Below are 67,554 nucleotides of genomic sequence, written 5' to 3' on the forward strand. Positions count from 1 at the left end.
GCCCCAGTGAGTCAGCTTACGATCCGGTCCCGTGGATTTATTCTGAACATAACAGTGATGGGGGTGGCAGAGAAAGATTTGGAAGGGGAAGAGAGAGTGTGAGGGAGACAAGGAGAGGAGAGGGGAGCCTGTTGTTCCAGAGTCGGTCTCAGAGCTGGTTATATTTATAATTAAAGCCATTGTTAATTGACAGTGAATTTAAATCTTGAGTGAGCCCCAGTGAGATTTGAACTCACAACCCCTGGTTTACAAGACCAGTGCTCTAACCCCTGACCCCTGACCTATGGAGCCACCTACTCTGGGAACGACAGGGGTAAGGAGCAGGAAAGAGAGGGGAAGGGAAAAGAGAGAATGGAAGGAGTGAGAGAGAGGGGAAGGGGATAGAGAGAGGGAAGGGGAGAGAGAGAGTCGAAGGGGAAAGTGAGAGGGAAGGGGAGAGAGAGGGAATGAGTGAGAGAGAGGTGGAAGGAGTGAGAAAGAGGGGGAAGGTGTGAGAGAGAGGGGAAGGGGAGAGAGGGGATGAGGAGAGAAGGAGGAGGTAGGGAGAGAGAAAGGAAGGGGAGAGAGAGGGAGAAGGGGAGAATCTGAAAAGAAAGGGAAGAGAGAGAGGAGGGAGGGGAGGAAAGAGAGGGGAGGGAGAGTGAAATGGCAGAGGTGAAGGGGGGAGAGGGGGAGAGGGAGGGGAGAGAGGGGGACGGAGTGAGAGAGGGGGAAGGAGTGAGAGGAGGGAAGGGAAGAAGGTGGGGCGAGGGAGGGTGAAGGGGGAAGAGGGGAATGAGTGAGAGACGGGGAAAGTGAGATAGCGGGAAAGTGAGAGAGGGGTAACAAGATTAAGAACAGGTCGTGAAGGGGAAGGGAGAGAGAGACTGCAAGGGGAGAGAGAAATAAGGGGAAGGGGAGAGAGGGTGGAAGAGAGAGGGGAAGCGGGTGAGAGAGACAGGAAGGAGTGGGAAAGAGAGCGAGGGGAAGAGAGAGGGGAAGGAGTGAGAAGGAGTGGGGAAGGGGAGAGAGCAGAAGTGTAGTGAGAGAGAGGGGGGAAGGGAAAAGAGAGGGAGGGGAAGGGGAGAGAGAGGGCAACATAAGAAATAGGAGCAGGAGTAGGCCAGACGGCCCCTCGAGTCTGCTCCGCCATTTAATACGATCATGGCTGAAACGATCATGGACTCAGCTCCACTTCCCTGCCCGCCCCCTTATCCCCTTATCGGTTAAGGAACTGTCTATCTCTGTCTTAAATTTATTCAATGTCCCGGCTTCCACAGCTCTCTGAGGCAGCGAATTCCACAGATTTACAACCCTCTGAGAGAAGAAATTTCTCCTCATCTCAGTTTTAAATGGGAGGCCCCTTATACTAAGATCATGCCCCCTAGTTCTAGTCTCCCCCATCAGTGGAAACATCCTCTCTGCATCCACCTTGTCAAGCCCCCTCATAATCTGAAACATTTCGATAAGATCACCTCTCATTCTTCTGAATTCCAACGAATATCGGGCCTTTCACGTAGTAAAACATCCCAAGGCAACTCAGTCACACTCTGCCTCAATCTCTCACTCGCCATCTCTCGAGGGGGAAGCTGGAGGAGGAAGGAGTGAGAGAATGTAATTAGAGAGGGAAGTGGAGAGAGCGGAAAGGGAGAGAGAAGATAGAGGAGGAAGGAGTGAGAGAATGTCATTAGAGAGGGGGAAGATGGAGGAGGAAGGAGAGAGAGAATGTAATTAGAGAGGGAAGTGGAGAGAGCGGAAAGCCAGAAATAAGATGTAGAACGGGTCATGATGGGGAAGACAGAGAGAGATTTGGAAGGGGAGAGGGAAGCCTATTATTCCAGGGTCAGTCTCAGAGCTGTTTAATATTTATAATTATAACACTTGTTAATTGACAGCGAATTTAAATACTGAACTAATTTCAAGTAGGCCCCAGTGAGATTTGAACTAACGACCGCTGGTTTACTAGACCAGTGTTCTAGCCCCTGAGCTATGGAGACAGGGGAAGGAACAGGAAAGAGAGGGGAAGGGAAAAGAGAGAGTGGAAGGAGTGAGAGAGAGGGGGAAGGGGAGACAGAGGAGGAAGGGGAGAGAGAGAGGGGGAAGGAGTGAGAGAGATGGGGAAGGGGAGAGAGAGAGGGAGGGGAGAGAGAGAGGGAGGGAGGGAAGGGGAGAGAGAGGGAGCAGAAGGGGAGAGAGAGAGAGTGTGGAAGGGAGGGAGAGAGGGGAGAGGGGAAAGAGGGGGAGGGGAAGAGAGGGGAGGAGTGAGAGAGGGATGGGGACAGAGAGGGAATGGAGACAGGGAAGAAGAGAGCGGGAAGGGGAGAGAGAGGGGGGGAAGGGAGCGGTGTGGCAGGGGAAAGAGGGGGGAAAGGGAAAAAGAGGGGGAAGGAGTGAGAGAGAGAGTGGAAGGGTAGAGAGAGGGGGAAGCGGAGAGAGAGAGTGAAAGGAGTGAGAGAGAGGTAGAAGGAATGAGAGGGAGGGGGAAGGGGAGAGAGAGAAGGGGAGAGGAGAGATGGGAACGGGAAAGAGAGGGAGAAGGGGAGAATGTGAAAAGAAAGGGAAACGAGAGAGACGGAGGAGGTCGGGGAGGAGAGAGAGGGGAGGGGAGAGGGAAAGGGAGAGTGAAAAGGCAGAGGGGGAAGGGGAGAGAGGGTGGTCGGGGAATGAGTGGGAGGGGAGAGAGAGGGAAGGAGTGGGGGGTGAATGAAAGTGAGAGAGAAGGGGAGAGAGGGGAAGTGGAGAGTGAGAGAGAGGCAGGAAGGTGAATGTGGGAGGGGAATGGGAGAGCGAGAGTGGAGGAGTGGGAAAGAGACGTGAAGGGGAAAGAGAGCAGGGAATGGGGAGAGAGATAGAGGGGCGAGGGGATAGAGAGGGGGGACGGAGAGAGAGAGAGTGAAAGGATGGGGGGGGAGAGAGGGGAAGGGGAGAGACAGGGGGAAGGAGAGAGGGTGAGCGGGGGAGAGTGGAGTGTGTGAAAGACGGGGAAAGTTATACAGCAGGAAAAAGATGTAGAATGGGAAGGGATAGAGAGATTACTGGAGACAAGAGGAGACGATTGCTGCAGGGTCAGTCTCGGAGCTGTTTAATATTTATGTTTAAAACACTTATTAATTGACATTGAATTTAAATATTAAACTGATTTTGAGTCGGCCCCAGTGAGATTTGAATTCAGAACCCCTGGTTTACAAGACCAGTGCTCTAACCCCTGAGCTATGGAGCCAAATGCTTTGGGAAAAACAGGGGAAGGAGCAGAAAAGAGAGGGGAAAGGAAAAGAGCGAGTGGAAGGAGTGAGATCGAGGGGGAAGGGGAGAGAGTGGAAGGAGTGAGAGAGAGGTGGAGGGGAGAAAGAGGGGAGTCAGGTGAAAGAGAAAGGAAGGGGAGAGAGAGGGAGAAGGGGAGAATCTGAAAAGAAAGGGAAAAGAAAGGGAAAAGAGAGAGGAGAGTGAAAGGGCAGAGGGGAAGGGGAGAGAGTGGGGAGAGACTGGGTCGGGGAAAGAGCGGGCGGGGAAAGAGAGAGAGGGAGCGGAGAGAGAGAGAGGGAAGATAGAGGAGAAAGGAGAGAGAGGAAGGAGTGGGGAGAGAATGAAAGGAGAGAGGGGGAAGAGAGAGAGGGGGAAGGAGAGAGGGTGAGGTGAGGGAGGGGGAAGGGGGGAGAAGGGAATGAATGACAGATGTGGAAAGTGAGATAGCGGGAAAGGCAGAGGGGGTAAAATGATGTAGAACGGGACATGATGGAGAAGGGAGAGAGAGATTTGGAAGGGGAGAGTGTCAGAGAGACGAGAAGAGGAGAGGGGGAAGGGTGTGAGGGGAGTCTGTTGTTTAGAATTCAGCAGAGGAGGACTAAGGGTTTAATTAGGACGGGGTAAGTAAAGTATGAGAGTAAGCTTGCAGGGAACATAAAAACTGACTGCAAAAGCTTCTATAGATATGTGAAGAGAAAACAATTAGTGAAGACAAATGTAGGTCCCTTGCAGTCAGAATCAGGTGAATTTATAATGGGGAACAAAGAAATGGCAGTCCAATTGAACAAATACTTTGGTTCTTTCTTACATCGAAACATAGAAACACAGAAAATAGGTGCAGGAGTAGGCCATTCGGCCCTTCGAGCCTGCACCACCATTCAATAAGATCATGACTGATCATTCCCTCAGTACCCCATTCCTGCTTTCTCTCCATACCCCTTGATCCCTTTAGCCGTAAGGGCCATATCTATCTCCCTCTTGAATATATCCAATGAACTGGTATCAACAACTCTCTGCGGCAGGGAATTCCACAGGTTAACAACTCTCTGAGTGAAGAAATTTCTCCTCATCTCAGTCCTAAATGGCTTACGCCTTATCCTTAGACTATGTCCCCTGGTTCTGGACTTCCCGAACATCGGGAACATTCTTCCTGCATCTAACCTGTCCAGTCCCGTTAGAATTTTATATGTTTCTATGAGATCCCCTCTCATCCTTCTAAATTCCAGTGAATATAAGCCCAGTCGATCCAGTCTCTCCTCATATGTCAGTCCAGCCATCCCGGGAATCAGTCTGGTGAACCTTCGCTGCACTCCCTCAATAGCAAGAATGTCCGTCCTCAGATTAGGAGACCAAAACTGAACTCAATATTCCAGGTGAGGCCTCACCAAGGCCCTGTACAACTGCAGTAAGACCTCCCTGCTCCTCTACTCAAATCCTCTCGCTATGAAGGCCAACATACCATTTGCCTTCTTCTCCACCTGCTGTACCTGCATGCCAACTTTCAATGACTGATGTACCATGACACCCAGGTCTCGTTGCACCTCCCCTTTTCCTAATCTGCCGCCATTCAGATAATATTCGCCTTCATGTTTTTGCCACCAAAGTGGATAACCTCACACTTATCCACATTATACTGCATCTGCCATGCATTTGTCCACTCACCTAACCTGTCCAAGTCACCCAACACACTTTTAGCATCCTCCTCACAGCTCACACTGCCACCCAGCTTCGTGTCATCTGCAAACTTGAAGATATTACACTCAATTCCCTCATCCAAATCATTAATGTATATTGTAAATAGCTGGGGTCCCAACACTGAGCCCTGCGGCACCCCACTAGTCACTGCCTGCCACTCTGAAAAGGACCCGTTTATCCCGACTCTCTGCTTCCTGTCTGTCAACCATTTCTCTATCCATGTCAGTACATTACCCCCAATACCATGTGCTTTGATTTTGCACACCAATCTCTTGTGTGGAACCTTGTCAAAAGCCTTTTGAAAGTCCAAATACACCACATCCACTGGTTCTCCCTTGTCCACTCTACTAGTTACATCCTCAAAAAATTCTTGAAGATTTGTCTAGCATGATTTCCCTTTCATAAATCCATGCTGACTTGGACCGATCCTGTCACTGCTTTCCAAATGTGTTGCTATTTCATCTTTAATAATTGATTCCATCATTTTCCCCACTACCGATGTCAGGCTAACCGGTCTATAATTACCCGCTTTCTCCCTCCTTTTTTAAACAGAGCATAACATTAGTTACCCTCCAGTCCATAGGAACCGATCCAGAGTCAATAGACTGTTGTAAAATGATCACCAATGCATCCATTATTTCAAGGGCCACTTCCTTAAGTACTCTGGGATGCAAGCTATCAGGCCCTGGGGATTTATCGGCCTTCAATCCCATCAATTTCCCGCCTAATAAGGATATCCTTCAGTTCCCCCTTCTCACGAGACCCTCGGTCCCCTAGTATTTCCAGAAGATTATTTGTGTCTTCCTTCATGAAGACAGAACCAAAGTATTTGTTTAACTGGTCCGCCATTTCTTTGTTCCCCATTATAAATTCACCTGAATCTGACTGCAAGGGATCTGTTTGTCGTCACTAATTTTTTTAGAAGCCTGCAAGCTTCCTCTCATAATCTATTTTCCCCCCTCCTGGTTAAAACCCTTTGTCCTCCTCTGCTGTGTTACAAAATTCTCCCAGTCCTCAGGTTTGCTGCTTTTTCTGGCCAATTTATATGCCTCTTCCTTGGATTTAACACTATCCTTCATTTCCCTTGTGAGCCACATTCCCCATTCTATTTTTACTCCAGACAGGGATGTACAATTGTTGGAGTTCATCCATGTGATCTTCAAATGTTTGCCATTGTCAATCCAACAAGGATCACTGGCCAGTCTATTCACATCTCACACCATCAAAGTTTCCTAAACTTCAGGGCCCTCATCTCTGAATTAACTCTGTCACTCTCCATCTTCATAAAGTTTTCAACCATATTTACAATTAAAGCCCTTGCTAATTTAAATACTGAGATAATTTTGAGTTGGCCGCAGTGAGATTTGAACCCACGATCCCTAGTTTACAAGACCAGTGCTCTAACCCCTGAGCTATGGAGCCACCTGTAACACCAGCTCCTGTTTACATCTTACTATTGTTAACAAGGAGGTGGGGCCCGAATAATCATTCTCGGTGATTCATCCCTGAACATTGACAGAATCTTACAGTGCACAAGGAGGGCCATTCGGCCCATCGTGTCGGTGTCGGCTCTGTGAGAGAGATTAGTGCTTGTAAGTTGTAAAAGGAGGGAGAGAGGGGAATGAGTGGGAGAGGGAATGGGAGAGAGAGGGGGAAGGAGTCAGCCAGAGGGGAATGGGAGAGAGCAGAATGGGGGAGAGCGAAAGGGGGAGGGGAGAGAGATGGGAAGTCGAGAGAGGGAGGAGGCAGGGGAGAGAGAAAGGAAGGGGAGAGGGAGGGAGCAGGGGAGAATCTGAAAAGAAAGGCAAAAGAGGGAGAGAGAGGAGGGAGGGGAGGGAGCGGAAGGGGAGAGAGGGGAAGGGGAGAGAGAGGGAAAGGGGAGACAGAGGGGAAGGAGTGAGAGATGGAGAAAGTGAGATTGCAGGAAAAAAAAAATGCAGAACGGATCTTGACCTGGAAAGCGGAGAGAGTGTCTGCAAGACAGAGGCCTGTTGTTTGTAGGGTCAGTCTCAGAGTTGTTAATATTTATAATTAAACCCCTTGTTAATTGACAGTGTATTTAAATACTGAACTAATTTTGAGTTGGCTCCAGTGAGATTTGAACCCATGACCCCTGGTTTACTAGACCAGTGCTCTAACCCCTGAGCTATGGAACCACCTGCTTTGGGATGTGGGTCATTCCCCAGTTAGTGCTGTGTGTTTGAAGAATGAGGAGGGGTCAGTGAAACGCTCAGATTGTGTCTCATCCCCCAGACTCCTGCCTCCGTCTCTTCAATATTCACCTCTCAACATCGATATATCGGGTCTTTCACGTAGTAAAACATCCCAAGGCAACTCAGTCACACTCTGGCTCAATCTCTCTGTCTCTCTGTCTCTCTGTCTCTCTCTTTCTGTCATGTATGTATGCTTGGGGTTACTAGCCACCAGGTGGGGCCACTGTCGGAGGTCATTGGGCTGTACACACGCGTGTGTGGCCTCGGTATAAAAGGCCAGCCATCTTGTAATGTAATCACTTTGGGCCCTAATAAAGTAGAGCCAGGTGTGTACCTGTTCGGAGTTGACAGTAATCTGTCTGTTGAGTTATTGCACACACAACACTTTCTCACTCTCTCTCTGTCTCTCTCACACACTCACTTTCTCTCTGTGTGTCTCTCAGGGGGAAAGGGAGAGAGGGGAAGGGGAGAGAGGGGGAAGGAGTGGGGAGAGAATGAAAGTAGAGAGGGAAGGGGAGAGAGGGGAAGGGGAGAGAGGGGGAAGGAGTGGGGAGAGAATGAAAGTAGAGAGGGAAGGGGAGAGAGGGGAAGGGGAGAGAGGGGGAAGGAGTGAGGAGAGAATTAAAGTAGAGAGGGAAGGGGAGAGAGGGGAAGGGGAGAGAGGGGGGGAGGAGTGGGGAGAGAATGAAAGTAGAGAGGGAAGGGGAGAGAGGGGAAGGGGAGAGAGGGGGAAGGAGTGGGGAGAGAATGAAAGTAGAGAGGGAAGGGGAGAGAGGAGAGAGAGGGGAATGAGGGAGAGACGGGGAAAGCGAGATAGCAGGACAGGGAGTGAGGGGTAAAAAGATGTAGAACGGGTCGTGATGGGGAAGGGAGAGAGAGAGAGTGTAAGAGAGATGAGAACCTGTTGTTTCAGGGTCGGTCTCGGAGCTTTTTAATATTTATAATTAAAACCCTTGTTAATTGACTGCAAATTTAAATATAAAACTAATTGTGAATAGGCCCCAGTGACATTTGAACTCATAACCCCTGGTTTACTAGATCAGTGCTCTAACCCCTGAGCTATGGAGCCACCTGTTCTGTGAAAGACAGGGGAAGGAGCAGGAAAGAGAGGGGAAGGGAAAAGAGAGAGTGGAAGGAGTGAGAGAGACGGGGAAGGAGTGAGAGAGGGAGGAGAAGGGGAGAGAGAGGGGGAGGGGAGAGAGAGGGGGAAGGAGTGAGAGAGAGGGTGAGGGGAGAGAGAGGGGGGAAGGAGTGAGAGAGAGGGGAAGGGGAGAGAGTGGGGGAAGGAGTGAGAGAGAGGGGAAAGGAGTGAGAGAGAGGGGGAGGGGAGAGAGATAGGGGGAAGGAGTGAGAGAGAGGGGAAGGGGAGAGAGATAGGGGGAAGGAGCGAGAGAGAGGGGAAGGGGAGAGAAAGGGGAAAGGAGTGAGAGAGAGGGAAGGAGTGAGAGAGAGGGGGAGGGGAGAGAGAGGGGGAAGGAGTGAGAGAGAGGGTGAGGGGAGAGAGAGGGGGGAAGGAGTGACAGAGAGCGGAAGGGGAGAGAGTGGTGGAAGGAGCGAGAGAGAGGGGAAGGGGAGAGAGAGTGGGGGAAGGAGTGAGAGAGAGAGGGAAGGAGTGAGAGAGAGGGGGAGGGGAGAGAGATAGGGGAAGGAGTGAGAGAGGGGGGAAGGAGTGAGTGAGAGGGGAAGGGGAGACCGAGGGGGAAGGAGTGAGAGAGAGGGGAAGGGGAGAGAGTGGTGGAAGGAGCGAGAGAGAGGGGAAGGGGAGAGAAAGGGGAAAGGAGTGAGAGAGAGGGGGAAGGAGTGAGAGAGAGGGGGAAGGAGTGAGAGAGAGGGGAAGGGGAGAGAAAGGGGAAAGGAGTGAGAGACAGTGGAAGGGGAGAGAGGGGAAGGGGAGAGAGGGAGGTGACAGAGAGAGAAAGGAAGGGGAGAGAGAGGGAGAAGTGGAGAATCTGAAAAGAAAGGGAAGAGAAAGCGAGAGAGCGGACGGAGGGGAAGGGAGAGGGAAAGGGAGAGTGAAACGGCAATGGGGTAAGCGGAGAGAAGGGGGAGAGATTGGGTAGTGGAAAGAGAGGGAGGGGAGAGAGAGGGGAACGTGTGAAGAGGGAATGAATGTAGAGAGGGAAGGGGAGAGGGGGGAAGGGGAGAGAAAGAGAGGGAAAGGGGAGAGAGAGAGGGGGAGGGGAAAGAGAGGGAGAGAGATGGGAAGGGGAGAGAGAGTGAAGAGATCGCAAAGTCTCTGGTTAAAGAATGGACTCAGTCGAGAATATTGCGTGGACTTTGTAGGGTTTGTCTCTGAGGGTATTTTCCCTGTGATGGGATCTCCCTGTGCAGGTCCGTGAAAACGCTGGTTTGTTAAAACTCTGGAGACCACATGGCGGCTGTCTGTGACAAAACCCAGGATGTAAAGGTTCACCCGTCAGTCCCAGCAAAAGGAAGGGGGGGCCACTGACAAAGGGGCTCAGGAACCTGAGGCACCCGTTCACGTGAAGCCAGTGACCAGATTAGAAAGCCACTCGAACGCGAAAGCACTTCCCATCTCCAGTCTCAGACGGGAAGCTGAACAATGAACCCACAGCCTGGCCAGGTGAAGAGGAGCCAGTTTTTTCCCAACACACCGAGCGAGATATGTCCCAGACTCAGGGCCATTCGTCCAATCACAGAACACACGTGGGTCTGATGATGGCCCATCACTGACTAAGCAGCGGAGCGCTTCGAAACAAAAGTTTGGTGGGACAGATAGGGGTAGCTCGACTCCGATAAAGATAGTCACTTTTCCACCGTTCTCGTGCTCCCTCTCGCTCTCGCTCCACCGAGATCGACGGAACAAGAAGACGTACCAGAGGGGGAAGCAACAGTTCGACAGAAGAAGGCGCTGAGACTGAGAACCACGTACCCCTCACGGGGTACGACCTCCAGGGCAGTGACTTCCCACGGCTGAGCTGAGCGATCGAGAGCGACTGTGTGTGTGCTGGTGAACATGGTCGCGGGTGTCCCAAGCCAGTAACCAGAGGTGGCCCAGGTGAGGTGTAACGGCTCAGGGTTCTTTCTCAGAAGTGAAGCTTTTTCGGGGCGATTCTGGGGAGGGAGCTTTGTTTGGTTGAGCCAGGGGAAGGGGCTTGTGTGATGAGGTAATTCGTTGTTCAGGGTGGAGTTAGAATCCACCGTAGCAACAAGGGAATGACTGCATGGGACCGGTCCTCAGTTCCGTACTGTGTGTATGTTGTTTGTAACCTGGATATTAATCTCCACACAGACAGTGATTGCGTTTAGTAGTGCATGTTTTACCCAGTGTATGTTAGACCTAATAAATATCAGTAACGGTGTTTCACCGAGGCTTTCCTGTCTGTAACTCATTCCATTTACACTCTGAATAATAATCCCCGGGTACAGAACTTTCGTAAGGTGAGGGCGATTAGAAACATCCGTCTAGCAATTGGGCCAGGATCAAAACCATTCACACCAGGGAGAAGGGGGGAATCTGAAAAGGAAGGGAGAAGAGAGAGAGAGAGAGAGGAGGGGAGGGAGGGAAGGGGAAGGGGAGAGAGAGGGAAGATAGAGGAGGAAGAAGAGAGAGGAGAAGGAGTGAGAGAATGAAAGCAGAGAGGGAAGGGGAGAGAGGGGAAGTAGAGAGTGAGAGAGGGGAAGGGGAGAGAGAGTGTGGGGAAGGAGAGGTAAAGAGAGGGGAAGGGAAAAGGGAAAGTTGGGAATGTGAAAGAGCGGGAGGGGAAGGGGAGAGATAGAGAGGGGAAGGAGTGGGAAAGAGAGGGGAAGGGGAAAGAGAGAGTGGAAGGAGTGAGAGAGAGGGGGAAGGAGTGATAGAGGGGAAAGGGGAAAAAGCGGGTGGTGAAGGGGAGAGAGAGGGAGAAGGGGGAAATCTGAAAAGAAATGGAAAAAAGAGAGAGAGAGAGAGGAGGAAGGGCTGGGAGGGGACGAAAGAGAGGGAGGAAGGAGAGGGAAGCGGAGAGTGAAAAGGAGAGACAGTGAGGGGAGAGGGTTAGAGAGGGGAATGAGTGAGTGTAATGTCTGTAAGCTTGTAATGTTTGTAGCTCCACACTGTGGATGTGGACATATTGTGTACTGCAACTGCAGAGTTAATAATTAAACTGAACCAGGCAGATTTCCGGAGGATTCCGAGATCGCTGCCTGCCTTGTTAGGAGCTGTGTGTGCTGTGCTCTGTGAATATATCACAGTGAGAGACGGGGAAAGCGAGATAGTGGGAAAGGGAGAGAGGTAGGAAGGAGTGAGAGAGAGTTGGAAGGGGAGACAGGGAGGAAGAGAGAGCGGAAGGGAAGAGAGAGAGGGGGAGGGGAAAGAGAGGGAGGGGACAGAGAGAGGGGGAAGGAGAGAGATAGAGAGAAAGGAAAGGAGTGAGAGAGGGGAGTAGGAGAGAGCGGAAGGGGAGAGAAAGAGATGGAAGGCGAGAGAGGGACGGGAAGGGGAGAGAGAGAAGGGGAGAGGAGAGAGGGAGGAGACAGGGGAGAGAGAGAAAGGAAGGGGAGAGAGAGGGAGAATGGAAGAATCTGAAAAAAAGGGAAAAGAGAGATACAGGAGGGAGGGGAGAGAAGAGAGGAATGTGAGACAGGAAAAGCGAGATAGCGGAAAAAAGATGTAAAACATGTCAGGCAGAGAGAGAGAAGGTTGTGAGGGGAGCCTGTTATTCCAGGGTCAGTCTCAGAGCTGTTTAACATTTATAATTTAACCTGTTGTTAATTGACACTGTATTTAAATACTGAATTAATTGTGAGTAGACCCCAGTGAGATTTGAACCCACGACCCCTGGTTTACTAGACCAGTGCTCTAACCCCTGAGCTATGGAACCACCTGCCCGGGGTTGTGGGTCATTCCCCAGTTAGTGCTGTGTGTTTGAAGAATGAGGAGGGGTCAATGAAACGCTCAGATTGTGTCTCATCCCCCAGACTCCTGCCTCCGTCTCTTCAATATTCGCCTCTCAACATCGATATATCGGGTCTTTCACGTAGTAAAACATCCCAAGGCAACTCAGTCACACTCTGGCTCTGTCTCTCTTTCTCTCTCAGTCTCTCTGTGTCTCTGTGTATGTTTCTCAGTCTCTCTCTCTGTCTTTCTTTCTCAGTCTCTCTCTCCGTCTCTCTATCACTGTCTCTCTGTCTCTCTCTCTCTCTCTCACACACTCTCTCTGTTTCTCTCTCTTTCTCAGTCTCTGTCTCTGTCTCTCTATCACTTTCTCTCTGTCACACACTGTCTCTCGAGCCGGAAGGGGTTAGAGGGGGGAAGGGGAAAGTCAGAAGGGAAAGGAGAGAGAGAGAGAGAGGGAGGGGAGAGATTGAGGAGTGAGTGGAGAGAGAGGAGTGGAGAGTGGGAAGGGGAGAAAGTGGGGGAAAGGAACAGGGAGAGGGAAGGAGTGAGTGAGGGGGGAAGGCGAGAGAGAGAGAGAGATGGAGAGAGAGAGGAGCGTGTCAGTAGTTGTTATTACATTGGTAGTCCACTAGGTGGGGCTCTACTAGAGGAAGAGAGAGGGACGGGGAGAGAGAGGGGAAGGAGTGAGAGAGAGGGAAGGGGAGAGTGAGGGGAAGGAGTGAGAGAGGAGGGAAGGGGAGAGTGAGGGGAAGGAGTGAGAGAGAGGGAAGGGGAGATTGAGGGGAAGGAGTGAGAGGGAGGGAAGGGGAGAGTGAGGGGAAGGAGTGAGAGAGCGGGAAGGGGAGAGTGAAGGGAAGAAGTGAGAGAGAAGGAAGTAGAGAGTGAGGGGAACGAGTGAGAGAGAGGGAAGGGGAGAGTGAGGGGAAGGAGTGAGAGAGTGGCAATAGGAGAGTGAGGGGAAGGTGTGAGAGAGAGGGAAGGGGAGAGTGAGGGGAAGGAGTGAGAGAGAGGAAAGGGGAGAGTGAGGGGAAGGAATGAGAGAGAGGGAAGGGGAGAGTGAGGGGAAGGAGTGAGAGATAGGGAAGGGGAGAGTGAGGGGAAGGAATGAGAGAGAGGGAAGGGGAGAGTGAGGGGAAGGAGTGAGAGAGAGGGAAGGGGAGAGTGAGGGGAAGGAGTGAGAGAGAGGGAAGGGGAGAGTGAGGGGAAGGTGTGAGAGAGAGACGGGGAAGAGGAGAGACAGAGGGAACACCAACAATAATGTGTATTTATATAGCGCCTTTAACGGAGTGAAACGTCCCAAGGTGCTCCACAGGAGGATTATGGGATAAAAATTTGACACCGAGCCACAAAAGTAGAAATTAGCGCAGGTGAAGAGGTCGGTTTTAAGGAGAGTCTTGAAGGAGGACAGAGAGGTAGAGAGGTGGAGAGGTTTAAGGAGGGAGTTCCAGAGCTTGGGGCCCAGGCAACAGAAGGCACGGCCACCGATGGTGGAGCGATTATAATCAGGGATGGTCAGGAGGGCAGAATTAGAGGAGTGCAGACATCTCGGGGGGTTGTGGGGCTGGAGGAGATTACAGAGATAGGGAGGGGTGTAGGGGCTGGAGGAGGTTACAGAGATAGGGAGAGGTGTAGGTGCTGGAGGAGGTTATAGAGATAGGGAGGGGTGTAGGTGCTGGAGGAGGTTATAGAGATAGGGAGGGGTGTAGACGCTGGAGGAAGTTACAGAGATAGGGAGGGGCGAGCGTCATGGAGGGATTTGTAAACAAGGATGAGAATTTTGAAATCGAGGTGTTGCTTAACCGGGAGCCAATGTAGGGCAGCGAGCACAGTGGGTGATGGGTGAGCGGGACTGGGTGCGAGTTAGGACACGTGGGCAGTGAGCACAGGGGGTGATGGGTGAGCGGGACTCGGTGCGAGTTAGGACACGGGGCAGTGAGCACAGGGGGTGATGGGTGTGTGGGACTGGGTGCGAGTTCGGACACGGGGCAGCGAGCACAGGGGGTGATGGGTGAGCGGGACTGGGTGTGAGTTAGGACACGGGGCAGTGAGCACAGGGGGTGATGGGTGAGCGGGTCTCGGTGTGAGTTAGGATACGAGGCAGTGAGCACAGGGGCTGATGGGTGAGTGGGACTCGGTGCGAGTTAGGACACAGGGCAGCGAGCACAGGGGGTGATGGGTGAGCGGGACTGGGTGTGAGTTAGGACACGGGGCAGCGAGCACAGGGGGTGATGGGTGTGTGGGACTGGGTGCGAGTTCGGACACGGGGCAGCGAGCACAGGGGGTGATGGGTGAGCGGGACTGGGTGTGAGTTAGGACACGGGGCAGTGAGCACAGGGGGTGATGGGTGAGCGGGTCTCGGTGTGAGTTAGGATACGAGGCAGTGAGCACAGGGGCTGATGGGTGAGTGGGACTGGGTGTGAGTTTGGACACAGGAGCAGCGAGCACAGCGGGTGATGTGTGAGCGGGACTGGGTGCGAGTTCGGACACGGGGCAGCGAGCACAGGGGGTGATGATGAGCGGGACTGGGTGCGAGTTAGGACACGGGGCAGCGAGCACAGGGGGTGATGGGTGAGCGGGACTTGGTGTGAGTTAGGACACGGGGCAGCGAGCACAGGGGGTGATGGGTGAGCGGGACTTGGTGTGAGTTAAGACACGGGTCAGCGAGCACAGAGGGTGATGGGTGAGTGGGACTGGGTGCGAGTTCGGACACGGGGCAGCGAGCACAGGGGGTGATGGGTGAGCGGGACTTGGTGTGAGTTAGGACACGGGGCAGTGAGCACAGGGGGTGATGGGTGAGCGGGACTCGGTGTGAGTTAGGATACGAGGCAGTGAGAACAGGGGCTGATGGGTGAGTGGGACTCGGTGCGAGTTAGGACACGGGGCAGCGAGCACAGGGGGTGATGGGTGAGCGGGACTGGGTGTGAGTTAGGACACGGGGCAGCGAGCACAGGGGGTGATGGATGAGCGTGACTCCGTGTGAGTTAGGACACGGGGCAGCGAGCACAGGGGGTGATGGGTGAGCGGGACTTGGTGTGAGTTAGGACACGGGGCAGCGAGCACAGGGGGTGATGGGTGAGCGGGACTTGGTGTGAGTTAAGACACGGGTCAGCGAGCACAGTGGGTGATGGGTGAGCGGGACTCGGTGCGAGTTAGGACACGGGGCAGCGAGCACAGTGGGTGATGGGTGAGTGGGACTCGGTGTGAGTTAGGACACGGGGCAGCGAGCACAGAGGGTGATGGGTTAGCGGGACTTGGTGCGAGTTAGGACACGGGGCAGCGAGCACAGAGGGTGATGGGTGAATGGGACTCGGTGCGAGTTAGGACACGGGGCAGCGAGCACAGGGGGTGATGGGTGAGTGGGACTCGGTGCGAGTTAGGACACGGGGCAGCGAGCACAGCGGGTGATGGGTGAGTGGGACTCGGTGCGAGTTAGGACACGGGGTCAGCCGAGTTTTGGATCACCTCTAGTTTATATTGGGGTAGAATGTGGAAAGAATTGAGAGACAGGGGGAAGGGGATGAGAGGTGGGGAGCGGAAGGGGGAGAGAGAGAGACAGGAAAGGATAGAGAGTGGGTGTGGCAAGGGAGGCGGGAGACGGGCAAAGCGAGATCGCGGGAAAGGGGGTAAAAGATGCAGAATGGGGGTCGGCAGAGAGAGATTTGGATGGAGAGAAAGTGTAATGGAGACGACAGCCTTTTGTTCCAGGGTCGGTATCAGAGCAGTTTAATATTTATAATTAAAGCCCTTGTTAATTGACGGTGAATTTAAATATTGAGCTAATTTTGAGTATGCCCCAGTGAGATTTGAACCCACGACCCTGATTTACTAGACCAGTGCTCTAACCCCTGAGCTATGGAACCACCTGCTTTGGGAAACGCAGGGTAAGGAGCAGGAAAGAGAGGGGAAGGGAAAAGAGAGAGTGGAAGGAGTGAGAGAGAGGGGGAAGGGGAAATAGAGGGAGAGGGAAGGGTGGCGATGGAGTGAGTGAGAGAGGATAATGAATGAGAGCGGAAGGGGAGAGTAATTGATGGAAGGGGAGAGAGGGGAAGGGGAGAGGGGGGAAGGGGAGAGAGATGGGAAGGCAAGAGAGGGAGGAGGCAAGGGAGAGAGAAAGGAAAGGGAGAGAGAGGGAGAACGGGAGACTCTGAAAAGAAAGGGAAAAGAGAGCGAGAGAGGAAGGAGGGGAGGGAGGGAAGTGGAGAGCGAAAAGGCGAGGGGAAGGGGAGAGAGGGTGGAGAGACTGGGTTGGAGAAAGAGACAGAGTGAGCGGAGAGAGGGGGTGAGAGAGTGGATAGCGGAGAGAGAGGGTGAGGCGAGGGAGGGGGAAAGGGGGAGAAGGGAATGAGTGAGAGACGGGAAAGCGATAAAAAGGTGTAGAACGGGTCGTGATGGGGAAGGGAGAGAGAGATTTGGAAAGGGAGAGAGAGTGTCAGAGACACAAGAAGGAGGAGAGAGGAGGGGACCCTGTTGTTCCAGGGACAGTCTCAGAGCTGTTTAATATTTATAATTAAAGCCATTGTTAATTGACAGTGAATTTAAACACTGAGCTAATTTTGAGTAGGCCCCAGTGAGATTTGAACTCACGACTCCTGGTTTACTAGACCAGTGCTCTAACCCCTGAGCTATGGAGCCACCTGCTCTGGGACATACAGGGGAAGGAGCAGGAAAGTGAGGGGAAAGGAAAAGAGAGAGTGGAAGGAGTGAGAGAGAGGGGGAAGGGGAGAGAGATCGGAAAGAGAGAGAGGGAGGAGGCAGGGGAGACGCCTGCCTCCGTCTTTTCAATATTCGCCTCTCAACATCGATATATCGGGTCTTTCACGTAGTAAAACATCCCAAGGCAACTCAGTCACACTCTGCCTCAATCTCTCTGTCTCTCTGTCTCTCTCTCTCTCTCCCTCTGTCTCTCTCTCTCTCTGTCTCTCTATCACTTTCTCTCTGTCGCTCACTGTCTCTCGAGCCGGAAGGGGTTAGCGAGGGGGAAGGGGAAAGTCAGAAGGGAAGGGAGAGAGAGAGAGAGAGAGAGAGGAGGAGAGAGATTGAGGATTGAGTGGAGAGAGAGGAGCGGAGAGTGGGAAGGGGAGAAAGCGGGGGAAAGGGACAGCGTGAGGGAAGGAGTGAGTTTGAGGGGGACGGGGAGCGAGGGAGAGAGAGAGATGGAGAGAGAGAGGAGCGTGTCAGTAGTTGTTATTACATTGATAGTCCACTAGGTGGGGCTCTATTAGAGGAAGAGAGAGGGAAGGGGAGAGTGAGGGGAAGGAGTGAGAGAGAGGGAAGGGGAGAGTGAGGGGAAGGAGTGAGAGAGAGGGAAGGGGAGAGTGAGGGGAAGGAGTGAGAGAGAGGGAAGGGGAGAGTGAGGGGAAGGAGTGAGAGAGAGGGAAGGGGAGAGTGAGGGGAAGGATTGAGAGAGAGGGAAGAGGTGAGAGAGGGGAAGGATTGAGAGAGAGGAAAGGGGAGAGTGAGGGGAAGGAGTGAGAGAGAGGGAAGGGGAGAGTGAGGCGAAGGATTGAGAGAGAGAGAAGGGGAGAGTGTGGGGAAGGAGTGAGAGAGAGGGAAGGGGAGAGTGAGGTGAAGGAGTGAGAGAGAGGGAAAGGGAGAGTGAGGGGAAGGAGTGAGAGAGAGGGAAAGGGAGAGTGAGGGGAAGGAGTGAGAGAGAGACGGGGAAGAGGAGAGTGAGGTGAAGGAGTGAGAGAGAGGGAAGGGGAGAGTGAGGGGAAGGAGTGAGAGAGAGAGAAGGGGAGAGTGAGGGGAAGGATTGAGAGAGAAAGAAGTGGAGAGTGAGGGGAAGGAGTGAGAGAGAGGGAAAGGGAGAGTGAGGGGAAGGAGTGAGAGAGAGGGAAAGGGAGAGTGAGGGGAAGGAGTGAGAGAGAGACGGGGAAGAGGAGAGTGAGGTGAAGGAGTGAGAGAGAGTAAGGGGAGAGTGAGGGGAAGGAGTGAGAGAGAGAGAAGGGGAGAGTGAGGGGAAGGATTGAGAGAGAGAGAAGTGGAGAGTGAGGTGAAGGAGTGAGAGAGAGGGAAAGGGAGAGTGAGGGGAAGGAGTGAGAGAGAGGGAAAGGGAGAGTGAGGGGAAGGAGTGAGAGAGAGACGGGGAAGAGGAGAGTGAGGTGAAGGAGTGAGAGAGAGGGAAGGGGAGAGTGAGGGGAAGGAGTGAGAGAGAGAGAAGGGGAGAGTGAGGGGAAGGATTGAGAGAGAGAGAAGTGGAGAGTGAGGTGAAGGAGTGAGAGAGAGGGAAGGGGAGAGTGAGGAGAAGGAGTGAGAAAGAGGGAAGGGGAGAGTGAGGGGAAGGAGTGAGAGAGAGACGGGGAAGAGGAGAGACAGAGGGAACACCAACAATAATGTATATTTATATAGCGCCTTTAACGTAGTGAAACGTCCCAAGGTGCTCCACAGGAGGATTATGGGATAAAAATTTGACACTGAGCCACAAAAATAGAAATTGGCGCAGGTGAAGAGGTCGGTTATTAGGAGCGTCTTGAAGGAGGAAAGAGAGGTAGAGAGGCGGAGAGGTTTAGGGAGGGAGTTCCAGAGCTTGGGGCCCAGGCAACAGAAGGCACGACCCCCGATGGTGGAGCGATTATAATCAGGGATGGTCAGAGGTCAGAATTAGAGGAGTGCAGACATCTCGGGGGGTTGTGGGGCTGGAGGAGGTTACAGAGATAGGGAGGCGTGTAGGGGCTGGAGGAGATTACAGAGAAAGGGAGGGGTGTAGGGGCTGGAGGAGGTTACAGAGATAGGGAGGGGTGTAGGTGCTGGAGGAGGTTACAGATATAGGGAGGGGTGTAGGGGCTGGAGGAGGTTACAGAGAAAGGGAGGGGTGTAGGGGCTGGAGGAGGTTACAGAGATAGGGAGGGGTGTAGGTGCTGGAGGTGGTTACAGAGATAGGGAGGGGTGTAGGGGCTGGAGGAGGTTACAGAGATAGGGAGGGGTGTAGGTGTTGGAGGAGGTTATTGAGATAGGGAGGGGTGTAGACGCTGGAGGAGGTAACAGAGGTAGGGAGGGGTGTAGTGCTGGAGGAAGTTACAGAGATAGGGAGGGATGTAGGTGTTGGAGGAGGTTATAGAGATAGGGAGGGGTGTAGACGCTGGAGGAGGTAACAGAGATAGGGAGGGGTGTAGTGCTGGAGGAAGTTACAGAGATAGGGAGGGGTGTAGGTGTTGGAGGAGGTTATAGAGATAGGGAGGGGTGTAGACGCTGGAGGAAGTAACAGAGATAGGGAGGGGTGTAGTGCTGGAGGAAGTTGCAGAGATAGGGAGGGGCGAGCGTCATGGAGGGATTTGTAAACAAGGATGAGAATTTTGAAATCGAGGCGTTGCTTAACCGGGAGCCAATGTAGGGCAGAGAGCACAGGGGGTGATGGGTGAGTGGGACTCGGTGTGAGTTTGGACACGGGGCAGTGAGCACAGAGGGTGATGGGTGAGCGGGACTCGGTGCAAGTTAGGACACGTGGGCAGTGAGCACAGGGGGTGATGGGTGAGTGGGACTGGGTGTGAGTTAGGACACGTGGGCAGTGAGCACAGGGGGTGATGGGTGAGCGGGACTCGGTGCGAGTTAGGACACGGGGCAGTGAGCACAGGGGGTGATGGGTGAGTGGGACTGGGTGTGAGTTAGGACACGTGGGCAGTGAGCACAGGGGGTGATGGGTGAGCGGGACTCGGTGCGAGTTAGGACACGGGGCAGTGAGCACAGGGGGTGATGGGTGAGCGGGACTGGGTGCGAGTTAGGACACGGGTCAGCGAGCACAGTGGGTGATGGGTGAGTGGGACTGGGTGTGAGTTAGGACACGGGGTCAGCGAGCACAGGGGGTGATGGGTGAGCGGGACTCGGTGCGAGTTTGGACACAGGGGCAGCGAGCACAGCGGGTGATGGGTGAGTGGGACTGGGTGTGAGTTAGGACACGGGGCAGTGAGCACAGGGGGTGATGGGTGAGTGGGACTGGGTGTGAGTTAGGACACGGGGCAGTGAGCACAGGGGGTGATGGGTGAGCGGGACTCGGTGCGAGTTTGGACACAGGGGCAGCGAGCACAGCGGGTGATGGGTGAGTGGGACTGGGTGTGAGTTAGGACACGGGGCAGTGAGCACAGGGGGTGATGGGTGAGTGGGACTGGGTGTGAGTTAGGACACGGGGCAGCGAGCACAGCGGGTGATGGGTGAGTGGGACTCGGTGCGAGTTAGGACACGGGGTCAGTCGAGTTTTGGATCACCTGTAGTTTATATTGGGGTAGAATGTGGGAAGAATTGAGAGACAGGGGGAAGGGGAATGAGAGGTGGGGAGCGGAAGGGGGAGAGAGAGAGACAGGAAAGGATAGAGAGTGGGTGTGGCAAGGGAGGGGGGAGACGGGCAAAGCGAGATCGCGGGAAAGGGGGTAAAAGATGCAGAATGGGGGTTGGCAGAGAGAGATTTGGATGGAGAGAAAGTGTAATAGAGACGACAACCTGTTGTTCCAGGGTCGGTATCAGAGCAGTTTAATATTTATAATTAAAGCCCTTGTTAATTGACGGTGAATTTAAACATTGAGCTAATTTTGAGTATGCCCCAGTGAGATTTGAACCCACGACCCTGATTTACTAGACCAGTGCTCTAACCCCTGAGCTATGAAACCACCTGCTTTGGGAAACGCAGAGTAAGGAGCAGGAAAGAGAGGGGAAGGGAAAAGAGAGAGTGGAAGGAGTGAGAGAGAGGGGCAAGGGGAAATAGAGGGATAGGGAAGGGTGGCGATGGAGTGAGTGAGGGAGGATAATGGATGAGAGCGGAAGGGGAGAGTAAGTGATGGAAGGGGAGAGAGGGGAAGTGGAGAGGGGGGAAGGGGAGAGAGATGGGAAGGCAAGAGAGGGAGGAGGCAAGCGAGAGAGAAAGGAAGGGGAGAGAGAGGGAGAACGGGAGACTCTGAAAAGAAAGGGAAAAGAGAGCGAGAGAGGAAGGAGGGGAGGGAGGGAAGTGGAGAGTGAAAAGGCGAGGGGAAGGGGAGAGAGGGTGGAGAGACTGGGTTGGCGAAAGAGACAGAGTGAGCGGAGAGAGGGGGTGAGAGAGTGGATAGCGGAGAGAGAGGGTGAGGCGAGGGAGGGGGAAAGGGGGAGAAGGGAATGAGTGAGAGACGGGAAAGCGATAAAAAGGTGTAGAACGGGTCGTGATGGGGAAGGGAGAGAGAGATTTGGAAAGGGAGAGAGAGTGTCAGAGACACAAGAAGGAGGAGAGAGGAGGGGACCCTGTTGTTCCAGGGACAGTCTCAGAGCAGTTTAATATTTATAATTAAAGCCATTGTTAATTGACGGTGAATTTAAACACTGAGCTAATTTTGAGTAGGCCCCAGTGAGATTTGAACTCACGACTCCTGGTTTACTAGACCAGTGCTCTAACCCCTGAGCTATGGAGCCACCTGCTCTGGGACATACAGGGGAAGGAGCAGGAAAGTGAGGGGAAGGGAAAAGAGAGAGTGGAAGGAGTGAGAGAGAGGGGGAAGGGGAGAGAGATCGGAAAGAGAGAGAGGGAGGAGGCAGGGGAGACTCCTGCCTCCGTCTCTTCAATATTCGCCTCTCAACATCGATATATCGGGTCTTTCACGTAGTAAAACATCCCAAGGCAACTCAGTCACACTCTGCCTCAATCTCTCTGTCTCTCAATCTCTTTCTCTCTCTCCCTCTGTCTCTCTCTCTCTCTGTCTCTCTATCACTTTCTCTCTGTCGCTCACTGTCTCTCGAGCCGGAAGGGGTTAGCGAGGGGGAAGGGGAAAGTCAGAAGGGAAGGGAGAGAGAGAGAGAGAGAGAGGAGGAGAGAGATTGAGGATTGAGTGGAGAGAGAGGAGCGGAGAGTGGGAAGGGGAGAAAGCGGGGGAAAGGGACAGCGTGAGGGAAGGAGTGAGTGAGAGGGGGAAGGGGAGAGAGGGAGAGAGAGAGATGGAGAGAGAGCGGAGCGTGTCAGTAGTTGTTATTACATCGATAGTCCACTAGGTGGGGCTCTATTAGCGGAAGAGAGAGGGAAGGGGAGAGTGACGGGAAGGAGTGAGAGAGAGATGGAGAAGAGGAGAGTGAGGGGAAGGAGTGAGAGAGAGGGAAGGGGAGAGTGAGGGGAAGGAGTGAGAGAGAGGGAAGGGGAGAGTGAGGGGAAGGACTGAGAGAGAGGGAAGGGGTGAGTGAGGGGAAGGATTGAGAGAGAGGGAAGGGGAGAGTGAGGGGACGGAGTGAGAGAGAGGGAAGGGGAGGGTGAGGGGAAGGATTGAGAGAGAGGGAAGGGAAGAGTGAGGGGAAGGAGTGAGAGAGAGGGAAGGGGAGAGTGAGGGGAAGGAGTGAGAGAGAGGGAAGGGGAGAGTGAGGGGATGGAGTGAGAGAGAGAGAAGGGGAGAGTGTGGCGAAGGAGTGAGAGAGAGGGAAGGGGAGAGTGAGGTGAAGGAGTGAGAGAGAGGGAAGGGGAGAGTGAGGGGAAGGAGTGAGAGAGAGGGAAGGGGAGAGTGAGGGGAAGGAGTGAGAGAGAGGGAAGGGGAGAGTGAGGGGAAGGAGTGAGAGAGAGGGAAGGGGAGAGTGAGGGGAAGGAGTGAGAGAGAGGGAAGGGGAGAGTGATGGGAAGGAGTGAGAGAGAGGGAAGGGGAGAGTGAGGGGAAGGAGTGAGAGAGAGGGAAGGGGAGAGTGAGGGGAAGGAGTGAGAGAGAGACGGGGAAGAGGAGAGACAGAGGGAACAACAACAATAATGTATATTTATATAGCGCCTTTAACGTAGTGAAATGTCCCAAGGTGCTCCACAGGAGGATTATGGGATAGAAATTTGACACCGAGCCACAAAAGTAGAAATTAGTGCAGGTGAAGAGGTCGGTTTTAAGGAGCGTCTTGAAGGAGGAAAGATAGGTAGAGAGGCGGAAAGGTTTAGGGAGGGAGTTCCAGAGCTTGGGGCCCAGGCAACAGAAGGCCCGGCCACCGATGGTGGAGCGATTATAATCAGGGATGGTCAGGAGGGCAGAATTAGAGGAGTGCAGACATCTCGGGGGGTTGTGGGGCTGGAGGAGATTACAGAGATAGGGAGGGGTGTAGGGGCTGGAGGAGGTTACAGAGATAGGGAGGGGTGTAGACGCTGGCGGAGGTAACAGAGATAGGGAGGGGTGTAGTGCTGGAGGAGGTTACAGAGATAGGGAGGGGTGTAGGTGTTGGAGGAGGTTATTGAGATAGGGAGAGGTGCAGGGGTTGGAGTAGGTTATTGAGATAGGGAGGGGTGTAGACGCTGGAGGAGGTAACAGAGATAGGGAGGGGTGTAGTGCTGGAGGATGTTACAGAGATAGGGAGGGATGTAGGTGTTGGAGGAGGTTATAGAGATAGGGAGGGGTGTAGACGCTGGAGGAGGTAACAGAGATAGGGAGGGGTGTAGTGCTGGAGGAAGTTACAGAGATAGGGAGGGGCGAGCGTCATGGAGGGATTTGTAAACAAGGATGAGAATTTTGAAATCGAGGCGTTGCTTAACCGGGAGCCAATGTAGGGCAGAGAGCACAGGGGGTGATGGGTGAGTGGGACTCGGTGCGAGTTAGGACACGTGGGCAGTGAGCACAGGGGGTGATGGGTGAGTGGGACTGGGTGCGAGTTAGGACACGGGGCAGCGAGCACAGGGGGTGATGGGTGAGCGAGACTCGGTGCGAGTTAGGACACGTGGGCAGTGAGCACAGGGGGTGATGGGTGAGTGGGACTGGGTGCGAGTTAGGACACGGGGCAGCGAGCACAGGGGGTGATGGGTGAGCGGGACTCGGTGCAAGTTAGGACACGTGGGCAGTGAGCACAGGGGGTGATGGGTGAGTGGGACTGGGTGCGAGTTAGGACACGGGGCAGTGAGCACAGGGGGTGATGGGTGAGTGGGACTGGGTGCGAGTTAGGACACGGGGCAGTGAGCACAGGGGGTGATGGGTGAGTGGGACTGGGTGTGAGTTAGGACACGGGGTCTGACATATTTTGGATCACCTCTAGTTTATATTGGGGTAGAATGTGGGAAGAATTGAGATACAGGGGGAAGGGGAATGAGAGGTGGGGAGCGGAAGGGGGAGAGAGAGAGACAGGAAAGGATAGAGAGTGGGTGTGGCAAGGGAGGGGGGAGACGGGCAAAGCGAGATCGCGGGAAAGGGGGTAAAAGATGCAGAATGGGGGTCGGCAGAGAGAGATTTGGATGGAGAGAAAGTGTAATAGAGACGACAACCTGTTGTTCCAGGGTCGGTATCAGAGCAGTTTAATATTTATAATTAAAGCCCTTGTTAATTGACGGTGAATTTAAATATTGAGCTAATTTTGAGTATGCCCCAGTGAGATTTGAACCCACGACCCTGATTTACTAGACCAGTGCTCTAACCCCTGAGCTATGGAACCACCTGCGTTGGGAAACGCAGGGTAAGGAGCAGGAAAGAGAGGGGAAGGGAAAAGAGAGAGTGGAAGGAGTGAGAGAGAGGGGGAAGGGGAAATAGAGGGAGAGGGAAGGGTGGCGATGGAGTGAGTGAGAGAGGATAATGGATGAGAGCGGAAGGCAGAGTAAGTGATGGAAGGGGAGCGAGGGGAAGGGGAGAGGGGAGAGAGATGGGAAGGCAAGAGAGGGAGGAGGCAAGCGAGAGAGAAAGGAAGGGGAGAGAGAGGGAGAACGGGAGACTCTGAAAAGAAAGGGAAAAGAGAGCGAGAGAGGAAGGAGGGGAGGGAGGGAAGTGGAGAGTGAAAAGGTGAGGGGAAGGGGAGAGAGGGTGGAGAGACTGGGTTGGTGAAAGAGACAGAGTGAGCGGAGAGAGGGGGTGAGAGAGTGGATCGCGGAGAGAGAGGGTGAGGCGAGGGAGGGGGAAAGGGGGAGAAGGGAATGAGTGAGAGACGGGAAAGCGATAAAAAGGTGTAGAACGGGTCGTGATGGGGAAGGGAGAGAGAGATTTGGAAAGGGAGAGAGAGTGTCAGAGAGGAGGGGACCCTGTTGTTCCAGGGACAGTCTCAGAGCTGTTTAATATTTATAATTAAAGCCCTTGTTAATTGACAGTGAATTTAAACACTGAGCTAATTTTGAGCAGACCCCACTGAGATTTGAACTCACGACCTCTGGTTTACGAGACCAGTGCTCTAACAGGGGAAGGAGCAGGAAAGTGAGGGGAAGGGAAAAGAGAGAGTGGAAGGAGTGAGAGAGAGGGGGAAGGGGAGAGAGATCGGAAAGAGAGAGAGGGAGGAGGCAGGGGAGACGCCTGCCTCCGTCTTTTCAATATTCGCCTCTCAACATCGATATATCGGGTCTTTCACGTAGTAAAACATCCCAAGGCAACTCAGTCACACTCTGTCCCAATCTCTCTGTCTCTCAATCTCTTTCTCTCTCTCCCTCTGTCTCTCTCTCTCTCTGTCTCTCTATCACTTTCTCTCTGTCGCTCACTGTCTCTCGAGCCGGAAGGGGTTAGTGAGGGGGAAGGGGAAAGTCAGAAGGGAAGGGAGAGAGAGAGAGAGAGAGGGAGGAGAGAGATTGAGGATTGAGTGGAGAGAGAGGAGCGGAGAGTGGGAAGGGGAGAAAGCGGGGAAAAGGGACAGCGTGAGGGAATGAGTGAGTGAGAGGGGGACGGGGAGAGAGTGAGAGAGAGAGATGGAGAGAGAGAGGAGCGTGTCAGTAGTTGTTATTACATCAATAGTCCAGTAGGTGGGGCTCTATTAGAGGAAGAGAGAGGGAACGGGAGAGTGAGGGGAAGGAGTGAGAGAGAGGGAAGTGGAGAGTGAGGGGAGGGAGTGAGAGAGAGGGAAGGGGAGAGTGAGGGGAGGGAGTGAGAGAGAGGGAAGGGGAGAGTGAGGGGAAGGAGTGAGAGAGAGGTAAGGGTGAGTAAGGAGAAGGAGTGAGAGAGAGGGAAGGGGAGAGTGAGGGGAAGGAGTGAGAGAGAGGGAAGCAAAGTGTGAGGGGAAGGAGTGAGAGAGAGAGTGAGGGGAAGGAGTGAAAGAGAGACGGGGAAGAGGAGAGTGAGGTGAAGGAGTGAGAGAGAGACGGGGAAGAGGAGAGTGAGGTGAAGGAGTGAGAGAGAGGGAAGGGGAGAGTGAGGGGAAGGAGTGAGAGAGAGGGAAGGGGAGAGTGAGGGGAAGGAGTGAGAGAGAGACGGGGAAGAGGAGAGACAGAGGGAACACCAACAATAATGTATATTTATATAGCGCCTTTAACGTAGTGAAACGTCCCAAGGTGCTCCACAGGAGGATTATGGGATAGAAATTTGACACCGAGCCACAAAAGTAGAAATTAGCGCAGGTGAAGAGGTCGGTTTTAAGGAGAGTCTTGAAGGAGGAAAGAGAGGTAGAGAGGTGGAAAGGTTTAGGGAGGGAGTTCCAGAGCTTGGGGCCCAGGCAACAGAAGGCCCGGCCACCGATGGTGGAGCGATTATAATCAGGGATGGTCAGGAGGGCAGAATTAGAGGAGTGCAGACATAAGAACATAAGAATTAGGAACAGGAGTAGGCCATCTAGCCCCTTGAGCCTGCTCCGCCATTCAATGATTGTGGGGTTACAGAGATAGGGAGGGATGTAGAAGCTGGAGGAGGTTACAGAGATAGGGAGGGTTGTGGGAAGTTACAGAGATAGGGAGGGTTGTGGGGCTGGAGAAGGTTACAGAGATAGGGAGTAGTGAGGGGCTGGAGGAAGTTACAGAGATAGGGAGGGGTGTAGGGCTGGAGGAGATTACAGAGATAGGGAGGGTTGTGGGGCTGGAGGAGGTTACAGAGATAGGGAGGGGTGTAGGGGCTGGAGGAGGTTACAGAGATAGGGAGGGGTGAGGGGCTGGAGGAGGTTACAGAGATCGGGAGGGGTGTCGGGGCTGGAGGAGGTTACAGAGATAGGGAGGGGTGTAGGGGCTGGAGGAGGTTACAGAGATAGGGAGGGGTGTAGGGGCTGGAGGAGATTACAGAGATAGTGAGTAGTGAGGGGCCATGGAGTGATTTGTAAACAAGGATGAGAATTTTGAAATCGAGGCATTTCTTAACCGGGAGCCAATGTAGGGCAGCGAGCACAGGGGGAGATGGGTGAGCGGGACTCGGTGCGAGTTAGGACACGGGGTCAGCGAGTACAGAGGGTGATGGGTGAGTGGGACTCAGTGCGAGTTACGACACGGGGGCAGCGAGCACAGCGGGTGATGGGTGAGCGGGACTGGGTGCGAGTTAGGACACGGGGCAGTGAGCACAGGGGGTGATGGGTGAGTGGGACTGTGTGCGAGTTAGGACACGGGGTCAGCGAGCACAGGGGGTGATGGGTGAGCGGGACTGGGTGCGAGTTAGGACACGGGGCAGTGAGCACAGGGGGTAATGGGTGAGTGGGACTCGGTGCGAGTTAGGACACGGGGCAATGAGCACAGGGGTGATGGGTGAGGGGGACTGGTTGCGAGTTAGGACATGGGGTCAGCGAGCACAGGGGGTGATGGGTGAGTGGGACTGGGTGTTAGTTAGGACACGGGGGCAGTGAGCACAGGGGGTGATGGGTGAGTGGGACTCGGTGCGAGTTAGGACACGGGGGCAGTGAGCACAGGGGGTGATGTGTGAGCGGGACTTGGTGTGAGTTAGGACACGGGGGCAGTGAGCACAGGGGGTGATGGGTGACTGGGACTCAGTGCGAGTTAGGACACGGGGGCAGTGAGCACAGGGGGTGATGGGTGAGTGGGACTCGGTGCGAGTTAGGACATGGGGCAGCCGAGTTTTGGATCACCTCTAGTTTACGTCGGGTAGAATGTGGGAAGGAGTGAGAGAGAGAATCAGAGAATCATAAACATTTACAGCACGGGAGGAGGCCATTCCGGCCCATCGTGTCCCCACCGGCCGACCAAGAGCTACCCAGCCTAATCCCACTTTCCAGCTCTCGGTCCGTAGCCCTGTAGGATACGACACTTCAAGTGTACATTCAAGTACTTTTTAAATGTGGTGAGGGTTTCTGCCTCTACCACCCTTTCAGGCCGTGAGTTCCAGACCCCCACCACCCTCTGGGTGAAGACATTTCCCCTCAAATCCCCTCTAAACCTCCCCCCAATTACTTTAAATCTGTGCCCCCCGGTTATTGACCCCTCTGCTAAGGGGAAATAGGTCCTTCTTATCCACTCTATCCAGGCCCCTCATAATTTTATACACCTCAATTAAATCTCCCCTCAGCCTCCTCTGTTCCCAGGAAAACAAACCCAGCCTATCCAATCTTTCCTCATGGCTAAAGTTTTCCAGTCCCGACAACATCCTGGTAAATCCCCTCTGCACCCTCTCCAGTGCAATCACATCCTTCCTGTAATGTGGTGACCAGAACTGCACGCAGTACTCCAGCTGTGGCCTAACCAGTGTTGTGTACAGTTCGAGCGTAACCACAGGGCGGGGGTAAGGTGTGCATTTAATAAATTTGGTGAATTTACAGAGTGCCCTCCGAGGGTCAAACAGATGTGGCCGTGGGATTCATTATTTGTGGAAAATCCCAACTGGGTCATCTTGTGTCCATTGCCGCCTCTTGAGCCTAAAACCAGCGAAGGCAGGAACTGGGAAATGTCAGGATATCGCAGGAAGGATGTGATTGCACTGGAGAGGGTGCAGAGGAGATTTACCAGGATGTTGGCGGGACTGGAGAATTTTAGCCACGAGGGAAGATTGGATCGGCTGGGGTTGTTTTCTTTGGAACAGAGGAGGCTGAGGGGAGACCTCCATTCTTTCACCCAGAGGGTGGTGGGGGTCTGGAACTCACGGCCTGAAAGGGTGGTAGAGGCAGAAACCCTCACCACATTTAAAAGGTACTTGGATGTGCACTTGAAGTGCCGTAAGCTACAGGGCTACGCACCGAGAGCTGGAAAGTGGGATCAGGCTGGGATCATATCATCATCATCGGCAGTCCCTCGGAATCGAGGAAGACTTGCTCCCACTCGAAACATGAGTCCTGAGGTGACTGAACAGTCCAATACGGGAACCACAGTCCCTGTCACAGGTGGGACAGATAGACGTTGAGGGAAGGGGAGGGTGGGACTGGTTTGCCGCAAGCTCCTTCCGCTGCCTGCGCTTGGTCTCTGCACGCTCTCGGCGACGAGACTCGAGGTGCTCAGTGCCCTCCCGGATGCACTTCCTCCACTCCGGGCGGACTGGTCTTTGGCCAGGGACTCCCAGGTGTCGGTGGGGATGTTGCACTTTATCAGGGACGCTTTGAGGGTGTTCCCTTGTAACGTTCCCTCTGCCCACCTTTGGCTCGCTTGCCGTGAAGGAGTTCCGAGTAGAGCGCTTGCTTTGGGAGTCTCGTGTCTGGGACATGCGGACTATGTGGCCCTGCCCAGCAGATAGCTCTTGGTCGGCTGGTGCGGACACGATGGGCCGAAATGGTCTCCTTCCCTGCTGTAAGTTTCTATGAGTCGATGATATATCGGTGTCTCTGAGACTGGATGTGGAAAAGGTGGGATACAGACTGGGGGTGGGAAGTGAAAGTGCTGTGGGTAGATTGTAAAGTGCAGAGTGAGTGGTTCCTGTTGATGGTGGCGGCTTGTCGCTAATTGATGGTCAATTCAGCAACAGAAGCCAAAATTGAGTAGGCTCCAGTGAGATTTGAACCCACAACCCCTGGTTTACAAGACCAGTGCTCTAACCCCTGAGCTATGGAGCCACCTGTAACACCAGCTCCTGTTTACATCTTACTATTGTTAACAAGGAGGTGGGGCCTGAATAATCATTCTCGGTGATTCATCCCTGAACATTGACAGAATCTTACAGCACACAAGGAGGGCCATTCGGCCCATCGTGTCTGTGCCGGCTGTGTGAGAGAGATCAGTGCTTGGAAGTTGTAAAAGGAGGGAGAGAGGGGAATGAGTGGGAGAGGGAATGGGAGAGAGAGGGGGAAGGAGTCAGACAGAGGGGAATGGGAGAGCGCGGATTGGGGGAGAGCGAGTGGGGGAGGGGAGAGAGATTGGAAGTCGAGAGAGGGAGGAGGCAGGGGAGAGAGAAAGGAAGGGAAGAGAGAGGGAGCAGGGGAGAATCTGAAAAGAAAGTTAAAAGAGGGAGAGGGAGGGAAAGGGGAGAAAGAGGGAAAGGGGAGAGAGATGGAGAAAGTGAGATTGCAGGAAAAAAAAAATGCAGAACAGGTCATGACCTGGAAAGCAGAGAGAGATTGGGAAAGTGAGAGAGAGTGTCAGCAAGACAGAGGCCTGTTGTTTGAGAGTCAGTCTCAGAGTTGTTAATATTTATAATTAAAGCCCTTGTTAATTGACAGTGAATTTAAATACTGAACTAATTTTGAGTAGGCCCCAGTGTGATTTGAACCCACAACCCCTGGTTGACTAGACCAGTGCTCTAACCCCTGAGCTATTGAGCCACCTGACCTGGGCTGTGGGTCATTCCCCAGTTAGTGCTGTGTGTTTGAAGAATGAGGAGGGGTCAGTGAAATGCTCAGATTGTGTCTCATCCCCCAGAATCCTGCCTCCGTCTCTTCAATATTCACTTCTCAACATCGATATATCGGGTCTTTCACGTCGTAAAACATCGCAAGGCAACTCAGTCACACTCTGCCTCAATCTCTCTGTCTCTCTGTCTCCCTGTCTCTCTCTTTCTGTCATGTATGTGTGCTTGGGGTTACTAGCCACCAGGTGGGGCCAATGTCGGAGGTCATTGGGCTGTACACACGTGTGTGTGGCCCAGGTGTAAAAGGCCAGCCATCTTGTAATGTAATCACTTTGGGCCCTAATAAAGTAGAGCCAGGTGTGTACCTGTTCGGAGTTGACAGTGATCTGTCTGTTGAGTTATTGCACACACAACACTTTCTCACTCTCTCTGTCTCTCTCACACACTCTCACTTTCTCTCTGTGTGTCTCTCGAGGGGGAAAGGGAGAGAGGGGAAGGGGAGAGAAGGGGAAGGAGTGGGGAGAGAATGAAAGTAGAGAGGGAAGGGGAGAGAGGGGAAGGGGAGAGAGGAGGGGAAGGAGTGGGGAGAGAATGAAAGTCGAGAGGGAAGGAGAGAGAGGAGAGAGAGGGGAAAGAGGGAGAGTGAGAGGGGAAGAGGAGAGCGAGGAAAGGGAAAGAGAGAGAGGGGAAGGGGAAAGAGAGGGAGGGGAAGGAGAGAGAGGGGTGCTGAGAACAGGGAGGGGAAGGAGGGAGAGACGGGAAGGAGAGAGGATAAGAAAGAAGAATGAGTGAAAAAAAGATGCAGAATGGGTCATGATGGGGAAGGGAAAGAGAGATTTTTAATGTGGGAGAGAGAGTAAACCAGGATGAGAAGAGGAGAGGGGAGCTGTCATTCCAGGGTCGGTCTCAGAGCTGTTTAATATTTATAATTACCGGAACCAATGTCCGAGGGGGAGTGTTTGCTAGTGCTGTTGGGGAGGAGTTAAACTAATATGGCAGGGGGATGGGAACCAATGCAGGGAGACAGAGGGAATCAAAAAGGAGGCAAAAGCAAAAGACAGAAAGGAGATGAGGAAAAGTGGAGGGCAGAGAAACCCAAGGCAAAGAACAAAAAGGGCCACTGTACAGCAAAATTCTAAAAGGACCAAGTGTGTTAAAAAAACAAGCCTGAAGGCTTTGTGTCTTAATGCAAGGAGTATCCGCAATAAGGTGGATGAATTAACTGTGCAAATAGATGTTAACAAATATGATGTGATTGGGATTACGGAGACGTGGCTCCAGGATGATCAGGGCTGGGAACTCAACATCCAAGGGTATTCAACATTCAGGAAAGATAGAATAAAAGGAAAAGGAGGTGGGGTAGCATTGCTGGTTAAGGAGCAAATTAAGGCAATAGTTCAGAAGGACATTAGCTTGGATGATGTGGAATCTATATGGGTAGAGCTGCAGAACATCAAAGGGCAAAAAACGTCAGTGGGAGTTGTGTACAGACCTCCAAACAGTAGTAGTGATGTTGGAGAGGGCATCAAACATGAAATTAGGGGTGCGTGCAATAAAGGTGCAGCAGTTATAATGGGTGACTTTAATATGCACATAGATTGGGTTAACCAAACTGGAAGCAATACGGTGGAGGAGGATTTCCTGGAGTGCATAAGGGATGGTTTTTTAAACCAATATGTCGAGGAACCAACTAGGGGGGAGGCCATCTTAGACTGGGTGTTGTGTAATGAGAGAGGATTAATTAGCAATCTCGTTGTGCGAGGCCCGTTGGGGAAGAGTGACCATAATATGGTGGAATTCTGCATTAGGATGGAGAATGAAACAGTTAATTCAGAGACCATGGTCCAGAACTTAAAGAAGGGTAACTTTGAAGGTATGAGGCGTGAATTGGCTACGATAGATTGGTGAATGATACTTAGGGGGTTGACTGTGGATGGGCAATGGCAGACATTTAGAGACCGCATGGATGAACTACAACAATTGTACATTCCTGTCTGGCGTAAAAATAAAAAAGGGAAGGTGGCTCAACCGTGGCTATCAAGGGAAATCAGGGATAGTATTAAAGCCAAGGAAGTGGCATACAAATTGGCCAGAAATAGCAGCGAACCCGGGGATTGGAAGAAATTTAGAACTCAGCAGAGGAGGACAAAGGGTTTGATTAGGGCAGGGAACATTAAGACGGATTGCAAAAGTTTCTATAGATATGTAAAGAGAAAAAGGTTAGTAAAGACAAACGTAGGTCCCCTGCAGTCAGAATCAGGGGAAGTCATAACGGGGAACAAAGAAATGGCGGACCAATTGAACAAGTACTTTGGTTCGGTATTCACTGAGGAGGACACAAACAATCTTCCGGATATAAAAGGGGTCGGAGGGTCTAGTAAGGAGGAGGAACTGAGGGAAATCCTTATTAGTCGGGAAATTGTGTTGGGGAAACTGATGGGATTGAAGGCCGATAAATCCCCAGGGCCTGATGGACTGCATCCCAGAGTACTTCAGGAGGTGGCCTTGGAAATAGTGGATGCATTGACAGTCATTTTCCAACATTCCATTGACTCTGGATCAGTTCCTATGGAGTGGAGGGTGGCCAATGTAATCCCACTTTTTAAAAAAGAAGGGAGAGAGAAAACAGGGAATTATAGTCCGGTCAGCCTGACATCGGTAGTGGGTAAAATGATGGAATCAATTATTAAGGATGTCATAGCAGTGCATTTGGAAAGAGGTGATACGATAGGTCCAAGTCAGCATGGATTTGTGAAAGGGAAATCATGCTTGACAAATCTTCTGGAATTTTTTGAGGATGTTTCCAGTAGAGTGGACAAGGGAGAACCAGTTGATGTGGTATATTTGGACTTTCAGAAGGCTTTCGACAAGGTCCCACACAAGAGATTAATGTGCAAAGTTAAAGCACATGGGATTGGGGGTAGTGTGCTGACGTGGATTGAGAACTGGTTGTCAGACAGGAAGCAAAGAGTAGGAGTAAACGGGTACTTTTCAGAATGGCAGGCAGTGACTAGTGGGGTACCGCAAGGTTCTGTGCTGGGGTCCCACTGTTTACATTGTACATTAATGATTTAGACGAGGGGATTAAATGCAGTCTCTCCAAATTTGCGGATGACACTAAGTTGGGTGGCAGTGTGAGCTGCGAGGAGGATGCTATGAGGCTGCAGAGCGACTTGGATAGGTTAGGTGAGTGGGCAAATGCATGGCAGTTGAAGTATAATGTGGATAAATGTGAGGTTATCCACTTTGGTGGTAAAAACAGAGAAACAAACTATTATTTGAATGGTGACAGATTAGGAAAAGGGGAGGTGCAAAGAGACCTGGGTGTCATGGTACATTAGTCATTGAAGGTTGGCATGCAGGTACAGCAGGCGGTTAAGAAAGAAAAGGCATGTTGGCCTTCATAGCGAGGGGATTTGAGTACAGGGGCAGGAAGGTGTTGCTACAGTTGTACAGGGCCTTGGTGAGGCCACACCTGGAGTATTGTGTACAGTTTTGGTCTCCTAACCTGAGGAAGGACATTCTTGCTATTGAGGGAGTGCAGCGAAGGTTCACCAGACTGATTCCCGGGATGGCGGGACCGACCTATCAAGAAAGACTGGATCAACTGGGCTTGTATTCACTGGAGTACAGAAGAATGAGAGGCGACCTCATCGAAACGTTTAAAATTCTGACGGGTTAGACAGGTTAGATGCAGAAAGAATGTTCCTGATGTTGGGGATGTCCAGAACCAGGGGACACAGTCTAAGGATAAGGGGTAAGCCATTTAGGACCGAGATGAGGAGAAACTTCTTCACCCAGAGAGTGGTGAACCTGTGGAATTCTCTACCACAGAAAGTTGTTGAGGCAAGTTCACTGAATATATTCAAAAAGGAAATAGATGAAGTCCTTATGACTCGGGGCATCAAGGGGTATGGTGAGAAAGCAGGAATGGGATACTGAAGTTGCATGTTCAGCCATGAACTCATTGAATGTTGGTGCAGGTTAGAAGGGCCAAATGGCCTACTATTTTCCTCTAATTACAGCCCTTGTTAATTGACAGTGAATTTAAATACTGAGCTAATTTTGAGTAGGCCCCAGTGTGATTTGAACTCACGACCCCTGGTTTACAAGACCAGCTCTCTAACCCCCTGAGCTATGGAGCCACCTGCTTTTGGAAAAACACGGGAAGGAGCAGGAAAGAGAGGGGAAGGGAAAAGAGAGAGTGGAAGGAGTGAGAGAGAGGGAGAAGGGGAGAGAGAGGGAGGGGAAGGGGAGAGAGAGAGTGGGGAAGGAGTGAGAGAGAGGGGTAAGGGGAGAGAGAGGGAGGGGAGAGAGTGGGCAAGGGGAGAGAAGGGAAGGGGGGAGAGTGGGGAAGGGGAGAGAGGGGAAGGGGAGAAAGTAGGGAAGGGGAGAGAGAGGGGAATGGGAGAGAGTGGGGAATGGGAGAGAGGGGAAGGGGAGAGAGAGGGGAAGGGGAGAGAGAGGGGAAGGGGAGAGAGAGGGGAAGGGGAGAGAGTGGGGAAGAGGAGAGAGAGGGGAAGGGGAGAGAGAGGGGAAGGGGAGAGAGAGGCGAAGGGGAGAGAGAGGGGAACGGGGGAGAGTGAGGAAGGGGCGAGAGAGGGGGGAAAGGGGAGTGACAGGGGGGAAGGGGAGTGACAGGGGGGAAGGGGAATGAGAGGGGGAAGGGGAGAGAGGAAGTGGAAGTGGAGAGAGGGGGAAGAAATGAGAGAGAGGGGGAAGGAGTGAGAGAGAGGGGAAGGGGAGAGAGGGGAAAGAGAGGTAGAGAGGCGGAGAGGTTTAGGGAGGGAGTTCCAGAGCTTGGGGCCCAGGCAACAGAAGGCACGGCCACCGATGGTGGAGCGATTATAATCAGGGATGGTCAGGAGGGCAGAATTAGAGGAGTGCAGACATCTCGGGGGGTTGTGGGGCTGGAGGAGGTTACAGAGATAGGGAGGGGCGAGGGGCTGGAGGGGGTTACAGAGATAGGGAGGGGTGTAGGGGCTGGAGGAGGTTACAGAGATAGGGAGGGGCGAGGGGCTGGAGGAGGTTACAGAGATAGGGAGGGGTGTAGGGGCTTGAGGAGGTTACAGAGATAGGGAGGGGTGTCGGGGCTGGAGGAGGTTACAGAGATAGGGAGGGGTGTAGGGGCTGGAGGAGGTTACAGAGATAGGGAGGGGTGTAGGGGCTGGAGGAGGTTACAGAGATAGGGAGGGGTGTAGGGGCTGGAGGAGGTTACAGAGATAGGGAGGGGTGTAGGGGCAGGAGGAGGTTACACAGATTGGGAGGGGTGTAGGGGCTGGAGGTGGTTACAGAGATAAGGAGGGGTGTAGGGGCTGGAGGAAGTTACAGAGATATGGAGGGGTGTAGGGGCTGGAGGAAGTTACAGAGATACGGAGGGGTGTAGGGGCTTGAGGAGGTTACAGAGATAGGGAGGGGTGTAGGGGCTGGAGGAGGTTACAGAGATAGGGAGGGGTGTAGGGGCTGGAGGAGGTTACAGAGATAGGGAGGGGTGTAGGGGCTGGAGGAGGTTACACAGATTGGGAGTGGTCTAGGGGCTGGAGGTGGTTACAGAGATAGGGAGGGGCGAGGGCCTAGGAGGGATTTGTAAACAAGGATGAGAATTTTGAAATCGAGGCGTTGCTTAACCGAGAGCCAATGTCGGTCAGTGAGCACAGGGGGTGATGGGTGAGCGGGACTGGGTGTGAGTTAGGACACGGGGCAGTGAGCACAGGGGGTGATGGGTGAGCGGGACTGGGTGTGAGTTAGGACACGGGGGCAGTGAGCACAGGGGGTGATGGGTGAGTGGGACTGGGTGCGAGTTAGGACACTGGGTCAGTGAGCACAGGGGGTGATGGGTGAGCGGGACTGGGTGTGAGTTAGGACACGGGGGCAGTGAGCACAGGGGGTGATGGGTGAGTGGGACTCGGTGTGAGTTTGGACACGGGGCAGTGAGCACAGGGGGTGATGGGTGAGCGGGACTGGGTGTGAGTTAGGACACGGGGGCAGTGAGCACAGGGGGTGATGGGTGAGTGGGACTGGGTGCGAGTTAGGACACTGGGTCAGTGAGCACAGGGGGTGATGGGTGAGCGGGACTGGGTGTGAGTTAGGACACGGGGGCAGTGAGCACAGGGGGTGATGGGTGAGTGGGACTGGGTGCGAGTTAGGACACTGGGTCAGTGAGCACAGGGGGTGATGGGTGAGCGGGACTGGGTGTGAGTTCGGACACGGGGGCAGCGAGCACAGGGGGTGATGGGTGAGTGGGACTGGGTGTGAGTTAGGACACGGGGCAGTGAGCACAGGGGGTGATGGGTGAGCGGGACTGGGTGTGAGTTAGGACACGGGGGCAGTGAGCACAGGGGGTGATGGGTGAGTGGGACTGGGTGCGAGTTAGGACACTGGGTCAGTGAGCACAGGGGGTGATGGGTGAGCGGGACTGGGTGTGAGTTAGGACACGGGGGCAGTGAGCACAGGGGGTGATGGGTGAGTGGGACTCGGTGTGAGTTTGGACACGGGGCAGTGAGCACAGGGGGTGATGGGTGAGCGGGACTGGGTGTGAGTTAGGACACGGGGGCAGTGAGCACAGGGGGTGATGGGTGAGTGGGACTGGGTGCGAGTTAGGACACTGGGTCAGTGAGCACAGGGGGTGATGGGTGAGCGGGACTGGGTGTGAGTTAGGACACGGGGGCAGCGAGCACAGGGGGTGATGGGTGAGTGGGACTGGGTGTGAGTTAGGACACGGGGCAGTGAGCACAGGGGGTGATGGGTGAGCAGGACTGGGTGTGAGTTAGGACACGGGGGCAGTGAGCACAGGGGGTGATGGGTGAGTGGGACTGGGTGCGAGTTAGGACACTGGGTCAGTGAGCACAGGGGGTGATGGGTGAGCGGGACTGGGTGTGAGTTAGGACACGGGGGCAGCGAGCACAGGGGGTGATGGGTGAGTGGGACTGGGTGTGAGTTAGGACACGGGGCAGTGAGCACAGGGGGTGATGGGTGAGTGGGACTGGGTGTGAGTTAGGACACGGGGCAGTGAGCACAGGGGGTGATGGGTGAGTGGGACTCGATGCGAGTTAGGACACGGGGCAGTGAGCACAGCGGGTGATGGGTGAGTGGGACTCGGTGTGAGTTAGGACACGGGATCAGCGGGCACAGGGGGTGATGGGTGAGTGGGACTGGTTGCGAGTTAGGACACTGGGCAGCGAGCACAGTGGGTGATGGGTGAGCGGGACTGGGTGTGAGTTCGGACACGGGGGCAGTGAGCACAGGGGGTGATGGGTGAGTGGGACTGGGTGCGAGTTAGGACACGAGGATGTGAGCACAGGGGGTGATGGGTGAGCGGGACTCGATGCGAGTTAGGACACGGGGCAGCGAGCACAGTGGGTGATGGGTGAGTGGGACTGGGTGTGAGTTAGGACACAGGGCAGTGAGCACAGGGGGTGATGGGTGAGTGGGACTGGGTGTGAGTTAGGACACAGGACAGTGAGCACAGTGGGTGATGGTTGAGTGGGACTGGGTGCAAGTTAGGACATGGGGCAGTGAGCACAGGGGGTGATGGGTGAGTGGGACTAGGTGTGAGTTAGGACACGGGGCAGCGAGCACAGAGGGTGATGGGTGAGTGGGACTCGGTGCGAGTTAGGACACGGGGCAGCGAGCACAGAGGGTGATGGGTGAGTGGGACTGGGTGCGAGTTAGGACAGGGGGCAGCGAGCACAGGGGGTGATGGGTGAGTGGGACTGGGTGCGAGTTAGGACACGGGGCAGTGAGCACAGGGGGTGATGGGTGAGTGGGATTCAGTGCGAGTTAGGATATGGAGGCAGCCCAGTTTTAGATCACCTCTAGTTTACGTCGGGTATAATGTAGGAAGAAGTGAGAGACAGGGGAAAGGGGATGGAGGGGCGGGGAGGGGATGGAGAGATTGAGGGGAAGGAGTGAGAGAGGGAAGGGGAGAGAGAGAGAGACGGGAAAGGATAGAGAGTGAGGGGAGAGAGGGTGTGGCGAGGGGGGAATGAGTGAGAGACAGGGAGAGCGAAATAGCGGGAAAGGGAGAGCGGGGTAAAAAGATGTCGATTGGGGAAGGCAGAGAGAGATTTGGATGGATAGAAAGTGTAACAGAGACAAAAGCCTGTTGTTGGAGGGTCGGTCCTGGAGCTGTTTAATATTTATCATTAAAACCCTTATTAATATTTATGATTGAAACTTTTCCGAATAGACAGTGAATTTTGAGGAGGACCCTGGGAGTTTTGAACTCATGACCCCTGGTTTATTGGACCAGTTCTCTAACCCCTGAGCTCTGGAGCCACCTGCTTTGGGAAAGACACGGGAAGGAGCAGGAAAGAGAGGGGAAGGGAAAAGAGTAAGTGGAAGGAGTGAGAGAGAGGGGGAAGGGGAGAGAGTGGGGAAGGGGAGAGGGAGAGAGTGGGGAAGGGGAGAGGGAGAGAGTGGGGAAGGGGAGAGGGAGAGAGTGGGGAAGGGTAGAGGGAGAGAGTGGGGAAGGGGAGAGGGAGAGGGAGAGAGTGGGGAAGGGGAGAGGGAGAGAGTGGGGAAGGGGAGAGGGAGAGGGAGAGAGTGGGGAAGGGGAGAGAGAGTGCAAGAGAGACAAGAAGAGGAGAGGGGAGCCTGCAGTTCCAGGGTCAGTCTCAGAGCTGTTTAATATTTATAATTAAAGCCCTTGTTAATTGACGGTGAATTTAAATACTGAGATTAATTTTGAGTCGTCCCCCGTGAGATTTCAACTCACATTCCCTGATTTACAAGACCAGTGCTCTAACCCCTGAGCTATGGAGCCACCTGTTTGGGGAAACACAGGGGAAGGAACAGGAAAGAGAGGGGAAGGGAAAAGAGAGAGTGGAAGGAGTGAGAGAGAGGCGGAAGGCGAGAGAGAGGGGAAGGGGAGAGAGTGGGGAAGAGAGGGAGGTGGGGCAAAAGAGGGAGGGAATGGAGAGAGGGAGAGTGTGGAAGGGGGGAGAGAGAGGGGAAGGAGTGGGAGAGAGAGAGGGAGAGGAGCGAGTCGGAGGGGAAGGGGATAGGGAGACAGGGAGGAAGAGAGAGGGGCAGGGGAGAGAGAGGGAAGAAGGGGAGAGAGATGTTAAGGGGAGAGAGGGGGAAGGAGTGAGAGAGAGAGGGGGAGGACAGAGAGGGGGAGAACCTGAAAGGAAAGGGAAAAGAGAGAGACGGGAGTGTAAGAGTGTGGTGGTGGTCCCGGGGGTCAGGTTCACCTCTGACCTACTTGAGCGGTTCGAATCGCCCCCCACTCCCTTGGCATCTAGACTCTGGATTTATTTGGGGGGGTGTGACAAAGTGCAAAGGTCAATGGTTTGGTGCAAAAGAACTTTGATTGTATTAAAGACAAGAAAATACAATGTCAAAACTTATAATCACTCTGATAAAGAACAATACATTACACATTCAAAGGGGGTGTACAGTAAAATGACACCTCCCACCTCCCCATACCTAATCCTAGCTAGATGAGACTCCAGGGCAGGCAGGGACTATGCTTACCAATCCTTTCTGGTCAGTTAGCGGTAGTTCACGGTTTCGGGGTTCCTTGAATTGTGTAGGTTCTGCTTGCCGTACCCCGAACATCGGAGAAGACTTCTAGCTGCACAATCTTCAGTTGGGTTGAGTCCACTGATGCGGTAAAGCACCTTTTGGATCTATGGGGTAAGTACTCGGTTTTCTTCGTTAGAAATAGGTTCAAAGTCTCTTTAGGTAATGTTTTCACCTGTTGGTAGTCAGGCCTTAGATTGTAGGCTGGAAACTTTCGATTCTTCGGTTTCTTCCAGTTGGAGTTTATTTGGAGTTTGGTCGATCGCGGTGGTTTTTCATTGATACCACGTTGGCTGTGGTCAGTTGTTGCTGCGATGGTGATGTTCTTCCTTCAGGACTTCAGGACTTCGAGGCTGGAGAAGTTAGTTTACAACGGTCGCGTTGGTTTCTCTCCCTTCTTGATGACACAAGCGTGGTCTCGATTGTATGGCAAAGTATGTCATATCCTCTGTTAAAACAGGGGCCAGTTATACGGTTTGAGTGGTTCTAATCTTCACACCAAATCAGTCCAGGATTCTTTGTTTGTATTTGGCGGGCTTGACTCTTCTTTGTAATATTTTGGCGGGCTCGTTTCAAGTTAATATGTTTTGTGTGGGTTGATGTTCGATAAACTGTTTCCTGATGGAAATATTAGTTTGGTAATCGCAATGTCCTTTTGTGCTTAGTTGTTCGCATACAGGCTGGATTGGGCCTCTTGGTGATGTATATGCTGAAATGGTTTTCCAGATTCAGGTTGATGGTTGGCTATCTCTGGGTTATTTGTTGTAATGTTAATGTCTCTTGTGGAGAAGGATTCTCGAATACCCATTTCTCCAGACAAGTTATGTTAGTCCCAACACCCAGACAGTCTCAATAATCAAGTTGTCTCCTGTCAGTTCTTTAGGCCCGCACACAGCCTTGAATGTGTCTTTAAAAAGTCCAAAATTCTATTCAAGTTCGTAGTTTCTTCCATAAGCACTTTAGGGTTCCAAACTTTCCATCGATAGTCCCAAATTAAATATCCTTTTGAATGAGCCCAAACACTGTGAGGGGGTTCATCTGAATGTTGCATCCTTTCAAGGGGGAAGAGAGTGGGGGGAATGAGAGACAGGTGTCTAAATACTAAAATTAGGCTGTACTGCAATTTGAACTCACGATCCCTGGTTGATAAAACCAGTGCTCTAACCCCTGAGCTATGGAGCCACCTGCCCTGCAAAAGACACGGGAAGGAGCAGGAAAGAGAGGGGAAGGGAAAAGAGAGAGTGGAAGGAGGGAGAGAGAGGGGAAGGGGAATGGGAGAGAGTGGGGAAGGAGTGAGAGAGATGGAACGGGAGACTGGTCTTTGGCCAGGGACTCCCAGGTGTCGGTGGGGATGTTGCACTTTATCAGGGAGGCTTTGAGGGTGTCCCTTGTAACGTTTCCTCTGCCCACCTTTGGCTCACTTGCCGTGAAGGAGTTCCGAGTAGAGCGCTTGCTTTGGGAGTCTCGTGTCTGGGACATGTGGACAATGCGGACCGCCCAGCAGATAGCTCTTGGTCGGCTGGTGCGGACACGATGGGCCGAAATGGTCTCCTTCCGTGCTGTAAGTTTCTATGAGTCGATGATATATCGGTGTCTCTGAGACTGGATGTGGAAAAGGTGGGATACAGACTGGGGGTGGGAAGTGAAAGTGCTGTGGGCAGATTATAAAGTGCGGAGTGAGTGGTTCCTGTTGATGGTGTCGGCCTGTCGTCGATTGACGGTCAATTCAGCAACAGAAGCCAAAATTGAGTAGGCCCCAGTGAGATTTGAACCCACGACCCCTGGTTTACTAGACCAGTGCTCTAACCCCTGAGCTATGGAGACACCTGTAACACCAGCTCCTGTTTGCATCTTACTATTGTAAACAAGGAGGTGGGGCCCGAATAATCATTCTCGGTGATTCATCCCTGAACATTGACAGAATCTTACAGCACACAAGGAGGGCCATTCGGCCCATCATGTCTGTGTCGGCTCTGTGAGAGAGATTCGTGCTTGGAAGTTGTAAAAGGAGGGAGAGAGGGGAATGAGTGGGAGAGGGAATGGGAGAGAGAGGGGGAAGGAGTCAGCCAGAGGGGAATGGGAGAGAGCGGAATGGGAGAGAGTGAGAGGGGGAGGGGAGCGAGATGGGAAGTCGAGAGAGGGAGGAGGCAGGGGAGAGAGAAAGGAAGGGGAGAGGGAGAGAGCAGGGGGGAGAGATGGGAAGCCGAGAGAGAGAGGGAGGAGGCAGGGAAGAGAGAAAGGAAGGGGAGAGGGAGGGAGCAGGGGAGAATCTGAAAAGAAAGGCAAAAGAGTGAGAGAGAGGAGGGAGGAGAGGGAAAGGGGAGAGAGAGGGAAAGGGGAGAGAGAGTGGGAAAGGGGAGAGAGGGAGGAGGGAGGGGAGAGAGAGGGAGCAGAAGAGAATCTGAAAAGAAAGGCAAAAGAGGGAGAGAGAGGAGTGAGGGGATGGAGCGGAAGGAGAGAGAGAGAGGGAAAGGGGAGAGAGAGATGGAGAAAGTGAGATTGCGGGAAAGTGAGAGAGGAGTTAAAAACAAATGTAGAACAGGTTGTGATCTGGAAAGCAGAGAGACAGGGAAAGGTGTGAGGGGAGCCTGTAGTTCCAGGGTCAACCTCAGAGCTGTTTAGTATTTATAATCAATGCCTTTGTTAATTGACGGTGAATTTAAATACTGAACTTATTTTGAGAAGGCCCCAGTGAGATTTGAACCCACGACCCCTGGTTTACTAGACCAGTGCTCTAACCCCTGAGCTATGGAGCCACCTGCTCTGGGCTGTGGGTCATTCCCCAGTTAGTGCTATGTGTTTGAAGAATGAGGAGGGGTCAGTGAAACGCTCAGATTGTGTCTCATCCCCCAGACTCCTGCCTCCGTCTCTTCAATATTCACCTCTCAACATCGATATATCGGGTCTTTCACGTAGTAAAACATCCCAAGGCAACTCAGTCACACTCTGCCTCAATCTCTCTGTCTCTCTGTCTCTCTGTGTCTCTGTGTATCTTTCTCAGTCTCTCTCTCTCTCTCTCTGTCTTCCTTTCTCACTCTCTCTCTGCCTCAATCTCTCTGTGTCTCTGTGTATTTTTCTCAGTCTCTCTCTCTCTCTCTTTCTTTCTCAATCTCTCTCTGTCTCTCTATCACTTTGTCTCTCTGTCTCTCTCTCTCACTCACTCACTCTCGCTCTGTTTCTCTCTCTTTCTCAGTCTCTCTCTCTCTCTCTGTCTCTCTATCACTTTCTCTCTGTCACTCACTGTCTCTCGAGCCGGAAGGGGTTAGAGGGGGGAAGGGGAAAGTCAGAAGGGAAAGGAGAGAGAGAGAGAGAGGGAGGGGAGAGATTGAGGAGTGAGTGGAGAGAGAGGAGCGGAGAGTGGGAAGGGGAGAAAGCGGGGTAAAGGAACAGGGAGAGGGAAGGAGTGAGTGAGGGGGGAAGGCGAGAGAGAGAGAGAGAGAGATGGAGAGAGAGAGGAGCGTGTCAGTAGTTGTTATTACATCGATAGTCCACGAGGTGGGGCTCTATTAGAGGAAGAGAGAGGGAAGGGGAGAGAGAGGGGAAGGAGTGAGAGAGAGGGAAGGGGAGAGTGAGGGGAAGGAGTGAGAGAGAGGGAAGGGGAGAGTGAGGGGAAGGAGTGAGAGGGAGGGAAGGGGAGAGTGAGGGGAAGGAGTGAGAGAGCGGGAAGGGGAGAGTGAAGGGAAGAAGTGAGAGAGAAGGAAGTGGAGAGTGAGGGGAAGGAGTGAGAGAGAGGGAAGGGGAGAGTGAGAGTAACGAGTGAGAGAGAGGGAAGGGGAGAGTGAGGGGAAGGAGTGAGAGAGAGGGAAGGGGAGGGTGAGGGGAAGGAGTGAGAGAGAGGGAAGGGGAGAGTGAGGAGAAGGAGTGAGAGAGAGGGAAGGGGAGAGTAAGGGGAAGGAATGAGAGAGAGGGAAGGGGAGAGTGAGGGGAAGGAGTGAGAGAGAGGGAAGAGGAGAGTGAGGGATAGGAGGGAGAGAGAGAGAGGGAAGGGGAGAGTGAGGGGAAAGAGTGAGTGAGAGTAAAGGGGAGAGTGAGGGGAAGGAGCAAAAGAGAGGGAAGGGGAGAATGAGGGGAAGGAGTGAAAGAGAGGGAAGGGGAGAGTGAGGGGAAGGAGTGAGAGAGAGGGAAGGGGAGAGTGAGGGGAAGGAGTGAGAGAGAGGGAAGGTGAGAGTGCGGGGAAGGATTGAGAGAGAGGGAAGGGGTGAGTGAGGGGAAGGATTGAGAGAGAGGGAAGGGGAGAGTGAGGGGAAGGAGTGAGAGAGAGGGAAGGGGAGAGTGAGGGGAAGGATTGAGAGAGAGGGAAGGGGAGAGTGAGGGGAAGGAGTGAGAGAGAGGGAAGGGGAGAGTGAGGGGATGGAGTGAGAGAGAGAGAAGGGGAGAATGAGGGGAAGGAGTGAGAGAGAGACGGGGAAGAGGAGAGACAGAGGGAACACCAACAATAATGTATATTTATAAAGCGCCTTTAACGTAGTGAGCACAGGGGGTGATGGGTGAGTGGGACTGGGTGTGAGTTAGGACATGGGGCAGCGAGCACAGGGGGTGATGGGTGAGTGGGACTCGGTGCGAGTTAGGACACGGGGTCAGTGAGCACAGGGGGTGATGGGTGAGCGGGACTGGGTGTGAGTTAGGACACGGGGGCAGTGAGCACAGAGGGTGATGGGTGAGCGGGACTTGGTGCCAGTTAGGACACGGGGCAGTGAGCACAGGGGGTGATGGGTGAGTGGGACTGGGTGCGAGTTAGGAGACGGGGCAGTGAGCACAGGGGGTGATGTGTGAGTGGGACTGGGTGCGAGTTAGGACACGGGGTCAGCCGAGTTTTGGATCACCTCCAGTTTATATTGGGTGGAATGTGGGAAGAATTGAGAGACAGGGGGAAGGGGAATGAGAGGTGGGGAGCGGAAGGTGGAGAGAGAGAGACAGGAAAGGATAGAGAGTGGGTGTGGCAAGGGAGGGGGGAGACGGGCAAAGCGAGATCGCGGGAAAGGGGGTAAAAGATGCAGAATGGGGGTCGGCAGAGAGAGATTTGGATGGAGAGAAAGTGTAATCGAGACGACAGCCTGTTGTTCCAGGGTCGGTATCAGAGCAGTTTAATATTTATAATTAAAGCCCTTGTTAATTGACGGTGAATTTAAATATTGAGCTAATTTTGAGTAGGCCCCAGTGAGATTTGAACCCACAACCCTGATTTACTAGACCAGTGCTCTAACCCCTGAGCTATGGAACCACCTGTTTTGGGAAATGCAGGGTAAGGAGCAGGAAAGAGAGGGGAAGGGAAAAGAGAGAGTGGAAGGAGTGCGAGAGAGGGGGAAGGGGAGAGAGATCGGAAAGAGAGAGAGGGAGGAGGCAGGGGAGACGCCTGCCTCCGTCTTTTCAATATTCGCCTCTCAACATCGATATATCGGGTCTTTCACGTAGTAAAACATCCCAAGGCAACTCAGTCACACTCTGCCTCAATCTCTCTGTCTCTCAATCTCTTTCTCTCTCTCCCTCTGTCTCTCTCTCTCTCTGTCTCTCTATCACTTGCTCTCTGTCGCTCACTGTCTCTCGAGCCGGAAGGGGTTAGCGAGGGGGAAGGGGAAAGTCAGAAGGGAAGGGAGAGAGAGAGAGAGAGAGGGAGGAGAGAGATTGAGGATTGAGTGGAGAGAGAGGAGCGGAGAGTGGGAAGGGGAGAAAGTGGGGGAAAGGAACAGGGAGAGGGAAGGAGTGAGTGAGAGGGGGAAGGGGAGAGAGGGAGAGAGAGAGATGGAGAGAGAGAGGAGCGTGTCAGTAGTTGTTATTACATCGGTAGTCCACTAGGTGGGGCTCTATTAGAGGAAGAGAGAGGGAAGGGGAGAGTGAGGGGAAGGAGTGAGAGAGAGGGAAGGGGAGAGTGAGGGGAAGGGAAGGGGAGAGTGAGGGGAAGGGAAGGGGAGAGTGAGGGAAGGGGAGAGTGAGGGGAAGGAGTGAGAGAGAGGGAAGGGGTGAGTGAGGGGAAGGATTAAGAGAGAGGGAAGGGGAGAGTGAGGGGAAGGAGTGAGAGAGAGGGAAGGGGAGAGTGAGGGGAAGGATTGAGAGAGAGGGAAGGGGAGAGTGAGGGGAAGGAGTGAGAGAGAGGGAAGGGGATAGTGAGGGATAGGAGTGAGAGAGAGACGGGGAAGAGGAGAGACAGAGGGAACACCAACAATAATGTATATTTATATAGCGCCTTTAACGTCGTGAAACGTCCCAAGGTGCTCCACAGGAGGATTATGGGATAAAAATTTGACACCGAGCCACAAAAGTAGAAATTAGCGCAGGTGAAGAGGTCGGTTTTAAGGAATGTCTTGAAGGAGGAAAGAGAGGTAGAGAGGCGGAGAGGTTTAAGGAGGGAGTTCCAGAGCTTGGGGCCCAGGCAACAGAAGGCACGGCCACCGATGGTGGAGCGATTATAATCAGGGATGGTCAGAGGGCAGAATTAGAGGAGTGCAGACATAAGGACATAAGAACATAAGAATTAGGAACAGGAGTAGGCCATCTAGCCCCTTGAGCCTGCTCCGCCATTCAATAAGATCATGGCTGATTGTGGGGTTACAGAGATAGGGAGGGATGTAGGAGCTGGAGGAGATTACAGAGATAGGGAGGGGTGTGGGAAGTTACAGAGATAGGGGGGGTTGTGGGGCTGGAGGAGCTTACAGAGATAGGGAGGGGTGTAGGGGCTGTAGGAGATTACAGAGATAGGGGGGGTTGTGGGGCTGGAGGAGGTTACAGAGATAGGGAGGGGTGTAGGTGCTGGAGGAGGGTACAGAGATAGGGAGGGGTGTAGGGGCTGGAGGAGATTACAGAGAAAGGGAGGGGTGTGGGGCTGGAGGAGGTTACAGAGATAGGGAGGGGTGTAGGTGCTGGAGGAGGGTACAGAGATAGGGAGGGGTGTAGGGGCTGGAGGAGGTTACAGAGATAGGGAGGGGTGTAGGGGCTGGAGGAGGTTACAGAGATAGGGAGGGGCGAGGGGCCATGCACGGATTTGTAAACAAGGATGAGAATTTTGAAATCGAGGCATTGCTTAACCGGGAGCCAATGTAGGGCAGAGAGCACAGGGGGTGATGGGTGAGCGGGACTCGGTGCGAGTTAGGACACGGGGCAGTGAGCACAGGGGGTGATGGGTGAGCGGGACTCGGTGCGAGTTAGGACACGGGGGCAGTGAGCACCAGGGGTGATGGGTGAGTGGGACTCGGTGCGAGTTAGGACACGGGGCAGTGAGCACAGGGGGTGATGGGTGAGTGGGACTGGGTGCGAGTTAGGACACGGGGCAGTGAGCACAGGGGGTGATGGGTGAGTGGGACTGGGTGCGAGTTAGGACACGGGGGCAGTGAGCACAGGGGGTGATGGGTGAGCGGGACTCGGTGCGAGTTCGGACACGGGGCAGTGAGCACAGGGGGTGATGGGTGAGCGGGACTCGGTGCGAGTTAGGACACGGGGCAGTGAGCACAGGGGGTGATGGGTGAGCGGGACTGGGTGCGAGTTAGGACACGGGGCAGTGAGCACAGGGGGTGATGGGTGAGTGGGACTCGGTGCGAGTTAGGACACGGGGGCAGTGAGCACAGGGGGTGATGGGTGAGAGTTAGGACACGGGGCAGCCGAGTTTTGGATCACTTCAAGTTTCTATTGGGTGGAATGTAGAAAGAAATTTGAGAGAGGGGGAAGGGGAGAGGATGGGAAGAGGGAAATGAGTGAGAGATGGGGAAAGCAAGAATAAGATGTGGAATGGGTCAGGGAGAGAGAGTGTAAAGGACACAAGGAGGAGAAGAGGGGAGCCTGTTGTTTCAGGAACAGTCTTGGAGCTGTTTAATATTTATAATTAGGCCCCAGGGAGATTTGAACCCACGACCTCTGGTTTACAAGACCAATTCTCTAACCCCTGAGCTATGGAGCCACCTGCTCTGGGAAAGACAGGGGAAGGAGCAGGAAAGAGAGGGGAAGGGAAAAGAGAGAGTGGAAGGAGTGAGAGAGAGGGAATAGAGACAGCGAGAAAGAGAGGAAAAGAGAGGGAGGGGATGGAGAGAGAGAGAGTGGAAGGAGGGAAAGAGAGGGCTAGGGGTGGGAGAGAGAAAGGGGCGAAGGGGAGAGAGAGGAAGGAAGAGGAAAGAGATGTTAAGGGGAGAGAGGGGGAAGGAATGAGAGAGATTGGAGGAAATGGGTAGAGGAGAGAGAGGGAAACGGGAGAGTGCGGAAGGGGAGAGAGGGGGGAATGAGTGATAAAGAGAAATGGGGAGAGCGGCAGAATGTGTAGTGATGGGGAAGATAGGGAGAGAGGGAGAATGAGAAAGGGGGCGAAAGGAGAATAGGAGAGCTTTGTGTTTCAGGGTCAGTCTCAGAGCTGGTCAATATTTATTATTAAATCCCTTGTTAATTGACAGTGAATTTAAATACTGAGTTAACTTTGAATTGGCCCCAGTGAGATTTAAACCCACAACCACTAGTTTACTAAACCAGTGCTTTAACCCCTGAACTATGGAGCCACCTGTTCCAGCGAAAACAGGGGAAGGATCAGGAAAGAGAGGGGAAGGGAAAAGGAGTGCGGAGGGAGGGGAAGGAGAGAGAGTGGGGAAGGAGTGAGAGAGTGGGAAGGGGAGACAGCGAGGAAGAGAGGGAGTTGGGGAAAGAGAGGGAGGGGATGGAGAGAGAGAGTGTGGAATGGGGGGAGAGAGAGGAGAAGGAGTGGGAGAGAGGGGGGGAGGGAAGAGAGATGTTTAGGGGAGAAAGGGTAAAGGAGTGAGAGAGAGGGGGAGTGCAGCGAGGGGGAGAACCTGAAAGGAAAGGGAAAAGAGAGAGACGGGAGTGTAAGGGTGTGGTGGTGGTCCCGGGGGTCAGGTTCACCTCTGACCTACTTGAGCGGTTCGAATCGCCCCCACTCCCTTGGGTTCTAGACTCTGGATTTATTTGGGGGGGTGTGACAAAGTGCAAAGATCAATGGTTTGGTGCAAAAAAACTTTGATTTTATTAAAGACAAGAAAATACAATGTCAAAACTTATAATCACTCTGATAAAGAACAATACATTACACATTCAAAGGGGGTGTACAGTAAAATGACACCTCCCACCTCCCCATACCTAATCCTAGCTAGGTTAGACTCCAGGGCAGGCAGGGACTATGCTTACCATCCTTTCTGGTCAGTTAGCGGTAGTTCACGGTTTCGGGGTTCCTTGAATTGTGTAGGTTCTGCTTGCCGTACCCCGAACGTTGGAGAAGACTTCTAGCTGCACAATCTTCAGTTGGGTTGAGTCCACTGATGCGGTAAAGCACGTTTTGGATCTATGGGGTAAGTACCCGGTTTTCTTCGTTAGAAATAGGTTCAAAGTCTCTTTAGGTAATGTTTTCACCTGTTGGTAGTCAGGACTTAGATTGTAGATTGGAAACTTTCGATTCTTCGGTATCTTCCAGTTGGAGTTTATTTGGAGTTTGGTCGATCGCGGTGGTTTTTCATTGATACCACGTTGGCTGTGGTCAGTTGTTGCCGTGGTGGTGATGTTCTTCCTTCAGGACTTCAGGACTTCGAGGCTGGAGAAGTTAGTTTACAACAGTCGCGTTGGTTTCTCTCCCTTCTTGATGACACAAGCGTGGTCTCGGTTGTTTGGCAAAGTATGTCACACCCTCTGTTAAAACAGGGGCCAGTTATACGGTTTGAGTGGTTCTAATCTTCACACCAAATCAGTCCAGGATTCTTTGATTGAATTTGGCGGGCTTGACTCTTCTTTGTAATATTTTGGAGGGCTCGTTCAAAGTTAACATGTTTTGTGTGGGTTGATGTTCGATAAACTGTTTCCTGATGGAAATATTAGTTTGGTAATCGCAATGTCCTTTTGTGCTTAGTTGCTCGTATACAGGCTGGATTGGGCCTCTTGGTGATGTATATGCTGAAATGGTTTTCCAGATTCAGGTTGATGGTTGGCTATCTCTGGGTTATTTGTTGTAATGTTAATGTCTCTTGTGGAGAAGGATTCTCGAATACCCATTTCTCCAGACAAGTTATGTTAGTCCCAACACCCAGACAGTCTCAATAATCAAGTTGTCTCCTGTCAGTTATTTAGGCCCGCACACAGCCTTGAATGTGTCTTTAAAAATTCCAAAAGTCGACTCAAGTTCGTAGTTTCTTCCATAAGCACTTTAGTGTTCCAAACTTTCCAATCGATAGTCCCAAATTAAATATCGTTTTGAATGAGCCCAAACACTGTGAGGGGGTTCATCTGAATGTTGCATCCTTTCAAGGGGGAAGAGAGTGGGAGGAAAGAGAGACAGGTGTCCAAATACTAAAATTAGACTGCAGTGAGATTTGAACTCACAACCCCTGGTTGATAAAACCAGTGTTCTAACCCCTGAGCTATGGAGCCACCTGCTGTGAGAAAGACATGGGAAGGAGCAGGAAAGAGAGGGGAAGGGAAAAGAGAGAGTGGAAGGAGGGAGAGAGAGGGGAAGGGGAGAGAGTGGGGAAGGAGTGAGAGAGTAGGGAAGGAGAAAGAGAGGGAGGGGAATGGGAAAGGAGTGAGAGAGATGGAAGGGGAGACTGGTCTTTGGCCAGGGACTCCCAGGTGTCGGTTGGGATGTTGCACTTTATCAGGGAGGCTTTGAGGGTGTCCCTTGTAACGTTTCCTCTGCCCACCTTTGGCTCGCTTGCCGTGAAGGAGTTCCGAGTAGAGCGCTTGCTTTGGGAGTCTCGTGTCGGGGCATGCGGACCGCCCAGCAGATAGCTCTTGGTCGGCTGGTGCGGACACGATGGGCCGAAATGGTCTCCTTCCCTGCTGTAAGTTTCTATGAGTTGATGATATATCGGTGCCTCTGAGACTGGATGTGGAAAAGGTGGGATACAGACTGGGGGTGGGAAGTGAAAGTGCTGTGGGCAGATTGTAAAGTGCGGAGTGAGTGGTTCCTGTTGATGGTGTCGGCCTGTCGTCGATTGACGGTCAATTCAGTAACAGAAGCCAAAATTGAGTAGGCGCCAGTGAGATTTGAACCCACGACCCCTGGTTTACTAGACCAGTGCTCTAACCCCTGAGCTATGGAGCCACCTGTAACACCAACTCCTGTTTGCATCTTACTATTGTTAACAAGGAGGTGGGGCCCAAATAATCATTCTCGGTGATTCATCCCTGAACATTGACAGAATCTTACAGCACACAAGGAGGGCCATTCGGCCCATCGTGTCTGTGTCGGCTCTGTGAGAGAGATTAGTGCTTGGAAGTTGTAAAAGGAGGGAGAGAGGGGAATGAGTGGGAGAGGGAATGGGAGAGAGAGGGGGAAGGAGTCAGCCAGAGGGTAATGGGAGAGAGCGTAATGGGAGAGAGTGAGTGGGGGAGGGGAGCAAGATGGGAAGTCGAGAGAGGGAGGAGGCAGGTGAGAGAGAAAGGAAGGGGAGAGAGAGGGAGCAGGGGAGAATCTGAAAAGAAAGGCAAAAGAGTGAGAGAGAGGAGGGAGAGGAGAGAGGGGAAGGGGAGAGAGAGGGAAAGGGGAGAGAGATGGGAAGTCGAGAGAGGGAGGAGGCAGGAGAGAGAGAAAGGAAGGGGAGAGAGAGGGAGCAGGGGAGAATCTGAAAAGAAAGGCAAAAGAGGGAGAGAGAGGAGTGAGGAGAGGGAGCGGAAGGAGAGAGAGGGGAAGGGGAGAGAGAGAGGGAAAGGGGAGAGAGAGATGGAGAAAGTGAGATTGCGGGAAAGTGAGAGAGGAGTTAAAAAAAAAAAGTCCAACGGGTCGTGATCTGGAAAGCAGAGAGACAGGGAAAGGTGTGAGGGGAGCCTGTAGTTACAGGGTCAATCTCAGAGCTGTTTAATATTTATAATCAATGCCTTTGTGAATTGACGGTGAATTTAAATACTGAGCTAATTTTGAGTAGGTTGCAGTGAGATTTGAACCCACGATACCTGGTTTACTAAATACTGTTTGAAGAATGAGGAGGGGGTCAGTGAAACACTCAGATTGTGTCTCATCCCCCAGACTCCTGCCTCCGTCTCTTCAATATTCACTTCTCAACATCGATATATCGGGTCTTTCACGAAGTAAAACATCCCAAGGCAACTCAGTCACACTCTGGCTCTGTCTCTCTTTCTCTCTGTCTCTCTCTCTTTCTTTCTGTCTCTCACCTTCTCACTTTGTACCTCGAGCGGGGAGGCTAGAGCGGGGGAAGGGGAGAGAGAGGGAGAAGGGGAGAGAGGGGGGGGATGGGAGAGATGGGGAGGGGAAGAGTCTGATGGGAAAGGGGAGAGCGAGAGCGAGGGAGTGAAAGGGAGGATGGAGGGGATGCAGACTGCGGAGGGGAGGGAGAAGGAGAGGGTGGGGAGAGAGAGAGGAGGGGAGAAAATGAAAAGGGAGAGGGGAAGGAGTGAGCGAGAGGGGAATGGGAGAGAGAGGGGTAAGGCGAGAGCGAGAGAGGGGAGGGGAAAGAGAGGGAAGGTGAGAGAGAGTGGGGGGAAGGTGAAAGTGATGTTAAGAGGAGTGATGGGGAAGGAGTGAGAGAGAGAGGGGAAGGAGTGAGAGAGTGAGGCAGCGGAGGGAGAAAGGGGAAGGGGAGAGAGGGAGAAGGGGAGAATCTGAAAGGAAAGGGAAAGGAGAGAGAGAGAGGAGGGAGTGGAGGAAAGGGAGCGGAGAAGGAGGAGGGAGAGGGAGAGTGGAAAGGCAGAGTCGGAAGGGGAGAGAGTGGGACGGGAAGAGGGTGAGGCAAGGGAGGGGAAAGGGGGAGAGGGGAATGAGTGAGAGACGGGGAAAGCGAGATAGCGGGAAAGTGAGAGAGGAATAAAAAGATGTGGAACGGGTCGTGATTGTTGTGTACACATGTAAACGTCACCAATATGTAAGACTTGCCACTAGGGGGCACACCTGTGGGAGACCCAATGCTCACCTGTACACCCTGGGACAAGCAGGTATATAAGGTGACTCACCATACTGCTTCCCCACCCTGGAGTCTGAATAAAGAGCACAAGGTCACCACAGTTTGAGCTTGCAATACAGTCCTGTGGATTTATTCTGAACATCACTCACTGGCGACGAGTAACGGAGCACCAACCTTCACACGGTAATGGCTGCCGTTGGTCTTGTTGAGGGATTTGTTGAGGGTGATGATTTGGGAAGCCTTCGTTGAGCGTCCCGACCGGTACTACGTCGCCAATGAACAGGACGAGGCTGAGAGAGGGCGATCAAGACCAGGGCGATTCTCCTCACCGTATGTGGGTCTCCGATATACGGCCTGCTCAAAAACCTGCTGGCACCGGTCAAACCAGAGGAGAAGACTTACACAGAGCTGTGTGTGCTGGTGTGGGAACGCCTCAAGCCGAAGGAGAGCACCTTAAAGGCCAGGTATCACTTTTACACCCACCGGCGCTCCCAGGGCCAGAAGATTCCTTGCGGGGCAGTACGGTTTTTGCGGGATCTTTGCGGGAAATGTTGCCGAACGGTTTCGTGCTCGGAATCGGTCACGTGGTCATCCTTCGCAAGCTGCTGTCTGCCGGATCCCGGGATAAACGGGTCCTTTTCGGAATGGGAGGCAGTGACTAGTGGAGTACCGCAGGGCTCAGTGTTGGGACCCCAGCTATTTACAATATACATCAATGATTTAGATGAAGGAATTGAGTGTAATATCTCCAAGTTTGCAGATGACACTAAGCTGGGTGGCAGTGTGAGCTGTGAGGAGGATGCTAAGAGGCTGCAGGGTGACTTGGACAGGTTAGGTGAGTGGGCAAATGCATGGCAGATGCAGTATAATGTGGATAAATGTGAGGTTATCCACTTTGGGGGCAAAAACAGGAAGGCAGAATATTATCTGAATGGTGACAGATTAGAAAAAGGGGAGGTGCAACGAGACCTGGGTGTCATGGTTCATCAGTCATTGAAAGTTGGCATGCAGGTACAGCAGGCGGTGAAGAAGTCAAATGGTATGTTGGCCTTCATCGCGAGGGGATTTGAGTATAGGAGCAGGGAGGTCTTACTGCAGTTGTACAGGGCCTTGGTGAGGCCTCACCTGGAATATTGTGTTCAGTTTTGGTCTCCTAATCTGAGGAAGGACATTCTTGCTATTGAGGGAGTGCAGTGAAGGTTCACCAGACTGATTCCTGGGATGGCTGGACTGATATATGAGGAGAGACTGGATAAACTGGACCATTATACACTGGAGTTTAGAAGGATGAGAGGGGATCTCATAGAAACATATAAGATTCTGACGGGAGTGGACAGGTTAGATGCAGGAAGAATGTTCCCGATGGTGGGGAAGTCCAGAACCAGGGGACACAGTCTTAGGATAAGGGGCAGGCCATTTAGGACTGAGATGAGGAGAAACTTCTTCACTCAGAGAGTTGTTAACCTGTGGAATTCCCTGCCGCAGAGAGTTGTTGAGGTCAGTTCATTGGATATATTCAAGAGGGAGTTAGATATGGCCCTTACGGCGAAAGGGATCAAGGGGTGTGGAGAGAAAGCAGGAAAGGGGTACTGAGGTGAATGATCAGCCATGATCTTATTGAATGGTGGTGCAGGCTCGAAGGGCCGAATGGCCTGCTCCTGCACCTATTTTCTCTGTTTCTATGTTTCTATCTGAGCAAGGCCATCACGACAGCCCAGGCCTTCATATCCACGAGCGATAACACGAAACAGATTCGAAGCTCACCGGCAAGTACTGTGCATAAAATAATGTATTCAGCAGGCAGAACGGCACAGGACAGGGCCCACATGACCGCAGAGGCCAGACCTAGGCCTCGAGTGACTCAGAGTCCGCCGTGGGCCGTGAATGCGTATCCATTAGCACCATGTTGGCCCTGCTGGGGTCAGCCATCGAGCCCATCAATGTCGATTCAAGCCCTGTGTGTGCAAGGGCCGTGGAACAATGGGGCACCTCCAGCGAATGTGCAAACGGTCTGTGACTCACCACGTGGCAGAGTCAGGAGAGGACCATCGATCCAGCGAGGGTCACGCTGAACGAGCAGGAGAGGCAACTCAACCTGAGGCTGAAGGGGAAGTACATGGGGTACACACCTTCACCACCAAAAGCCCTCCGATAATGTGAAAAGTTGGACCTAACGGTACTCCAGTCTCCATGGAACTAGACACGGGGGCGAGTCAATCAATAATGAGCCAGAAGGCATTCGAGAGGCTGTGGAGGGGGGCGACAGAGCACAATGACCCAAGCTGATCCCGATTCAGGCAAAGCTGGGCACCTACACCAAGGAACTGAGACCAGTTATTGGTAGTGCGGGCATAAGGGTATCCCATGAGGGAGCGGTGCGCGATTTACCTCTGTGGATTGTTTCAGGTGATGGGCCAATGCTGCTTGGTAGAAGGTGGATGGGGAAGATTCGATGGAACTGGGAAGACCTCTGTGTACCTTCTCTGGCGAACAACCTCTCCCCTTGCTCAAAGGCTGAGCAAGCCCCCCACCTTCAGCTGAACCAGGCGTCGAAGTGCAGATCCATTTGCAGACCCCCGAGGCACAGGCCGCTCGTCGCGACCACCAGGAGGCGAAGATCAACCGAGCAGCGGTTACAGACGGGGGTACCCAGCACCCGAAGCCGACGACCTCTTGGCGGCGACGGAAGAGGCTCCAGGTCGACCAAGCGGAGCGGGGCTCCGGCCGAAACCATCCGAATGTGTCTTCCCGACGCCAGAGGCGGGAATCCCTGGGGAGGAAGATGGCGGCAGTCGAGAGAAGCGTCCAGACCACGGGTCGAGAGAAACGTCCAGACCACGGGATGTGGCCGCAACGGAACAGAGGCATGTGTTGGCCAGCGAGGAAGGCCACTGGGTTTGGGGCAAAGGTAAAGGGGGGGGGCCGCTGAGAAGGCCAGGAACCCACTATGTCCCAATAAGTTGTTTGCACTGTGGAACCCATGTGAGCGTTCTTTCACAGCCAATGGTGTACTATCATATGGGGTCGGGGGTACGTTAAAACAAGCCAAAGTAGCGGGCAAACACCAACCGGTCGTATATGTATCTGACAAAGTACTTGTAGCAAGTGATGTGTTATCACATTACGGCCTGCTCACGGCGAACCGCCAGACGGGAGTGTTGTACACCAAGCCAAAGTAGCGGGCGAGCCCTAACCGGTTGTATATGTATCTAACAGTTGTATATGTATCGGTGCTGTGACCACAACTGTTTACAATATACATAGATGACCTGGAAGAGGGGACAGAGTGTAGTGTAACAAAATTTGCGGATGACACAAAGATTAGTGGGAAAGCGGGTTGTGTAGAGGACACAGAGAGGCTGCAAAGAGATTTCGATAGGTTAAGCGAGTGGGCTAAGGTTTGGCAGATGGAATACAATGTCGGAAAGTGTGAGGTCATTCACCTTGGGAAAAAAAACAATAAAAGGGAATATTATTTGAATGGGGAGAAATTACAACATGCTGCAGTGCAGAGGGACCTGGGGGGTCCTTGTGCATGAAACTCTTTTGAGAAATGCTACCAACCGGTTTCCAAACATGGTCTGTTGGCGTGTTAAGGTCAACGTGATAACCACTACACTACGGAAACGTTGTTCCAAAAAGTTAGTTTGCAGGTGCAGCAGGTAATCAGGAAGGCGAATGGGATGTTGGCCTTCATTGCGATAGGGATGGAGTACAAAAGCAGGGAGGTCCTGCTGCAACTGTACAGGGTATTGGTGAGGCTGCACCTGGAGTACTGCATGCAGTTTTGGTCACCTTACTTAAGGAAGGATATACTGGCTTTGGAGGGGGTACAGAGACGATTCACTCGGCTGATTCCGGAGATGAGGGGGTTACCTTATGATGATAGATTGAGTAGACTGGGTCTTTACTTGTTGGAGTTCAGAAGGATGAGGGGTGATCTTATAGAAACATTTAAAATCATGAAAGGGATAGACAAGATAGAGGCAGAGAGGTTGTTTCCACTGGTCGGGGAGACTAGAACTAGGGGGCACAGCCTCAAAATACGGGGGGAGCCAATTTAAAGCCCAGTTGAGAAGGAATTTCTCCTCCCAGAGGGTTGTGAATCTGTGGAATTCTCTGCCCAAGGAAGCAGTTGAGGCTAGCTCATTGAATGTATTCAAGTCACAGATAGATAGATTTTTAACCAATAAGGGAATTAAGGGTTCCGGGGAGCGGGCGGGTAAGTGGAGCTGAGTCCACGGCCAGATCAGCCATGATCTTGTTGAATGGCGGAGCAGGCTCGAGGGGCTAGATGGCCTACTCCTGTTCCTAATTCTCATGTTCTTATGTTCTTATAAGTGTTCGTAGCAAGTGATGTGTTACCACACGAGGTCGGGAGTGTTGTACACCAAACCAAAGTAGCGGGCGAGCCTCAGCCGGTTGGACATGTATCCTGTAAGTTACCCAAGGCAGTAGCCTGCGTTCATGGGGCAAAAGAGAGGCACCAACAGGGGTCCCAATATGTGCCCGAGTCAGACAAGCTGCCCATCCCACAGTTTTGGGAGAGCAGAGGCAGCATTATCAAGGCTTTGTTTGGAATATGTCTAACACTGTCTGTGCTCTGTAACATGATCCGCCACGGGCCAGGCACTGAGAATGGCGCTGATGCCCTCAGTTGACCAACCTTGCCCACCCCCCCCGGGGTGGAAACGGCGCAGCCCACAGACCTGCTCGTTGTTACGGAAGTGCGAGAAAGCGATGGGTCCACCGTAAGGGCCCCCTCAGTTTAGGCCCTGGACCAGCCAGGGTCCCACATTACCGCCTGCTCACGGCGAACCGCCAGACGGGAGTGTTGCAGCTTATCCGTCGCAAAGACGTAATGCTCATCCCATCAGATTGCCCCCCGCCCTGTGGGACAAACCCTGCAACGTGTTACAAAGAAAGGCAGGGAGGCTACACACAGTCGGTGGTGCGGGAACCTCCGTACTACGTCCCAGGATCCACGGGGGACCACACGGCCTCCCGCTACCACTGAAAGTCTCAGGGCCGTATCGGCCCATCCTGGGCTCTCCAGGCCTTAGGGTCAGCGACAATAGTCCGCAGCGGGCAGCCCAGATCACCAAGCCGAGCACCACACGTGTCGCGGTAGACTCCCTACAGACCCCGGCTGTCCCGGGTTGCTACGCAGTCACCGGACAGAGTCGCTCAGGACCGAGCCTTCCGTCTGCTATCAGCAGAGAATGCACCATGATCGTACGGCCCCCCTCCACACCACATCAGAATAAGTGACGTGGACAATATTCAGGGCCCCCAGATGGGGCCGAGAGCACTGTGTGAGACAAAGAGGGGAATGGAGTGTGTGTGTGTGTGTGATGAAAATGGAGTGTTTGGTTGTGAAACCATGTACTGAGCAAACGCAGAAAGCGTTTGGACCAGACCAGACTGCAAACTATCGATAAGCAGGCCACCATTGTGAAAGGACCTGGCCACGTCTGTCCCATCACACCAGGCACTCGGCCGGGCAGCAACGTTCCGACCAACTCACCCAGGCCAGGAATTCAAATCAGGTGATCGACCCGGGGACACAGGGCGTCATATCGCCTCAACTTGCACATAACTGGTACATAAGCCTTTGGAGGGGTGGGCGGGGGGGGAGTGATGTTATGTATGCACCAAAACCTCACCAATATGTAAGACTTGCCACTAGGGGGCACACCTGTGGGAGGCCTAAGGGTCACTTGTGCACCCTGGGACAAGCAGGTACATAAGGTGATCCACCATGCTGCTTCCCCACTCTGGGGTCTCAATAAAGAGACCAAGGTCACAATAGTTTCAGCTTACGATACGGTCCCGTGGATTTATTCTGAACATAACAGTGATGGAGAGGGCAGAGAAAAGTGCTGTACCTGCATGCCAACTTTCAATGACTGATGTACCATGACACCCAGGTCTCGTTGCACCTCCCCTTTTCCTAATCTGCCGCCATTCAGATAATATTCTGCCTTCATGTTTTTGCCCCCAAAGTGGATAACCTCACATTTATCCACATTATACTGCATCTGCCATGCATTTGCCCACTCACCTAACCTGTCCAAGTCACCCAACACACTTTTAGTGTCCTCCCCACAGCTCACACTGCCACCCAGTTGGAGATATTACACTCAATTCCCTCATCCAAATCATTAATGTATATTGTAAATAGCTGGGGTCCCAGCACTGAGCCCTGCGGCACCCCACTAGTCACTGCCTGCCATTCTGAAAACGACCCGTTTATCCCGATTCTTTGCTTCCTGTCTGCCAACCAGTTCTCTATCCACGTCAATACATTACCCCCAATACCATGTGCTTTAATTTTGCACACAATCTCTTGTGTGGGACCTTGTCAAAAGCCTTTTGAAAGTCCAAATACACCACATCCACTGGTTCTCCCTTGTCCACTCTACGAGTTACATCCTCAAAAAATTCGAGAAGATTTGTCTGGCATGATTTCCCTTTCATAAACCCATGCTGACTTGGATCGATCCTGTCACTGCTTTCCAAATGTGCTGCTTTTTCATGTTTAATAATTGATTCCATCATTTTCCCCACTACCGATGTCAGGCTAACCGGTCTTTAATTACCCGCTTTCTCTCTCCCTCCTTTTTTAAACAGCGGCATAACATTAGTTACCCTCCAGTCCATAGGAACTGATCCAGAGTCGATAGACTGTTGGAAAATGATCACCAATGCATCCACTATTTTGAGGGCCACTTCCTTAAGTACTCTAGGATGCAGACTATCAGGCCCTGGGGATTTATCAGCCTTCAATCCCATCAATTTCCCAAACACAAGTTCCCACCTAATACGGATATCCTTCAGTTCCCCCTTCTCACTGGACCCTCAGTCCCCTAGTACTTCCGGAAACTTATTTGTGTCTTCCTTCGTGAAGACAGAACCAAAGTATTTGTTTAACTGGTCTGCCATTTCTTTGTTCCCCATTATAAATTCACCTGAATCTGACTGCAAGGGATCTATGTTTGTCGTCACTAATCTTTTTCGAAGCTTTTGCAGTCAGTTTTTATGTTGCCTGCAAGCTTCCTCTCATACTCTATTTTCCCCCTCCTGGTTAAACCCTTTGTCCTCCTCTGCTGTATTACAAAATTTTCCCAGTCCTCAGGTTTGCTGCTTTTTCTGGCCAATTTATATGCCTCTTCCTTGGATTTAACACTATCCTTCATTTCCCTTGTGAGCCACATTCCCCATTTTATTTTTACTCCAGATAGGGATGTGTAATTGTTGGAGTTCATCCATGTGATCTTTAAATGTTGGCCATTATCAATCCAACATCAACCCTTTAAGGGTCACTGGCCAGTCTATTCACATCTCACACCATCAAAGTTATCTTTCCTGAACTTCAAGGCCCTCATCTCTGAATTAACTCTGTCACTCTCCATCTTAATAAAGTATTTGACCCATATTTACAATTCAAGCCCTTGCTAATTTAAATACTGAGCTAATTCTGAGTTGGCCCCAGTGAGATTTGAACCCACGACCCCTGATATAATAGACCAGTGCTCTAACCCCTGAGCTATGGAACCACCTGCCCTGGGCTGTGGGTCATTCCCCAGTTAGTGCTGTGTGTTTGAAGAATGAGGAGGGGTCAGTGAAACGCTCAGATTGTGTCTCATCCCCCAGACTCCAGCCTCCGTCTCTTCAATATTCGCCTCTCAACATCGATATATCGGGTCTTTCACGTAGTAAAACATCCCAAAACAACTCAGTCACACTCTGCCTCAATCTCTCTGTCTCTCTGTCTTTCTCTCTGTCTCTCTGTCTCTCAGTCTCTTGATCTCTCTCTCTCTCTCTCTCTCTCTCTCTCACTGTCTCTCTCTTTCTGTGCAGAGCGGAGGAAGGGGAGAGAGGGAGAAGGGGAGAATTGTTGAGATGGGGAGGGGGAGAATCTGATGGGAAAGGGGAGAGCGAGAGCGAGGGAAGGAGAGAAAGTGAGGAGGGAGGAGAGTGGAGACAGGTGAGGGGAGGGAGAAGGAGAGGGAAGATAGAGCGAGGAGGGGAGAAAATGAAAAGGGAGAGAGGAAGGAGTGAGCGAGAGGGGGAAGGGAGAGAGAGCAGAATGGGGAGCGAGGGGGGAAGGAGAGGGAGAGAGGGGGGAAGCTGAGAGAGAGGGGGAAGAGGAGAAAGATCAGCAAGGAGAGAGCAGAAGGGGCGAGATAGGTGAAAGGATAGAGAGTGAGGGGAGAGAGGGGAAGGAGTGAGAGATGGGGAAAGAGAGATAGCAGGAGAGAGGGTAAAAAGATGCAGAACAGATTGTGATGGGGAAGGAAGAGAGAGGTTTGGAAGGGTAGAGAGAAGCCTGTTTTTCAAGGGTCGGTCTCAGAGCTGTTTAATATTTATAATTTAAGCCCTTGTTAATTGACAGTGCACTTAAATACTGAACTAATTTTGAGTAGGCCCCAGTAAGATTTGAACTCACAACCCTGGTTTATTGGACCAGTGCTCTAACCCCTGAGCTATGGAGCCACCTGCTCTGAGAAAGACAGGGGAAGGAGCAGGAAAGAGAGGGGAAGGGAAAAGAGAGAGTGCAAGGAGGAAGAGAGAGGGGAATTGTCATTTATTCAACCAGCATTTTAACCCATGTCTCATCTGACCAAAGTTGTACACTATGAGAACATTGACCACAAGGGGGTGAACTTGTGGGAGACACTCCTAACCTGGATCTTCAGGTATAAAAGTGGAAGCTCCACCCACTTCCATCACTTGAGTGCTGTGGAATAAAGGACAGGTCACAGACTGACCTTCTCTCAAGCATGGGCCTCGTGTGCATTTATACTGTGCAGTAAGGACGTATCAGGGAAGGGGAGAGAGAGAGAGGAGAGAGAGAGGGGAAGGGGAGAGAGAGGGGAAGGAGTGAGAGAGAGGGAAGGGGAGACAGGTAGGAAGAGTGAGGGGAAGGGAGAGGGAAGAGGGGGTAAGTGGAGAGAGTGTCTGGAATGGTGGGGAGAGAGTGGAAGGAGTGAGAGAGGGAAGGGGAGAGAGGGGGAAGGAGTGGTTAGCGGACAGAGGGGTTAGGGAGAGAAGTAAGATAGACGAGGAAGGAGAGAGAGGAAGGAGTGGGGAAAGAATGAAAGTAGAGAGGGAAGGGGAGAGCAAGAGGAGTGAGAGGGTGAGGCAAGGGAAGGGGGGAGAGGGGAATGAGTGAGAGACGGGGAAAGCGAGATAGCGGGAAAAAGATATAGAACAGGTCGTGATGAAGAAGGGAGAAAGAGATTTGGAAGGGGAAAGAGAATAGGGGGAAGGGAGCCTGTTGTTGCAGAGTCGGTCTTGGAGCTGTTTAATATTTATAATTAAAGCCCTTGTTAATTGAAATACTGAGCTAATTTTGAGTAGGCCCCAGTGAGATTTGAACCCACGACCCCTGGTTTACAAGACCAGTGCTCCAACCCCTGAGCTATGGAGCCACCTACTCTGTGAAAGACAGGGGAAGGAACAGGAAAGAGAGGGGAAGGGAAAAGAGAGAGTGCAAGGAGTGAGAGAGAGGGGGAAGGGGAGAGAGAGAGTGGGGAATGGGGGGAAGGGGAGAGAGAGTGGATGGAGTGAGAGATATCAATGGAAATTGACACGGGTGCATCCGTGAGTGTAATAGCGGAGTCGCTGTACATCGACAAATTGCGTGATTTCCAGCTTGAATGAGATGAGGAGTCCAAGTCATGTTTGACTATAAATACTCATCTATGCCGAAATCAATTTAATAGGCTACCGTTTGGAGTGTCTTCCGCCCCTGCCATATTCCAAGGGGTGATGAACCAGATTTTGCAAGGTATTGAAGGGTTAGTATGTTATTTAGATGACATACGAATTTCAGCATCAAATAGACAAATTCACAATAACATATTGAATGAAGTCCTCAAAAGGCTTGAGAAGCACAGAGTGCGCGTGTCTGCTCGTAAGTGTGAGTTATTTAAAAACTCAGTGGAGTACTTAGGGTACAGAGTAGACAAAGATGGTTTACATCCAACCATGGGAAAGCTGGATGCAATTAGAAATGCACCGACTCCCAGGGTGTGGCAAAGGCTACATATTGATTTTGCTGAGTTAGAAGGACAACAATTGTTCATTGTGATTGATAGCCATTCGAAGTGGGTTGAGGTGTTTCCAATGTGGAAAATAACAACAAGTAAAACAGTGGACATTTTACGAAAATTATTTTCTTCATTTGGCCTCCCTGAAGAAATTGTTTCAGATAATGGACCACAATTTCGTTCAGAAGAATTTGCACAATTCACGAGCAAAAATGGTGTGAAGCATACCAAGGTTCCACCATACCATCCTGCTTCGAATGGTGCAGCAGAGCACACTGTACAAATTGTAAAACGTGCCCTCACAAAACAAATGTTAGATCCAAATCCAAGGAAACGACAATTGTCATTGGATCACAAATTGGTTAATTTTTTGATTACATATTGAAATACTCCTCATACAACTACTGGTCGAACACCAGCAGAGTTGTTTCTCAAATGACAGCCACGAACCAGATTCTCGTTGTTAAAGCCAAATTTGGCACAGTCCGTAGAAGAGACACAATTAAGACAGAAAGAGAAGCATGATAGAGGTAGAGTAAAAGAGAGAAGTGTGAAATTGAACCAGAAGTTGAGAGTGAAGAACCATCACCATAAATGGTTAAAGTGGTTACCAGGAAGAGTGATGAAGATATGTGGTCCGCGCACATATTTGGGAAGGATGTTTGATAATGGGCAGGTTAGGTTTGTTCATATTGATCATATTTTACGTACAGACATGGAAGGAGTTGAAGGTGGGAATGATTCAATTATTTCTGACTTATCAGATAGTTTTGATACACCAGTAGCAAATCCTAAATCCAATGTACTGGAAACAAATCCAGGAGAGAATCAGAATGAAAGTCTGAGTCCGAGTCAGGAAAACAAAGAGCCTGACGTTAGAGTGAGTTCAAATGAAAATCAAGGAAATTCCGTGAGGAAAACGTTCTTCAGGATGAGCCTCGAATGAGTGTGAAATCGACACCATGTTTGGAAGGTTCTGTTCAAGAGCGAAGAAATCCTCTTCGAAACAGAAAACAAGTGGTAAAGTTAAATTTGTAAATATGGAAAAAAGAATAAGTTTATATCCTGTGTTATGTATAAACATGAAAGTTATGTATGATGTTTGTTATAATAACTTCTTCATTAAGGAGGGAGAAGTGCAATGTCTGTCAGCTTGTAATGTTTATAGCTCCACTCTGTGGATGTGGACGTATTGTGTACTGCAACTGCATAGTTAATAATAAACAGAACCAGGCAGATTTCCGGAGGCTTCCGAGAGAGCTGCCTGCCATGTTGGAAGCTGTGTGTGCTTATGCTCTGTGAATATATCACAGTGAGATAGCGGAAAAGGGAGAGAGGGGTAAAAGGATGTAAAATGGCAAAGGCAGATGGAGAGACAGTGTAAGCGAGACGAGAACTTGCAGTTCCATGGTCGGTCTCGGAGCTGTTTAATATTTATAATTAAAGACCTTGTTAATTGACAGTGAACTTAAATATTGAGCTGCTTTAGAATAGGCCCCAGTGAGCTTTGAACTCATAACCCCTGGTTTACAAGACCAGTGCTCTAACCCCTGAGCTATGGAACCACCTGCTCTGGGCTGTGGGTCATTCCCCAGTTAGTGCTGTGTGTTTGAAGAATGAGGAGGGGTCAGTGAAACGCTCAGATTGTGTCTCATCCCCCAGACTCCTGCCTCAGTCTCTTCAATATTCGCCTCTCAACATCGATATATCGGGTCTTTCACGTAGTAAAACATTCCAAGGCAACTCAGTCACACTCTGTCCCAATCTCTCAGTCTCTCTGTCGCTCACTATATCTCTCTCACGCTCTCTCTCTGTCTCTCCATCACTTTCTCTCTGTCGCTCTCTGTCTCTCGAGCTGGAAGGAGTTAGAGAGAGGCAAGGGGAAAGTCAGAAGGGAAAGGAGAGAGAGAGAGAGAGGGAGGAGAGAGATTGAGGAGTGAGTGGAGAGAGAGGAGCGGAGAGTGGGGAAGGGGAGAAAGCGGGGGAAAGGGACAGGGAAGGGGAGAGAGAGAGAGAGAGAAGGAGAGAGAGAGGAGTGTGTCAGTAGTTGTCATGACATCGACAGTCCACGAGGTGAGCGTCTATTAGAGGAAGAGAGAGGGAAGGCGAGAGTGAGGGGAAGGAGTGAGAGAGAGGGAAGGGGAGAGTGAGGGGAAGGAGTGAGAGAGAGGGAAGGGGAGAGTGAGGGGAAAGAGTGAGAGAGAGGGAAGGCGAGAGTGAGGGGAAGGAGTGAGAGAGAGGGAAGGGGAGAGTGAGGGGAAGGAGTGAGAGAGAGGGAAGGGGAGAGTGAGGGGAAAGATTGAGAGAGAGGGAAGGGGAGAGTGAGGGGAAGGAGTGAGAGAGAGGGGAGGGGAGAGTGAGGGGAAGGAGTGAGAGAGAGGGAAGGGGAGAGTGAGGGGAAAGAGTGAGAGAGAGAGAAGGGGAGAGTGAGGGGAAGGATTGAGAGAGAGACAGGGAAGAGGAGAGACAGAGGGAACACCAACAATAATGTGTATTTATATAGCGCCTTTAACGTAGTGAAACGTCCCAAGCTGCTCCACAGGAGGATTATGGGATAAAAATTTGACACCGAGCCACAAAAGTAGAAATTAACGCAGGTGAAGAGGTCGGTTTTAAGGAGCGTCTTGAAGGAGGAAAGAGAGGTAGAGAGGCGGAGAGGTTTAGGGAGGGAGTTCCAGAGCTTGGGGCCCAGGCAACAGAAGGCCCGGCCACCGATGGTGGAGCGATTATAATCAGCGATGGTCAGGAGGGCAGAATTAGAGGAGTGCAGACATCTCGGGGGGTTGTGGGGCTGGAGGAGATTACAGAGATAGGGAGGGGTGTAGGGGCTGGAGGAGGTTACAGAGATAGGGAGGGGTGTAGGGCTGGAGGAGGTTACAGAGATAGTAAGGGGTGTAGGGGCTGGAGGAGATTACAGAGATAGGGAGGGGTGTAGGGGCTGGAGGAGGTTACAGAGATCTCGGGGGGTTGTGGGGCTGGAGGAGGTTACAGGGATAGGGAGGGGCGAGGGGCTGGAGGAGGTTACAGAGATAGGGAGAGGTGTAGGGCTGGAGGGGGTGACAGAGATAGGGAGGGATGTAGGGGCTGGAAGAGGTTACAGAGATTGGGAGGGGTGTAGGGGCTGGAGGAGGTTACAGAGATCTCGGGGGGTTGTGGGGCTGGAGGAGGTTACAGAGATAGGGAGGGGCGAGGGGCTGGAGGAGGTTACAGAGATAGGGAGAGGTGTAGGGGCTGGAGAAAGTTACACAGATACGGAGGCTTGTGGGGCCGGAGGAGATTACAGAGATAGGGAGGGGTGTAGGGGCTGGAGGAGGTTACAGAGATAGGGAGGGGTGTAGGGGCTGGAGGTTACAGAGATAGGGAGGGGTGTAGGGGCTGGAGGAGATTACAGAGATAGGGAGGGGTGTAGGGGCCATGGAGAGATTTGTAAACAAGGATGAGAATTTTGAAATCGAGGCGTTGCTTTACCGGGAGTCAATGTAGGTCAGTGAGCACAGGGAGGTGATGGGTGAGTGGGACTGGGTGCGAGTTAGGACACGGGGGTAGTGAGCACAGGGGGTGATGGGTGAGTGGGACTCGGTGCGAGTTAGGACACGGGGGTAGTGAGCACAGGGGGTGATGGGTGAGTGGGACTCGGTGTGAGTTAGGACACGGGGGCAGTGAGCACAGGGGGTGATGGGTGAGCGGGACTCGGTGCGAGTTAGGACACGGGGCAGTGAGCACAGGGGGTGATGGGTGAGCGGGACTGGGTGCGAGTTAGGACACGGGTCAGTGAGCACAGGGGGTGATGGGTGAGTGGGACTGGGTGCGAGTTAGGACACGGGGCAGTGAGCACAGGGGGTGATGGGTGAGCGGGACTGGGTGTGAGTTAGGACACGGGTCAGTGAGCACAGTGGGTGATGGGTGAGTGGGACTGGGTGCGAGTTAGGACACGGGGCAGTGAGCACAGGGGGTGATGGGTGAGCGGGACTGGGTGTGAGTTAGGACACGGGGTCAGTGAGCACAGGGGGTGATGGGTGAGCAGGACTCGGTGCGAGTTAGGACACGGGGCAGCGAGCACAGGGGGTGATGGGTGAGTGGGACTGGGTGTGAGTTAATACACGGGGTCAGTGAGCACAGGGGGTGATGGGTGAGCGGGACTCGGTGCGAGTTAGGACACAGGACAGTGAGCACAGGGGGTGATGGGTGAGTGGGACTCGGTGCGAGTTAGGACACGGGGTCAGTGAGCACAGGGGGTGATGGGTGAGCGGGACTCGGTGCGAGTTAGGACACGGGGCAGTGAGCACAGAGGGTGATGGGTGAGTGGGACTCGGTGCGAGTTAGGACACGGGGCAATGAGCACAGGGCTGATGGGAGGGCGGGACTCGGTGCGCGTTAGGACACGGGAGTGAGCACAGGGGGTGATGGGTGAGCGAGACTGGGTGCGAGTTAGGACATGGGGTCAGCGAGAACAGGGGGTGATGGGTGAGTGGGACTGGGTGCGAGTTAGGACACGGGGGCAGTGAGCACAGAGGGTGATGGGTGAGTGGGACTGGGTGCGAGTTAGGACACGGGGGCAGTGAGCACAGAGGGTGATGGGTGAGCGGGGCTGGGTGCGAGTTAGGACACAGGTCAGTGAGCACAGGGGGTGGTGGGTGAGTGGGACTGGGTGCGAGTTAGGACACGGGTCAGTGAGCATAGAGGGTGATGGGTGAGCGGGACTCGGTGCGAGTTAGGACACGGGGCAATGAGCACATGGGGTGATAGGTGAGCGGGACTCGGTGCGAGTTAGGACATGGGGCAGCCGAGTTTTGGATCACCTCTAGTTTACGACGGGTAGAATGTGGGAAGGAGTGAGAGAGAGAATCAGTGAATCATAAATATTTACAGCATGGAAGGACGACATTCCGGCCCATCGTG

At 52.6% G+C, this 67,554-nt stretch overlaps 18 non-coding genes across 18 annotated transcripts; all 18 read right to left on the reverse strand.

The window, feature by feature from the left end:
• Positions 1-3,126: 3,126 nt before the first annotated feature.
• Positions 3,127-3,199, reverse strand: trnat-ugu (transfer RNA threonine (anticodon UGU)). The gene has a single exon. It is a non-coding gene; the product is annotated as a tRNA-Thr (tRNA).
• A 3,067-nt stretch (positions 3,200-6,266) lies between these two features.
• trnat-ugu (transfer RNA threonine (anticodon UGU)) lies at positions 6,267-6,339 on the reverse strand. The gene has a single exon. It is a non-coding gene; the product is annotated as a tRNA-Thr (tRNA).
• Positions 6,340-7,000: 661 nt separating this feature from the next.
• trnat-agu (transfer RNA threonine (anticodon AGU)) lies at positions 7,001-7,073 on the reverse strand. The gene has a single exon. It is a non-coding gene; the product is annotated as a tRNA-Thr (tRNA).
• A 4,804-nt stretch (positions 7,074-11,877) lies between these two features.
• trnat-agu (transfer RNA threonine (anticodon AGU)) lies at positions 11,878-11,950 on the reverse strand. The gene has a single exon. It is a non-coding gene; the product is annotated as a tRNA-Thr (tRNA).
• A 4,576-nt stretch (positions 11,951-16,526) lies between these two features.
• Positions 16,527-16,599, reverse strand: trnat-agu (transfer RNA threonine (anticodon AGU)). Its single transcript has one exon. It is a non-coding gene; the product is annotated as a tRNA-Thr (tRNA).
• Positions 16,600-21,263: 4,664 nt separating this feature from the next.
• trnat-agu (transfer RNA threonine (anticodon AGU)) lies at positions 21,264-21,336 on the reverse strand. The gene has a single exon. It is a non-coding gene; the product is annotated as a tRNA-Thr (tRNA).
• An 8,105-nt stretch (positions 21,337-29,441) lies between these two features.
• Positions 29,442-29,514, reverse strand: trnat-ugu (transfer RNA threonine (anticodon UGU)). The gene has a single exon. It is a non-coding gene; the product is annotated as a tRNA-Thr (tRNA).
• A 632-nt stretch (positions 29,515-30,146) lies between these two features.
• Positions 30,147-30,219, reverse strand: trnat-agu (transfer RNA threonine (anticodon AGU)). The gene has a single exon. It is a non-coding gene; the product is annotated as a tRNA-Thr (tRNA).
• A 4,097-nt stretch (positions 30,220-34,316) lies between these two features.
• Positions 34,317-34,390, reverse strand: trnat-ugu (transfer RNA threonine (anticodon UGU)). Its single transcript has one exon. It is a non-coding gene; the product is annotated as a tRNA-Thr (tRNA).
• A 7,131-nt stretch (positions 34,391-41,521) lies between these two features.
• On the reverse strand, positions 41,522-41,594 carry trnat-agu (transfer RNA threonine (anticodon AGU)). Its single transcript has one exon. It is a non-coding gene; the product is annotated as a tRNA-Thr (tRNA).
• An 859-nt stretch (positions 41,595-42,453) lies between these two features.
• Positions 42,454-42,526, reverse strand: trnat-agu (transfer RNA threonine (anticodon AGU)). Its single transcript has one exon. It is a non-coding gene; the product is annotated as a tRNA-Thr (tRNA).
• Positions 42,527-44,919: 2,393 nt separating this feature from the next.
• trnat-agu (transfer RNA threonine (anticodon AGU)) lies at positions 44,920-44,991 on the reverse strand. Its single transcript has one exon. It is a non-coding gene; the product is annotated as a tRNA-Thr (tRNA).
• A 2,591-nt stretch (positions 44,992-47,582) lies between these two features.
• On the reverse strand, positions 47,583-47,655 carry trnat-ugu (transfer RNA threonine (anticodon UGU)). The gene has a single exon. It is a non-coding gene; the product is annotated as a tRNA-Thr (tRNA).
• A 3,056-nt stretch (positions 47,656-50,711) lies between these two features.
• Positions 50,712-50,784, reverse strand: trnat-agu (transfer RNA threonine (anticodon AGU)). Its single transcript has one exon. It is a non-coding gene; the product is annotated as a tRNA-Thr (tRNA).
• Positions 50,785-60,083: 9,299 nt separating this feature from the next.
• On the reverse strand, positions 60,084-60,156 carry trnan-auu (transfer RNA asparagine (anticodon AUU)). Its single transcript has one exon. It is a non-coding gene; the product is annotated as a tRNA-Asn (tRNA).
• An 868-nt stretch (positions 60,157-61,024) lies between these two features.
• trnai-aau (transfer RNA isoleucine (anticodon AAU)) lies at positions 61,025-61,096 on the reverse strand. Its single transcript has one exon. It is a non-coding gene; the product is annotated as a tRNA-Ile (tRNA).
• An 865-nt stretch (positions 61,097-61,961) lies between these two features.
• Positions 61,962-62,034, reverse strand: trnat-ugu (transfer RNA threonine (anticodon UGU)). Its single transcript has one exon. It is a non-coding gene; the product is annotated as a tRNA-Thr (tRNA).
• A 2,113-nt stretch (positions 62,035-64,147) lies between these two features.
• Positions 64,148-64,220, reverse strand: trnat-ugu (transfer RNA threonine (anticodon UGU)). The gene has a single exon. It is a non-coding gene; the product is annotated as a tRNA-Thr (tRNA).
• Between the last annotated feature and the right edge of the window lie 3,334 nt (positions 64,221-67,554).

The sequence above is a fragment of the Pristiophorus japonicus genome, unplaced genomic scaffold (assembly GCF_044704955.1).
Source record: "Pristiophorus japonicus isolate sPriJap1 unplaced genomic scaffold, sPriJap1.hap1 HAP1_SCAFFOLD_288, whole genome shotgun sequence".
NCBI lineage: Eukaryota > Metazoa > Chordata > Chondrichthyes > Pristiophoridae > Pristiophorus > Pristiophorus japonicus.